Below are 72089 nucleotides of genomic sequence, written 5' to 3'. Positions count from 1 at the left end.
GATTCATTCAGTGTTTCTCAGCTCTCCAAAGTTGCAGAAATAATTGTTGAGAACTTGTACCTACTCCTTATAATCCACTTAAAATAAAAATGATGTATGAATCAGTGAATCTTTGTCCTTAAGAACAAGGGATTTTCATATTTCACAGAATCACAGAACCACCAAGGTTGGAAGAGACCTCAAAGATCATCAAGTCCAACCTGTCACCACAGACCTCATGACTAAATGTAACATGTTGAATTTCACTTGTACCCCACCTCATTAGTTACACATTTGGAAAGACTTGTATTTTGTTTCATATTAGAAGTTATCAGCCTGGGAGTCTATCAAACCAAATGTTACTGTTTTAAATAGAACTCAGATAAAAATATCCATCCTGTAAATGCACATTAAGAAGAAAAAACCCAGAATAAGGTATAAATAACAGCAAAATTAGTGAATGGAAATTAAAAGTGGAGAAATTCAAAAGAATTTCATTTTTGCATCAAAATTCTATTGTAACACTCTTCTGGATAGATATATTTAGTCTAATTACATATCAAGCACTTTAATTACAATACTTATGCCTCTGTTATGGGTAAAAATACAGAGGCCAGGGTAGATCAATATTATACTATGAAGCAGATAAGGTATTTTATCAGAGGTAGGAACTGTTTAAATTAACTAGCCTTTATTGAGTTTTGTCTTAATTAAAGTCTGCTAAATTTACTACGTAGTTCTTTTTATGGTGATGGTGCTGATTCATATTCTAGTGTCCTTCTGTAGCAGAAGATATTTTTTGCTTCTTGCAGCAGTTGTAGAAAAGCACAAATGAAAACCCTGTCACTTTGTCTGAACATATGGGTGAAATGACATGACTTTAGCTGAACATATGGGAGAAATGACATAGCTGGATTTCTCAGGACAACATTTGGTGTGCTGGAGATTACATTATATTTGATTTATTAGTTGCATTAAATTGGTAGCCATTAAAAGGTCAGATCCCCAAATGAAGTGCTTTTGTACTGAGGAACTAGGTTGACCTGCCTTACCCTGGGGCTGGTCAACAGTTCAGAAGACAGTATTCCAGGGACCTTCACTTTTTAAGGTTATGACTGGATCTCAAATTCACATTTAAAAGGCAAAATCATTTAGAAGAGGAATGAGTAGAAGTGGGGAGGGGAAAAAGAAATTTAAACAATGAGCCAGATGTGTATAAACAGTTAGCAAATTAATAATGTAGATGTGCTTTCAATGGGACTTTAAAAACATCTGGAATCAAGAATTCAGTGCTCAGAAGTATCATTTAAGCATAGACATTTCCTTATTTATATTCAGTCATCAAGATAAACTATACATAATAGAACCAGCTGCTTACATTACTGAACCTTTAATAGGGTACTGGAATGGTCAAATTGCTGTAACCACATGCCAGGGAAAAAATTAAAAGTAAAGCTGAAGCAGACATACTCACTAATAAAGTCACAGAATCATAGAATATTAGGGATTGGAAGGGACCTGGAAAGATCATCTAGTCCAACCACCCTGCCAGAGCAGGACCACCTAGAGCGGGTCACACAGGAACACATCCAGGCAGATTTTCAGTGTCTTTAGAGGAGACTCCACAATCTCTCTCTGGGAAGCCTGCTTCAGTGCTCTGTCAATCTCATAGTGAAAAAGTTTTCCTTACATTTCTGTGGAACCTCCTATGTTCCAGCTTGCACCCACTGCCCTTTGTCCTGTGACTGGACATCACTGAGAAGAGCCTGGCTCCCTCCTCCTGACACCTGCCCTTCACATCTTTATAAACCTTCATGAGGTCACCCCTCAGTCTCCTCTTCTCCAAGTAAGGAGAGACCCAGTTCCCTCGGTCTTTCTTTATAAAGAAGGTGTTTCACTGTAACAATCTTTGTGGCTCTATGCTGGACTATTTCAAGCAGCTCCCTGTCTTTCTTGAACTCAGGGGCCCAGAACTGCACACAGTGTTCCACATGTGGCCTCAGCAGGGCAGAGTAAAAGGGGAAGAGAAACTCTCTTGTCCCACTAACCACACCCTTTCTAATATACCCCAGGATGCCATTGGCCTTCTTGGCCATGAGGGCATATTGCTGGCTCATGGTCATCCTGTTGTCCACTAGGACCCCCAGGTCCTTTTTACCAGAGAGGCTCTCCAACAGGTCAGCCCCCAGCCTATAGTGGTATGAGATTAGATTTTTCCCTGCCCAACTCTCCAGCCTGTGTAGGTCTTGCTGAATGGCAGCACAGTCTTCTGGTGTGTCAGCTACTCCTCCCAATTTTGTGTCATCAGCAAGCTCACCGATGTCCCTCTGTCCCTCATCCACATCACTGATGAATATATTGAGTAGTACTGGTCCCAGTATCACACCAATGATGCAACTGGGAAAAACAATTCCCTTAGAAACTGATGAGAGATTTGTTTCCTTTTCAGAGGTCACTCAAAGTAATATTATTTGTATTTCGTTGTTGAGCTCTTTTGTTGTTTGCCTCTGTTTTTTTTTTTTTGGTTTGGTTCTTCATTTGTTATTATTCTTGACATAGCTATGGATCAGAAATCTAAGACAATTAACAGAAATCTGTCTATAAATTCAGGAGCAGAAAAGACAAATCAATTGTGTCTTAGAAATAGCTTATGACTAGCTTATGCTTCCATGATTTATTTTCTTTTAATTGGCACAAGCATTTCATCAATGGTAAGCATTTTTGTCAAGTAACTTCAAGGAGATATCTGAACTGAGTGTTTGTGCTACCAATTTTGCATTGTAATGAACTTTCTTAATGCCAACCCATCATCATTAGTGTCTGACTGGAAGTCACATGTCTTATGTTCACTGCCCAGCTCTGTCCTGTAAAATACTGCAGGGCTGGAAAGGGAATGTGAGAGAGAACAGATAGGCTCAGAGCCCAAAGAGCTGAGGATAAAAAACACAGCTGACCTCTCAGCTTTTAAATTAGAGGCTTGATAAAAGTGCTTGGCAGATGGCTCAAGGGTTTGTCTCTCCTCTTGGCATTCAGGATGCTTCAGGGACAGCTGCTTGTTGAGGCACCAAAACCAAGACCAAATCATGCCCTCTTGAGTGAAGGTGCTCACAGGCTTACCAAAGCTCCTTTTTCTAATCTTTCATAGTACTTAGTAGAAAACTAAGGAATCATGAAGGCTAAACTCTTTTCTTCAATGGCCAACATCTGAGGAGGGCTCTGTGTGTTATGCCTTCAATCCCAGTCCATGAGTTCATGCACCCAGCTCCAGAATCAAGCTCCTGAATCTGGTTCCCACCTGCTGCTGAGTCCAGTTTGTGACTTCCGCCACTGCATCTAATTGACTAATTGTTATTAGGGGGCTGGGTATAATATTGGGTTTGTATGTATTTGTATATATTTCATTAGTTTTATTTTGTTTCCTTTTATTTAGTTTTTTTTTTTTTAAATGTAATTTTATTTTTGTATTTAATCTTATTATTTTGATTCTTTTGTTTTCTTTTCCAAACCATAAGTCTCCTTTATTTGATTTATCTTACCCTTTGGGAGTGAGGAGGGGTTCATAGAGAGCATCTGTCACTTATTTCATGGTCAGCTCAACTCTAACCCTTGACACTTTCTTAAGCACTCGTCTATTGCCAGACAGACACCTAAGTGTCTAAGCACAGGTCCAGAGAGTGGAGCTGCAAGATCCATGTGACAGTAGACCATCCAAAGCTGCAGTGTGCAACAAGGAACCAAAGGTTCCCTCACTGCTATAGTAGTATTTAGCTTGTAAAACAGAAAAATTATTTTCTTACACAGTGACATGGGGAAAAAAATGTCTGGAATCAGACACATCTATCTGGATAAGATTAGAACATTCTGAATCTCTCACAGTCCTAGCATTTCACTAAAGTTAACACATTATGTATTGCATCTAAGGAGCACACAAGACTCCCATAAAACTCATCATCTGCTCATATCAGTTTGTTCTTCTGCTGAACAAAAGCCAGAATAAAAATCCAAAAAGTGCTCTTCAAGTAGTCTGTGTTCAGTTGTTTTGATTTAATTTCTGAGTCACTGAGAAATATCTCCTGTGTCTGTCAAGGCAAATTAATTTATTTATTGAATTTTCATTGCTGCATTTACCTTGCAATGATTATGTTTAGTGGACATGATCCTGCATTACTCTATGTTGACACAGCTTCGCCATTTTTCCAAAAAAAAGGATTTTTTTTTTCATGTCCATGTGATACATACTTGTGTACTAGGCAGAAATTCAGGGCTTTCTTAGAACTCTCAGCTGAAACACTAAGCAGTGGATGCTCACACAAAGCTCATCCTGCTTGCTCTTGCATTTGTGCAAAATGAGGAGGGAACAGAAGGAGCTTCCATGGGGAGTCTGGGTAAGCTATGACAACAAGAGAACTACCTTTAGGGATTGTAAAAGGGCTCATGGTCCAGGACACTTGCAATCATCACTCAGACTGCTGTTACTGGTGGCGCAGAAGCCTGTCTTACGTTTTACAGATCAATAGAGAGGCTTCTGCTGCCATCAGGAGAGGCAGCAGAATTAGAAGAAGGTTGAGGATGGGTGGTGGTTCTTCCTACAGTATGCTATTAACATCAACAAGCGAAGTGTTCTAACACCAAAACAGGGAGCACAGAAACATACAATAAACTCGTGAACTCCCCAAGCGCCTATGAGATGAGGGGGTTGGTGCCTCTGGGGAATGGGCAAGAACAGGACATCAAGCTGGTGTCTGCTGCACTGACAATTCTCTTTGGATCCCTCCTCTCCCTGAGGTTGACTTCAGCTTGTAGTGTGCAGCTGTCTCAGCAACACACTCATTTCTCCTCTGCAAACACCACATATCTTTCTGCTTGAAGCAGGGCATTATAACTGGATGTCCTTTGAGACTTCTCTGGGGTAAGAATCTCTTGTGTCATATGCACTGAACTTGATTTTTACCAATGCTCTGTACTTGCCATTCATAGAAAAAAATAATTCACATTGCTTCCCAGTGAAAAGACAGTATAAAACAAAGAGGGCTGGAAATATCTGGGACTTCTAGTTTTTATAAAACCTCGTATAGCTAATATGTGATGCTAAAAATTATTTGGGAAACACTAAATACACTACTTCAAAATGATATTATGAATTCCTATTACTTGACAAAGCTCTGAGGTGCACTACTTACTTTCTGAAGTACTGTCTTGGTGACTTGTATACTCTATGACTCAGTTTTGTTGAATATTAACTTCATACACAAGAGAAACATTTTGTTATATTTCATGCCTTTTCACTTAGACAGGGACATCTAAATGACAGAAAATAGGAGGAATGAAAAATATTACAGGTGCAATACTGATACCCAGCATACAATGACTGTCTTTAGGATGTCTCTGCTTCTGGAAGCTATACAGGTAAACAATGTAATATAGGCTTTCCCTGAGACACGTAAAATGCTGTTCTAAATATCAAAGGAAGTCATAGAATCACAGAATCATTATGGTTGGAAAGACCTCTAAAATCATCACGTCCAAGCATCAGCCCAACACCATCATGTCCACTAAACTATGTCTCAATGTGCTGTGTCTAAACATCTTTTTGAACACCTCCAGGGATGGTGACTCCACCACATCCCTAGGCAGCCTGTCCACTGTCCAGGTACTCTTTCAGTAAAGACACTTTTCTAATATTCAATCTAAACCTCCCCTATTAATTATGAGATAGGAGTCTAAGGCTCAGTATATAAGACCAGAGACCTTTTCCTGTCCCCTCCTTTTATTTAGAGTGATGTAGTGAATTTTCAGCTGCAAGGGAAAAGGTTTGAAGGAAGAAAATGTTTGTGCTGGCTTCAAGGACTTTAAGCTCCACTTGACAGATGCCATCATCTTTTGGGGCAGAGCTCAACAGCAGAGTATGTTGATTGCATGAGTTACATTTTCCTTAAGAACCTGCTCAGTTAGAGTGGCTCCCATGATGTGCAACACCATCCCTACAAATGGTTTTCAAATGTAACACAACTTGCAGTAGTATTGGCATTCATTTACATTTCAGTGCTGACATAAAAAATGATGGAACTACTTACAAAAGAACATATATATTTGGCCATTTATTACTAAGAAACCCCAGAGAGGGTTGTCAGTGATTCAGAGCTTCTGATAATTACTTTAAAAGATTAAGATGCTTTGGTTTCCACAAATTCCTGGCCTTCTGCAGGCAAACAAAACTACCTAAATCATTAGTGAAGAGGTTTACCTGGGACATCCTCTCTATAATATGTTTTTATTAATAATATTAATATTGGGCTGCCTGGGGAGGTGGTGGAGTTGCCATCACTGGAGGTTTTCAGGAGAAGACTTGATGGGGTGCTTGGTGCCATGGGTTAGTTGTTTGGGTGGTGTTGGATTGGTTGATGGGTTGGATGCGATGATCTTGAAGATCTCTTCCAACCTGGTTTATTCTATGTATAAATAGGAGGAGAAGGCAGAATAAACCCTCATGAAGTTTGCAAAGTGGGCCTGAGCCATCAGTGAGCTCTGGCACTGGTGACAGCCAACAGCATCCTGGGCTATACTAGTGCAGAGGGACTGATTTCCTTTACCCAGCACTTGTTAGGCAGCTTCTGGTGTACTTTGTTCAGGGGAGGCTGCAGGACATACCAGAGTGAGTCAGTGGAGGGTATCAATGCGCTCATGGGGTTGGAGCACTTGTGCTGAGAGGAAAGACTGAGGCAGCTAGACTTGGGCAGCCTGGAGCAGTGATGGCCTTGGGGTAAACTTTATGAAAGTTACTGAGAAAATGGAGCCCTACTGTGTTCTGAGGTGTATGGTGAGGGAGAAAAGTCATTATGAAAAACTGGAACAAGTTGCCCAGAGGTGTTTCCTAACTCCTGTCACTGCACATTTTACAGTCCTGCCTAGCCAAAGTCTTCAGAAATCTAAGCTGAATTTTGAACATGAAGTTACAGTAGAGGCATTGTGAGTTTCCTTCCAGCCTGAATGATTGAATGACTCTGTGACACAGAGCAAGATAAATTATTACAGCAGTGGGTTTTGCTTTGAAATTTAAGCAGAATTGCTTTATAGGTTAACATTCCTGCCTTAACTTATTTACAACACCAGCAATTTTTCATGTATGAATTACTTTGTTTCTTTTCCCACTTGAAGTGCCTTTCATTTAGGGTCAAAGAATCTGATTTTGCATTTTATTCCAATATTGCTACCACTTGTGACAATATAAATCTGTATTATAAGTTACTCCCTCTCCTCAGCCTCTCCCAGGCCTCCCTCTTTCTTCTTGCCTCTTATTTGTATCTTCAGTACTTTCAACTACTGTGAGACGATCAAGCCCATTCACAAAAAACATCTGGCCTGTAATTCACTGTCTATCTTTCCTTGCTTGGTGCAGTCTTTATGTAGCATATGTTAGAAATCACTGAGGGTATTTGAAAGCCTCCTCATTCTTTCTAATTTTTAGCATGGCTTTAAAGCTTTCACAGTTCCTTACAGACCCTTACACAACAGTACTCCTATCAGCTTTGTTTCTGTCTTAAGTACCCGCATCTCCTTGTTACACTCAGTATTTCCCCTTTGATTAGCAGCTGCCTCTGTGCCATGCCAAGGAGAATGGTATAAAATGATGGTGGTGATTAATTTTCTTGACTACCATTCGTTAAGCAAATTTGTCTTCAATGCAGCTACACAAAAATGTTGTCCAAACTGATGACAATTGCAGATAATAAAGTATTAATAATTATACAAAAACTTTCTCATAATTATTAAAAAAACTTCACACTGATACTGAAGATTTACTGCACAATGAAAATAACTTGCATAACTGAAACAAAAAGTTTGCAGAATCATAGACTCAGAGAATGGTTTGGAAGAAAAGGGATCTTGAAGATCATCTAGTTCCAACCCCCCTGCAGGGACAACTCCTATTGGATCAGATCCTCAAGGCCACCTACTACTTGGCTTTGAACACTTGAAGGATTGGAACCTCCAAAATCTCTCTGAGCAAACACCTTAGTACCCCTATGAAGAAGAATTTCTTCCTTTACACCTGCTTTAACAGGTTCATGATCTTTCTGTGTTGGGGGCTCCAGAGTTGGATGAAGGACTCCAGGTGGGGTCTCAGAAGAGCAGAGTAGAGGGGGAGAATCCCCTTCCTTGACCTGCTAGCCACATTTCTTTTGATTCAGACCAGGATATAGTTGGCTTTCTGAGCTTCAAGTACACATTGCAGGCTCATGTTGAGCTCCTTGTAAACAAGCACCCCAGACCTTCTCCTGATGACTGCCCTCTATTCATTCTCCACAAAGCCAGCAGTTGAGAAGTACTCATATGAGCTGCTGCCCTGACTGGAAATTTTGATAAAGCTGGCTAGCCAGAGATGTACTGTAGCTAAAGTCTCCCTATAGTCTTGATCTTTGATAGCGTTGCCTGAAAATATGCAGGGCAACCATCACTGCAGAATCTCTGCAGAAAAAAGCAAGTACACCTACAGAGCTAAACAGAGCACAATACAAAGATTCCCAAGATATTAGATTAGAAATTAACACAGCAGAGACAGGATCAATACAGACACATTATTATGAAGCTCCATACACACCAATTAGTCTGTCAGGAGTCACAAACTAATGATTTCTCACTTAAGTGACTTTGGTCAGAAAGTTTTACTTCCAACACTGGGCCCTACTGCAATACTATGGGCAAATCTCTGCTTTTTCTTGTCATTGTTAATTTGATATCATCGGCATGTTTGCTGAAGGTGTACCTTGTGTGTTCCATGTTGCTAATAATGAAAAACATCAGTATTATATTTGACTCTTGGCTTTTGGGGGTAGCAAGAAGTAGAGGTGGATTATCAGAAATAAAAAAAACAAACACAAAGATAGTTCCTATGTGATATACCCAGGAGTGCTAATAACTCTCTCTGCGTCATAGAGAAATAAAACCTCAGTTGGAGTTAAACTGGGTTTTTCTTTGTGCTTCTGCATTTAAACTGAAGACTCCATAGAACATGTAATTGATTCTTCTTACTGCTAAAGACAAGAGTTCAAGGGGTGGTGGGGTTTTTGTTTGTGAGTTTTTTTGGTCATAGTTTTGTGAGCATGTATTTATTTTTAATATTATACCAAGAGTTTAGTATTTCCTGTCCCTAAATTTTGCACTTCCAAGTGATAAATGGAGCTCATTAGAAGCTCCCCATTGTATTATAATGCCTTCCAGTAACTCTGTATTGTACCACAGTACATTGCTATTCTGCCTTACAATGCAGAAACAGAGCATTGCTCAGCCAGCCCTTTGAAAACATAGTGTGAACGTGAAGACATGGAGCTAGGGAAAACACTGAAGGTATACCTGGGGAAATCTCAGTGCTACTGCTTTTAAAGGGTTTTTGATATCCATTGGCAGTGACAACAACTCAAATACTTTGTCAATCTTTGTGACTAAGTCTTTGATGAATCTGGTGTAGGTAGCCATACAGGCCTTTCCCCCCACCCCGATTTGTGTATGCTTTCATGTTTGTAGCTATTCATGAGCCCTAAGAAAAATATTTATTTTATTAATTCTGTTTGTTTGTGGTTTTTTTCTTTTTTAATTCCTGCAGTCACAAGAGAAAGCTGTAGATTTCCACATATATATTTACATATTTTTTGAATGTTTTCCACAGATATCAAATAGAAAACCATTTAGAATCCTCCTCTTTTTTTTTCTTTTTCTTTATTTCCCCACAGAGTCATTTCAGTTGGAAAAGACCTTTAAGATCAAGTCTAACCATTATCTAACTCATCCAAGTCTAGTACTAAACCTCATGCCTGAGCACCACATCTCTGCCTCTTTGAAACACTTCCAGGGATGGGGACACAACCACCTCCCTATGGATCCTGGTCCAGTCTTTGAGAACCCTTTCAGTGGGGAAGTTTCTTTCAATATCCAACCCAAATCTCCCCTGGTGCAACTTGAGGCTATTTCCTCTCATCCTATCACTTGCTACTAAAGAGAAGATACCAGCTCCCACCTCACTTTAACTTCCTTTCAGGGTGTTGTAGGGCACAAGAAAGTCTGGCTCATCCTGCTGCTCTAAATGAGACATTAATGTGAGAGGAAAAAACCCCAAAAGGCAGCATGTTCTGAAAATCTAAAAAGAAGCTCAGAAAAGATAACCTTCATTTAGAATAGAACAGAATAGAATAGAATAGACCAGGTTGGAAGAGACCTTCGAGATCATCATGTCCAACCTATCATCCAACACTACCCAATCAACTAAACCATGCAACCAAGCATTCTGTCAAGCCTCACCCTGAACACCCCCAGCGACGGCGATAAATATCAAAGATGATAAAGTTTTATTAGAAGGCAGTAGGACCATGTTTGAAATAAACTCATCCAACAGCTCTCTTTCTGGAAAATGAAGTAAGATTTATCATAAATGTAAAATAACTTGTAGACTTTTTATAGGTAGCTGCACACAGGAAAGCTAAAAAGTCACCTTCAAACCTACACAAAGATAGCTGGCACCAAGACAGAGTGTGTTAACTCTGAGTCATGTGCACTGATCATTGACAATTTGAAATATTGCTATACACTTGTCTAAATGCAATTGTCTTGTTTTAATCTGCATTCCTTAGTATATGCATCTATCTTGCTTATATGTTCCTAATTTGGTTTTTGGACAAAATTGCCAAACCCAATAATATTTAAAGATTCTAAATGGCTAGTGTGAAAAAGAGGTAATTGAGATGAATGGAGACCAAAGAAGCTGTATTCCAAGTGAACATGCTAGTGGCTGAGAACAAAGCATTTATGTGAATTAAATACAAATAAATAAAATTGAGGGAGTGTGTCAGCTGGGGCTGGGAGGGTGGGAGGGTGGGGTCTTATTTGTTTGTGTGTATTTCTTTTTTGTTTAATTATTTGGCTTTTGGATTTTCTAGTATTTTATTTTTACTGATGATTTCTCTGGAGCTAGATAAAGAACAGAGCAATTTACCATTGTTTACAAGGAAATTAAGAGGACATCTTGGACTTGCCAGAGTAAATATTATACTGCTCTTTAATTACTTCAAAAATCTATGAAGAACTTACAGCATAAAATGTAGCATACAGCATAAAATGTAGCATAATTTAAATGATGGTAGTACAGGATAGTAAATTCTAAAAGTTTAAAGTAAGGTGACATCAACTATGGAAGCTCTTTCTTAAAAGAAGTTAAATGTCTAGATACTGAATACTAGCCAAATAATGAATATCCTTCTGATTTTTTCCATTATCTTTCAAGATGTTCTAAGACTTTTACAAGATGAGTAAATTATGGTGGTTCTAAAGACAAGGAAAAGAATAAATAAATGTTGAATCAAAAGCTTTGCCTCAATTCCATGCACATGTAGAAAATGTTCTGCTGACTTGGATCCCAAGTATCTAATTTTAGAGAGCTGAGGCTGATGAATAGCTGCACCAATAAAATTGTTTTATGACTCAGAGCTCAGAAAAGGATTTTCATACGTTGCAGCCTCATCAGACAATGGTGATGCTTGCTGCTAATTTTCTGTGTGTGTGCTATTGCAGAATGCTTTGGATGCCTTAGCCTTTTTGCTGCTGTTTGCAGGTGTGCAGCCTGCCTCCCCTCAGCATCTTAGAATCATCTCATGGCCTTGCCTTGGCAAAGCTGGTAATTGTACTCTGGTGGGTTCTCCAAGAAAGCAGCTGTGACAGACAGGAAAAACACTCCATCTTTGTCCCTCTTCCCCTTGGTTAGGACTTTCAGGGACATTAGAGAACAAATAATACACTGACTGTGGTAGTCAGCAAGGATGCAGCACCAGCCCTGGCCAGCATGTGCCAGTCAGAGCATTGTGCACAGGAACCATCACAGAACTGTCTAGCTTGGAAAATACTTTGAAGATCAGCAAGCCCAATCATTAACCTCTCATTGATAAGTTCCTGACTAAACCAGTTGCTTGTTCCCTGGGAGAAAAGACCAGCCCAAATTGGCTTTAGCCTCCTTTCAGGTAATTGTAGAGAACCTGGTGGTATCCACTCAGCCTCCTTTTTTCCAAACTAAACCACCCCATCAGTTTAGGAAGGATGTTGACTTGCTGGAACGAGTCCAGAGAAGAGCAACAAAGTTGGTGAGGGGTTTGGAACATAAGCCCTACAAGGAGAGGCTGAGGGAGCTGGGGTTGCTTAGCCTGGAGAAGAGGAGACTCAGGGGTGACCTTATTACTCTCTACAACTACCTGAAGGGAGGTTGTAGACACACGGATGTTGGTCTCTTCTCCCAGGCAAGCAGTACCAGAACAAGAGGACACAGTCTCAGGCTGCGCCAGGGGAGGTTCAGGCTGGATGTTAGAAAAAAGTTCTATACAGAAAGAGTGATTGCACATTGGAATGGGCTGCCTGGGGAGGTGGTGGAGTCGCCATCACTGGAGGTTTTTAGGAGAAGACTTGATGGGGTGCTTGGTGCCGTGGGTTAGTTGCTTGGGCGGTGTTGGATTGGTTGATGGGTTGGACGCGATGATCTTGAAGGTCTCTTCCAACCTGGTTTATTCTATTCTATTTCCTTCAGGTGCTCCTCACAAGACCATTAACTCCACAGTACTGACCTGATCTAACAACTGAATATCCATTGTTTAAAGCAAAGAAAGAAAAAAGAGGGGGAAAAAGAAAAAAGAAGAAGGAAAAGGAAAACAAAATTCAAAAGAAAAAAAGCCTAAAATATAAGAAGAAAAAACAAAGAGAGGGTTTAAATCTTGTTCATGTGTCCAGACCTACACTGTCAGAATAATTAAATATAAAAGAGATGGTGGCAGTGGTATTTATCTCCATGCAGCGTGAATTTAGGGAAGGGATTTAGCACAATATTATTAAAGAATGCTGACAGGGCATTGTTACAAACCTCCTGCAGCAGGTTAGCCATTAAACACACTGCTCATAGAAGTGGGTCAGACATGGAATTAGCTCAATACAGGTATCACAGTATAACTAAGGTTGGAAGAGACCCCAAGGATCATCAAGTCCGACCTGTCCCAACAGACCTCACGACTAGACCATGGCACCAAGGTGTAACATTGCTCCTCAGTAAGCTTGCAGATGACACTAAGCTGGGTGGCTCTGTTGATCTGATGGAGAGTAGGGAAGATTTACAAGGATCTGGGCAGATTAGAGCAATGGGCCAAGGCTAATTGTATGAAGTTCAACAAGGCCAAGTGCCAGGTCTTGCACCTGCATTACAAGAACCCCATGGTAAGTTCAGACTTGGGCATGTGTGGTTGAAAAGCTACAACTTGGAGAGGGACCTGGGGGTATGGATTGATAGTCAACTGAATATGAGTCAGCAATGTGCCCAGCTGGCCAAGAAAGCCAACAGCATCCTGGCATGTATTACAAACACAGTGGCCAGCAGGAATAAGGAGGTGATCATCCCCCTGTACTCAGCACTGGTGAGGCCACACCTGAAGTACTGAGTTCTGGTCTCCTCACTAGAGGAAGGACATTGAGGTGCTGAAGCATGTCCAGAGAAGAGCACCAATGCTCATGAAGGGCCCAGAGCTCCTCCTCAGGGTTGTACAATCTAGATAAGAGGAGGCTGAGGAGCGACCTCATCACTTGCTACAACTACTTGAAAGGAGGCTGGAGCAAGGAGGGCACCAGTCTCTTCTCCTTGGTGACAAGCTGCAGCAGTAGAGAAAATGGTTACAGGCTGTGCCAGGTGAGGTTTAGGCTGGATATCAAGAAATATTTCTTCATTGAAAGGGTTACCAAACATTGGAATGGTCTGCCCAAGGCAGTGGCAGAGTCACCATTCCCAGGGGTGTTCAAGTAGTGTGTGGACTTGGAACTTAGGGACATAGTTTAGTGTTGACCTTTCAGTGCTGGGTTGAGGGTTGGACTGGATGATCTTTGAGGTCTCTCTCAACCATATATAGTCTGTGATTTTTGTGATAGAGACACTGTACTTCATACAGAGCATCCCACCTGGTGGATGTGGGGAAGACTGTAGATGTAGTCTACCTGGACCTCAGCAAGGCCTTTGACACTGTCCCCCACAGCAAACTCCTGGCCAAACTGTCAGCCCGTGGCTTGGACAGCAGCACTCTGCACTGGGTTAGGAACTGGCTAGAGGGCTGAGCCCAGAGAGTGGTGGTGAATGGTGCCACATCCAGCTGGCGGCCAGTCACTAGTGGAGACCCCCAGGGATCAGTGCTGGGCCCCATCCAGTTCAATATCTTTGTTGATGATCTGGATGAGGAGATTGAGTCCATCATCAGTAAATTTGCAGATGACACCAAGTTCAGAGCAGATGCTGATCAGTTAGAGGATAGAAGGGCTCTGCAGAGAGAGCTTGACCAGTTGGAAAAATGGGCAGAGTCCAACATGATGCCATGCAACAAGTCCAAGTGCCAGGTGCTGCACTTTGGTCACAACAACCCCATGCAGCACTACAGGCTGGAATCAGAGTGGTTGGAGAGCTGCCAAACAGAAAGGGACCTGGGGGTACTGATTGACAGCCAACTGAACATGAGCCAGCAGTATGCCCAGGTGGCCAAGAAGGCCAATGGCATCCTGGCCTGAATCAAGAATAGTGTGGCCAGCACATGCAGGGAAGTCATTGTGCCTCTGTACTCAGCATGGATTAGGCCACACTTTGAGTACTGTGTCCAGTTCTGGGGCCCTGAATTTAAGAAGGACATTGAAACCCTTGAACTTGTCCAGAGAAGAGCAACAAGGCTGGTGAGTGGCCTTGAGCACAAGCCCTATGAGGAGAGGCTGAGGGAGCTGGGATTGTTTAGCCTGGAGAAGAGGATGCTCAAGAGAGACCTTCTTGCTCTCTACAACTACATCAAGGGTAGTTGTAGCCAGGAGAGGGTTGGTCTCTTCTCCCAGGTAACCAGAACAAGGGGACACAGTCTCAAGCTGCACCAAGGGAAGTTTAGACTTGAGTTGAGGAGAAAGTTCTTCACAGAGAGAGTCGTTCACCATTGGATTGGGCTGCCCAGGGAGGTGGTGGAATCACCGTCCCTGGAGGTGTTCAAGAGGGGATTGGACATGGCACTTGGTGCCACAGTCTAGTAGTCATGAGGTTGGGTGATAGGTTGGACTTGATGATTTTTGAGGTCTTTTCCAACCTTATTGATTCAATGATTCTATACTGGGCCATTTAAGGATCTAACTCCATAAAAAGCCCTCTTATTATCACCACTTTTATTTTTTTGGGGGTGGGGAGAGGATAATCATAAAATCATTAAGGTTGGAAAAAACCCTCTAAGATCATCAAGTCCAACCACCATCACCATGCCCACTAAAATATGTCCCAAAGTGCCACATCTACAATTTTTTGAACACCTCCAGGGATGGTGACTCCACCACTTCACTGGGCAGCTTGTTCCAATGCCTGACTACCCTTTCAGTAAATAAATTTTTCCTGATATCCAAATTAAACATCCCTTGGTGCAACTTGAGGTCATAATGCAACCAACCCACCAGGCATACTTATGGGAAAGTGATGTTTTCAAAATAGATGCCACAAACTGAGGCAGCTGGGGTTGCTTAGCCTGGAGAAGAGGAGACTCAGGGGTGACCTTATTGCTCTCTACAACTACCTGAAGGGGGGTTGTAGACAGGCAGAGGTTGGTCTCTTCTCCCAGGCAACCAGTACCAGAACAAGAGGACACAGCCTCAGGCTGTGCCAGGGGAGGTTTAGGCTGGAGGTTAGGAGGAAGTTTTACACAGAGAGAGTGATTGCCCATTGGAATGGGCTGCCTGAGGAGGTGGTGGAGTCACCATCACTGGAGGTATTCAGGAGGAGACTTGATAGGGTGCTTGGCTGCATGGTTTATTTGATTGGGTGGTGTTGGATGATAGGTTGGACATGATGATCTTGAAGGTCTCTTCCAACCTGGTTTATTCTATTCTATACAATTAATTTAATATATTAACCAGAACAGAATCAAAATCATATACGTGATCATAGCCTCCTTATACTGCTAAGACAGCTTCATTGGATATCAGTGCAGCAGTTGGATTTGATGATCTCAGAGATCTCTTCCAACTTCAACAGTTCTATGACTCTGATTCTGTGAATCTATACAATCACACAACAGTAACAGCATTGTGGGAGACGCAGTCATGTTTTCTCCAGCCTGTAAGCTGTTCTGAGGTGAGGGTCTATTTGCAAAGCAAAAGGCAGGTCTCAGGCATGCGGTCAAGAAAACTCACATCAGGGCTAAAAATCTACATTTTGCATATTGGATGCAAAAATGCATTTGCCTTCAGCCAGGAATTGAAACTTCAGGGTAGCCTGGACATGCTGCATGTTTGGCATTTCCAAACTGTCTGATTTTAGACAGTTCTGTGTGCATACGTATTCAGTGAGGGGAGCTGTTGTTATTCTGATGGAACTCATTCACAGTAGAGCAAGCCTAGCTGCTTGTTTGTTATTCTTGATCTAGCCCTTGGGCACTTATGTACTTTTATAGACTTTTTGTGAAGGTGGTAAACCAACATTTTCTATAAAAGTGATCAATAGTAAATATATCTTCACTGAGCAAAGTAGCACAGGAAATTCTGATAGGGGGGTTGTGTGAGAGGCAAATTAAGAGATCAGATTTTATTCAACAAGTGAGTTATCTAGTCAGGGCCTAGGGCTTTGAAAGAAATCAATTTTAAAACAAGGTTTTACAACATACTTCGGAGAATGAGGGCAGAGAGGTGAAGCAAAGACACTTGATTCAGGACAGGAGAGGAAACAAATATCCAGGTGGTAGCTGGAATAGCATAATCCCAGAATGACAGGGGTTGAAAGGGACCTCTGGTGATCATCTAGTCTAACCCCACTGCCACAGTAGGTTCATCTAGTGCAAGTTATACAAGAAAGCATCCAGGCAGGCTTTGAATGACTCCAGTAATGGAGACTCTACCACTTTTCTGGGCAACCTGTTCCAGTATTCTGCCACTCTCAAAGTAAAGTTCCTCTTCGTGTTTAGATGGAACTTCCTATGTTCAAGTTTATGCCCTTTACCTTTTGTTTTGTCTCTGGGCATCACTGAAAAAAAGACTGGCCTCATCACCCTGACACCAGCCCTTTAAGTATTTAAAAGCATTGAGAAGATCCCTGCCTCGGTCTTCTCCAGGCTAAAAAGCCTCAAGTCTCTCAGTCTTTCTTCATAAGACAGATGTTATAGTCCCCTAATTATCTTCATAACCCTATGTTGTACCCTCTCAAGCAGTTGCCCATCCCTGAAGGGGAGAGCCTAGAACTGGACAGAGTACTCCAGGTGAGCTCCTACCATAGCAGAGTAGAGGGCTAGCATTAAATCACTGTTACAACACTCTCCTTATTGTGCTTTATTAACACCACTCTAGTTTTAGGTATTACTAAAAAAAACAAAACAAAAAACAAAACCACAAAACAAAAAACACCAACAAACACACCACATATATTGCAGAGACCTTAGCAAGCTCTTTAAAATACATATTATATGTATAATTTGTTTTGTTCTTTTGCTCATGGATAGCAGAGTAACATCATCATGAATATTATGTGGTTTTGTTAACAGGTATGGGGATGAGTGTGAGAATGTAAGAACACAGTTCAGTCTGTGATTGCTCTGAGGAATAAAGAATAAACCTGATTTTGCTGAAGGCAGGAAAACAATTTGGGCATTAAAAGCAGAGAAAGAGAGGCAGATTACCATATGTTCAATAGTCCTATGTACATAGGTGATGGCATAATGAAATTGTATTTCCCATATTTTCATGTCCCTTTTCACAATTTTCAGTAATGCTTTTCAAAATATTAAGCCCATTGATGGTCCTAAATTTCCAGGATACTGAACATCTAATCCCTTTTCCTTTTCTAAAACCAAAACAAATATAATCTGCAACTTTGCCATTGAAGAAAGACTGCAGTCTGATTTCTACTGCTAGTTCAAACTGGGCTAACAGCTTCTAAAGTGTTTTCAGAGTCTTCAGGAAAGGAGACACATTATTCATCATTTGTTTCGTTAAATTGCAGCCTTGTCTACTATGTTTTTGTGCTGACAGGCTAACTAAATAACAAATTCTCTTAAATAAAAATTTCTAGCTATTTCAGATACACCAGAAACTAACTTCAGCTGCAAACATTGCTCACAAGAGGTGTTTCAGCTATCAAATTTTATGCAGTTTTTATTCTAACGGGGAGAAACCTTGGGTTGAAAAGATAGAGATTCCATGAAATAACCACAAATCCAACTTTTGTTTCAGACAAAATAAAATATTAATAGGACTGTATCTGCATGCATTTCAAAGCTGCTTTTACTTAGGATCTGCTTTTAAACTGGGGCTCTGTTGCTCGATCCCCTCCTGAGTCTGCTGCAAATGCTGTATCGCAATGCCCATAGCAGACTGTGCCTTCTCGATGTGGAACATAATTTGGTAGTCAGGTAATTCTTTGACTTAATGACCTTACAGATCTTCTCCAACCAAAAATATTCTATGATTCTATTAACCCCATCTGTTAGTCTATTTCCCAGACCAGCCTTGTCACATCTTCAGTGGCCCTTGATGTGTGAGCTTGCGCTGCTTCCAGTGCCCCCCGATTGTGCTGCTCCTGCCTGGATTCGTGGGATGATCCCTAGCCCCCTGCTGTTGCAGGGAGCCTCTGCTGCCTTCTGCAAATAGCATCAAGGTGCATCCAGCCCAGTTAACATTTGAGAGGCCCAAGGTGATGTTTATCAGCCTTTAGCACTGCCTTTTGCCAGACACGTGTCCACTGTTTGTGTTTCTGTCAGGGCAGTTGTCACAGAATCATAGAATGGTTTGGGTTGGGAGAGATCTTAAAGGTCATAGAATTTTTTCAGTTGGAAAAGACCTTTAACATCATTGAGATCAATCATTACCCAGGCCTGGTGCTAAACTGTCTCTCTCAGCACCACATCTCTGCCTCTTTGAAACACCTTCCAGGATGGGGATTCAAAAACCTCCCTGGGGATTCTGTTCCAGTCTTTGAGAAGTGAAGAATGATCTTCTAATATCCCATCTAAATCTCCCCTGAAAAATAGGTCAGGTTGTGCTAAACCCCATCCAATCTTGCCTGGAACAATTCCAGGGATGAGGTATACACAGTCTTTCTATGCAAACTGTTCCAGTGCCTCACCACCCTCACAGTAAAGAATCTTTTCATAATATCTAACATAAATCTACCCTCTTCTAGTTCACAACATTACACCTCCTTCTGCCACTGGAAGTACTTTTAAGTACTGGAAGGTTATAATATTCCTCATATATTTCAAGATTACATCTAATTTTGGGTTTATGCAGTGTGACTTTAACTGCAAGAAATCAAGGGCTGTATCTGCTGCAGGAAGATTTCTAAAATTTCTGTGGAGAGAGATAAGTTCTAGGAGTGCTGTAAATTTGTTCTTATTGATGCCAACATTTTTTCACCAAAGGTGTATGTAATTATTTGGGTTTATGTTTAACATTAAGAGGCCTGATGCAAGAGTTTGCAATAATCCAAGAACAAGTGAAAAAATACCACAAAAGAACAAAACACAAGAAGATCACTCAGTCTATTGTGCTTACTTGGATATTCTCATGGTACTGAACTCAACTAAACAGGCAGGTTCCCTTTATATTAAAGGCGTAATACATCTGAGATAGAAGCTCAGAAACAGGTCCGAGAGAACTGCTTTACACAGTAACAGCCCAAAGGCAGTACTTTTGCCTCATGGAAAAGAATTGCAGTGTGAGTGAGGACTTATTCTAGCTCCATGAGAACTAACTTAATTTAATGAATTTATTTGAATAATATGTCACAGAGGTATAATGGAAAAATTCATTCAGAAACATTAAAAAATTAAGTCAGAGCCGACTGTGAATAGCATCACTCTAAAAACATAATTATTTAAACACTGTCTGGTAAAATCTTATGTAACTGTCATTGCCACGGTCATATTTCCTATATTTTAATTTAAATGAAGATTCACGTTTGAATTTATAGGATAGAATTATAAATCAGAATTATTAAAGGTATTGACAGCAGTCTTAGTAATCCGTAACACCTTGGCTAACTTACTGCCACAGAATCATTAAGGTTGGAAAAGACCTGCAAGATCATTGATTCCAACCATAGATCCAGCACCACCGTCTCCACTAAAACATATCTTGAAGTGCCACATCCACATGTTTTATGAACACCTCCAGGGATGTTGACTTCACCATTTCCCTGATCAAATACCTGACCACTCCCTCAGGAAAGACATTTTCCCTAATATCCAATCTAAACCTACCCTGGTGCAACTTGAAAATATTTCCTCTTGTCCTCTCACTACCTGGGAGAAAAAGTTGTTTCACACCCCCTTCCCCCACTTCACTGCAGCCTCCTTTCAGGTAGTTGTAGGGAGCAATAAGGTTTCCTGTCAGCCTCCTATTCCTGAGATCAGATCTACCTCAAAATCTCTGAAATTTTTGTGGTGGTCAACTTGGTATTCAGTGACTATTTGTTGGATCAGAATCCCCAACATAAGTTTTAATATCTCAGAGGTAAAAAACTTCAGGATATCACTAGAGTTATTCTCTGACATAAAGAAACTGAGAGCTTTGTCTTTTTCTTAAGAGGAATGGCACAGATGGAAAGCAGAAAAATCCTGCAAGTCTGCTCACAGAATACAAAATGAGTAAAGAAGAAAGTTACAAAAGTTGATATTTTGGGTTTGGTTCTTTTTTTTGGTTCAAGAATTCACTGTTCTTTAAATATTTTCTAGCTGACATCTTGGTTACTTGCCATCTTAGTGAAAAATGTCAGAAACCCCCTGAAGCATGGTGGAATACATACACTTTGAACCACAGTTCTAAGTTTCTCCATTTCTCACAAAGGATCATGGAATTTTAATGACCTAAAATAGGTCAGTACCTTTGATTTATGTCTCACCTATTGGGGCACTAGCCTTAGCCCATGCTTGTTTGCCTTTAATGTTACTTGGCTATACAAAGTGTGGTTCTATCCATTATTCTTTATTTTAGGACCTCAAAGAGAAAAGGAAACAAAACTCTTATTTCAGTCATGTCAATGACTATTTAAAATGTGAAACTCAGTACTTGTGATGTATAGTGCTCAACCAAGCTGAACAACAGATAAATGCTGGGAAGAAATAACTGGGAAAATAGCAATCAGTTTTGAGCATTGGTTTAAGTCTCTCTTGCCACCTTCATGGGACCAATATTAACATTTCACATATACTTCAAAAGATAATGTTTATCCTTTTTCCCTTGTGGCCAAATCTCATTCACCAACCAAAGAAGCAAAGTGATAATTAATTATAATTAATATGGTAACCCCAAGAAACCATGACTGGAAATAAAGGTTAAGCACTCTATGAATTTATGACAAAAAGGCAAAGAAAAAGCACACAGGCCAAGGACATAAGAAAGCAGGCACATAAATCACTAAAAGGAGAATGGGAAGAGCATAGTAATCCTGCTGGGCTGAACACTAGCTGCCTATGTCCTTTCTAGGACTGGACAGGCAGTTTGATAAAATCACTCTGCAAAGACACAAATCATAGTCCTTACTCTGCATCATGTAATAAAGTTCAAACATCACCCTGAGGAAATGACCACCACACACATCTTTGGCTTCTCACTGGTCTTTTAGCAGGAGTTTAGCTCTGCTCTGAGCTTTTTTTCCTTTGAACTGCTTGCCTCCTGGATTAATAAGGCCTGCTTGGAAGTTGGTTGTGTATGCTGACTTGAGATTCACATCTACATAGGCTCCCACATAGCACTTGGGCTGACAGCTATTCCCTAAGCTCATCACAACAAATCTCTTTTGTTGCCCCAAGTGACAGAGTATCCTTTGCCTTTTTTGCTCTTTTGTGTTTTCTTTCTCATGCAAATACAAGCATGATCCAGTATAAACACGCACACGGTGATAAAACTCTAAAGACTCCCTGGGGGGTGGAATTTGTGCCCCTGCAGTGATGGGTATGTAATGCAGCTCCAGATGCCATCTGTAACCTAGCAAAACTGGTTTGCTATCTTGGGAGTGGGGGGACATCCATCAGCTTGGTAGTTGTACATGCTTCCAGTGCCATGTAGCACAGATGTAAAATGGGAATCTTGGAAATCTGATCTTTGGGTCATCTTGAATGTTAATTCTCAAAGGGTGTGACCAACAGACTTTTGAAGAGGGGTACACCAAGCTCACCTGCAGCTTGTGAGCCAGAATGGGAAGAACAATAGTGAAAATGTTAATTCCTCATTAGCTTCCCCCCAAAAGTCCTACATAAGAATTGACAAACTGATGATACTGGTAACTTAGCTGTGTCATTGGCAGTGCTGCTAACTTACTATAAATGTACAAACCTTTTCTTATGCATGCTGAAATGCCAAAAGCAATTGTCATGAATACTTATGGAATTTATAACACAATTTTAATATTTTTCCTCGGAACACTCTAACAGAAGGGGACATGTCAGAAAATAGCATAGCTGCTAAACATTGTAAAAAAAATAGCTCATAGTCTCCTTTAATCACTTAAATGTGCTTTTACACATCTCAGTCATTAGTGCAATAAAACTGTCATTAAGTTCTAGTGCACTGTTAATTTGAAGTGCTTCATTCTTTTGCTTCAGTCTGCTCTCTTTACCTTCCCCTGAATACATCTCAATATTTATCTTAGTTAAATATTTAAATATTTGCAAGGACATGAATCAATCCAATGGAAAATAAAACATTCAGAATGTAAACCAAAATAGTATTTTTTTTGGTAATACCTGAATAGCACAGACTCCAGGGCTCCTGTAGCCATTTTTTTATTATTATATTTTTTTTTTTTTGCAAAAGAGGGCACTTTTTTTTTACAGTTTTGATGGAACTGTCACAAGTCATGGGTTTTTTTGGTGAACATAAACCTGTTGGTTTCCTCATCTCTGCAGGGTCCAAGTGACTTTACAGACTAAAGTACCTGCTGTGATGAATTACTACTAAAAGCATTCTGCAGTACAACAAAATTGGTCCAATATTCTAATTACAGCAAAGTTGGAAGAAGTATCATTTTCAGGATTTACCTTCCTTTGACACAGCACATTAAAAGGTAAGAATTTGTCAGATTGTTACTGCCATGGTTACTCCTCCTGATCTGTGACTGGTACCTGCTGCTCCTGACCCCTGGTAATATGGTTAGCATGAGAAATGTCATTTTATAAGGCAAACAGCCTTTCTCTGTGACAGAGCTGGTCATCTAATCAGTACCCTTTTCCCTCCTTATCTGATGCTGCAGAAGACACCATGCATAGCTGGAAGGAAAGTTACAAGTGGAAGAGCTCAAACAACAGAGGGAACCTAGGATAGCAAGAAACATGCTGGAGGAGGCAACACCAATCCTGCAGCTCTCCTGAGGCAGAGCCAGAATAAGAGCTGGGTACAAACACTTTGCCAGAAGAATCCCATCCTACAGCAGAGGCAACACTTGGGGCAGGCTACAGGGAAGCATTATTGGAAAGGGTAGAACTTGCTAAAGCAAAAGCCAAGGAGAGACGCTTTGGAACAAAACCCATCCTCCTACCTGAGAGACAGCTTTCATACGTGTCTTCCTCCTTTGCAGAAGGCTTGCCTTTAAGCACATTCAAGTCTTCAATTTGTCCCCTAGGGTTTTTACCAGAAGACAACCATCTCCAGCCACCCCTAAGCAGCAAAAAACCACTTCTAACCATCTCTCCTTCCCACTCAGGGCAGCTGCTCTAAATCCAACCAGCAGCAGGTGCTGTCAGAAAGACTGATTGCCCAAACCAGCCTCACTTTACTGCCCCTTAAAAGGCTTCAGGTGTTTATAAGCAATGAATTGCAATCCCCACCAGCTTTTGCTATTTGGGCTTAGGCTGGTGCTACTCAGTCCAGAGTGAAAACATCATGGTGATGTAGCAACAGCAGGGATGTTTTTCACTGGCCAGAAAAAAAAATTCATTTTGCTACAGCTTGTTTTTTTGGCAGTGATTTTTACCTGCTTTCATATAGTTCATATGCTTCTGTGCCAAGCCAGTACTGTGGTCCTTCAATGTGGTCAGGCCTGGGGCATAGCAGTGATACTCCCACACTCTCCCACACAGGCTAATCAAAGGAAAAAGTCAATTTCCTAAGTGTGCTTCCTCTGCAGTTCATATTAGAGAAGTGACTGTCACCTTACTTTGCCCTGGAGAGACCTCACCAGGAGTGCTGTGTCCAGGTCTGGAACCCTCAATACAGGAAGGACATGGATGCTGAACCAGGTCCAGAGGGGTGCCACAAAAATGATCAGGGAATCGGAGCAGCTCTGCTATGAGGAAGGGATAAGAGAGCCCTAATAATGGCCTTCCAGTATCTGAAGGGGCCCCCAAAAAAGGATGGAGAGAGACTGTTTACAAAGGACTGCAGTGATAGGATGAGAGGCAGTGGTTTCAGACTAGGGAAGAGGAGATTTAGATTAGATGTGAGGAACAAGTTCTTTACACGAGGGTAGTGGAATGGGTTGCCAGGGGACGTAGATGAGGCTCCATCCCTGAGATATTCAAGGCTCTGGGCAACCTGATCTAGTTGAGAATGCCCTTGCTAACTGCAGAGGGGGTTGGACTAGATGACCTTTGGAGGTCCCTTCCAACGGAGACCATTCCATGGAACCCTAAAGGTTCTGTGCACCACTACATTTCTTTTCCTTAAGGTTTCTGAGTGTCAGGCCAACCTTATTCCTCCATGCCAGTCTTGAAAGTCCCAGGCACCCGACCAACCAGGTTGTGATGCCCCCATTACAGAACAGGAAAGCATAACAGTGCACAGAGCACTAGCTATGAAATTTAGCAGGTACAAATCCTACACGATACCTGGAACTGCTGCTGGACAGCAAAAGTTGTGATCCTCAATGGTCATGAATTTATTTCCTTTGAGGACTGAGTGACTTGTACTTATTTACATGCTTTATGTTTGTTATATTAATATTGCAAGCTAAGTCATAAGATTTGACCTGGTCTGTAGAGGGTCTGGATGATTCAAAACCATAAACTAACCTGTGCTATAAAATTCAGTGTTACACTACTTATAAAACTGTGTCACACCGATTCTGCTTATAAAAATCCAGCATTTCTCAGGTAGAACTGTAAAACCAGTGACAAGTAGATAGGCTCTAATTTAAAAATAAATATAAACTGCTTCCCTTCCTTAAGAGGAAACCAAATAGATACAATAGAATCTCAAAGCTAAAAGTTGTCATGAAGGCACAAGAGGAAAGGCATTGAAGTAACAACAGCAAATACACAACCACCAGCGGACCAGTTATTACGAACAGCTGAATTAAAGTGAGTGGGAGGAAATGAATTTTTTTCCAGAACAAGGTTTCCAGAATATTGAGATGGATGGGCTTCATTAAAAATGGAGAGTTTACAATTGAAGTCATTTAACCTCCATGGGAGTTGGACTTCACTTAAAAAGTGAGAGAGGGGCTGGATATGTATGAATATTTATGCTGAAACAGAAAAATAATTGTTAGCATTGTGGGAAGCACCATGGAAAAATAGATGAGTTTCTTCCCAGTTTGAAATTCCATTTGAAGCAGGGTTGGAGGTAGTATTAACTGCTCAGCAAGAAGATGAAGATGAGACTTCTCCATACTTATATCGATCTTTAATTTTAAAACTATTCAATCGTTCCTATTAAATCCTTTGGACAATGTTGTGACACCTTTAATGATACAATGAAATCTGTCCTCCATTTACCTGGTAAGAGCCCAATATCGTTAATTTTTAGTTTTTTTCTTCTAACAATTGCACAAACCATGAGTAAAACTCAATAAATTCACTTCCTGAATAAAGTTACTCTATACAAGTTTCCATCTGAGTCAAAAACATTATCCAGCTTTAGGAAAGAAAGCCTTGAGCCTACTGATGAATTCCATCAATAAAAGCTGGATTGAAGGTTATATAGATCTGCAGTATTGAGCAGTTAGCATTACTCAAGCTCTTCAAAATTTTAAGAGCACTTTACTTTTTGAAGATTGAAATGGTCATAATAATGTGAAGTGCTCTCATAATTTTAAATCACTCTATACTGCAGATTCCCAAATTTTTATTACTGATGAATTTCAGCTGCTCACTTATTATAATCAACATGTTGATCTAGAAAAGTGTTGCACAGCCTTTTTTACCAAGGCTCAAAAATCTCATTCTAAATATGTGGTAAAATTATCTGGGCATTATGAATGATGTCCTCAAAAATGCCAAAGCAATGAACCAACAAACAAAGCCACTCAACAACCTTGGTAAAACCTCACTGTATCAGCTGAAGGTTTTTTTTTTCTCTATTTTGGGGTTTTGTTAATGTAAAATTTACATAAATTTTCTTAAATATGCAAATTAAACAAACTAGAATGCAGCTAAGTGTCAGTAATGTTCTCCTTTCACTTATTAATACAAATATTTTTGGGTGCAATTTACTGTCAAGTAGCTAATTAACTACTTTTTCTCTATGGAAACAGTAAGAGAAATGAACTGAGATATGCACACCAGCATGTTAACAACAACAGTTACTGCACAACACTGCTAGAAACCTGTTCCTTTTCTCCATATCAAATGACCAAATCAAAAAATCATTGAAGCTGGAAGGTATCTTTTGGGACTAACAAGAGATACCTCCCTGTTTAAATAGGATTGGATACATCAAGTTGCTCAGGACCATATCCTACCAGGTTTTTAGCATCTCCAAGAATGAAGACTCCAAAATCTCCCTGGGAAATATTCCAATGTTCGATGACTCTCACAGTAAAAAAGTATTTTTTTGTTTTGATGGTTTTTAGTATGTGTCCATTGGCTCTTTTCCTGTCAGTGGGCATTACTGAGAAGAGTCTGTCTGTCTGCCTCGTATCAGTTCCCTTTCAGTAGGCATTTATACACACTACCAAGACCGCCCTGAGGCTTCTTTTCTCCATATGGTCACCTCATATGAAAGAAACTCTAATCCATTTATTGTTTTCATCATCCTTTACTAGAGTTAAATTATTAATTCTATATCTCTATATTGGAGAACCTAGAACCCAGAACCCAACACAGCATTCCAGATGATGCCTCATCATGCTGAGTAGAGCAGAAGGATTACTTCTGTCAAGCTGCTGGCCATGGCATTCCTTACGCAACCTGGGATGCTTTTGATGTTATTAGCTGCAAGGATACATTGCTGACTCATGTTCACTAGGACCCCTATCTGTGTGTCTGCCAAACTTCTTCCCAACTAGTCATCCTCCAGCAGGTACCAGCACCTGGGGTTGTTTCTTTCTTTAATTTCATAAAGTTCTTGTCAGCCCAATTCTGTCCTTATCCAACTGAATCACAGTTATCTTGTGTATCAACCACTCCTCACAGTTTTGTATCATCTATGAACTACTGAGGACTTACTTTGCCCCATCCAACAGGTAAATAACAAAGAATTTAAATATAATTTGTTTCAGTATCAATACTTGGGTACACCGCTAGTGACTTGCTTCCCACTGGACTTTGTTCCACAGTGCCAGCACTCTGGTATAAGATGTTCAAAAAGATGATTGTACATGGTCCTGGGCAGCTGGATTTAGGTGGCCCTGCCTGAAGAGATGGGCATTCCCATCCAAAGTCAACCATTCTGTTTCCATGATTCCATTTGTAAGTGCCAGGTCCTGCAGAGCTCCTTTCTTTGTTGACCACCTGTTGACACCTTAAGCTGGCAATGTTTTCCAGAAATCTAAATTGCTTGTGCCTTGCTGTGTTGTCCTTCCAGGTTAGAGTGTGGTTGAAATTCCCCATGAGGAACAGAATCTGTGAACTTGAGGCTTCTTCAAGTTGTTTGAAGAAAGCCTTATCTACATCTTCCTGATCAGAAGTAATTTCTGTTCCCTCCCTTGAAATATAAATTGGCTTTATATTTGGAGCTGCCTTACTACTGCCAGTGCGATGTCCTCATGTAATCTGTCTTTGTTGTATTCAACACCAGTAAACTAATCTCTTTAAGCTAATCAGAAGGCAAGTTTATGTCTCTGGATTTAGAGTGATAAATAAATGTTACCTTGGTTGTAAAGAAATAAACTGTAAATAAAGATAAGAAGCACCTACAAGGAAGATTTTGTGTTTTGTTTTTTTTATTATTTTTTTGTTTTTTAAGTCTTTTTTTTCTGTTATGATAAAAGATGATGCTCTAAATGACTAAACCCATTTCTTTTTCCATTCCTTTTTAATTTTACGTCAGAAAGAGCTGACCCTGAGGATTTGTATTTGCATTTGCGACAGCAAGAAAGGTCCTTCTGGAAACATTCACTGTTGTGAAAGTACTTTTACTGATGTGCCTACCCAGATGGATGCCAAAAGCTGTTTGTCTGCTCCCAGGCCTTTGGTGATCTCACATGGCCTCATTTAAGGTTTCAGTTGAGTGACAGGGCCTCATTTGAGGGATATCCATGTGTGATCCTGAGCCACAGTTGGAAGACTGACTGGATGTACATCATATCATTGAAGATAACTATTTATCTGCAAGAATTTATATTTTTCTGCTGGGGAATTATCATAGAATCATAGAATAGTAGGGCTTAGAAGGAACTTCTGGAAATCATCTCGACCAACCCCCTATTCTGTGTGTAATTTGTGCCATTAATAATAAGGGACAGTGAAACAGGAAACAAGAAATGTGTCATCAGTGAGATTCAGTCTACTTATGACTGTGTGATATACAACCCTCAATATGCAAGATTTGATCTCCCTAAAATTTCTATGCTTCCTTTGGGCAATATGTTAAAGTACAAAATAGATAGATTGGAGAAGAGGAGGCTGAGTTAGTCTCTACAACTACCTGAAAGAAAGTTGGAGTGAGGTGGGTGTTGGTCTCCTCTGAAGTGACTAGCAACAGGGTGAGATGAAATGGCTCAAATTGCACCAGGGGAGGTTTAGGTTGGACACTAAGAAAATCTTTCTTTTGTCGCACATTCAAACAGGCTGCACAGGGAAGGTGTGGGGTTGCTGTTGCTGAAGGTGTTCAAAAAACATGTAGACATGGCAGGCACTTCAGGTTGATGGTTGGACTTCATGATCTTAGAGGTCTTTTCCAGCCTTAAGGATTCTGTAATTTTCTATCAATCTACTTGAATTTGTATTTGAGGCTTTCATGCAGCTTTTAACAGATCTAGGGACTCTTTCCCCATTTAAAACTTAAAACACTACACAAATTTCATGCATGATGAAAAATTGAAAAAAAACCAGAAAATGTGTAATTTATGTTAGCTCTAAAAGAGTTAACAGTTTGGGGATATAATAGGTGGAACTTAGTTAGGATTCAGATGCTGAGTTTAGATTCTTGCTAGGAGAATCATAGATTAATTAGAATCATTTAATCTGGAAAAGATTTCCAAAATCATCCAGGCCACCCATCAACCCAACATCACCATGCCCCACAGTGAAACTGAATACAAACAAATGAGACACTGAAACAGATTTGGCCCCCTCTTCATATGTACTACAGGAAATACTCATGGGTTTATATATGGTAGGAAAGGAAAGTATAAAGCTTATTTCTGTGTGTGTATAACTTATTGAATACCTTATTTTCTACGTGGAATCTGTCTGTATCTTTATATCCATGACTGTGTAGAAGTTCTCAAAGAAACTTGAAAGCTCTTAAATAAATCTCAATTTTATGGTTTTGACAGCATTGTAAACCAGAACAGAGATAGTTTTAATGGACACTAGGTTCACAAACATTACTGATACAAGTTCTTCCATCTTCTTCCATCTTGTAAGGATCAGTATGGAGACATTTGTAGCTGCCTTTAGTGTTAATACATTTAGCAGAAGGAGAGCATGGTGGATTAACTTCATTTTCACACTCATTGATGTCTGAAAAATAAATATGCACCAATTAATAATCATTATAAATTACAGAGAGGGATTACTACCTTCTCATAGACAAATGAATACTCATAAATGAAAGGTATTGTACACTCAGTGACACACAGATAATGCCAAAGATCTTCATTGTTCCTGTTTAATGCACAAAGCTGGGTATGGTTTGGTTTTGTTTTGTTTGATTCTGGGTTTGTTTGTTTGTTTTTAAGATGGAAATGATGAAAAAAGAAAATGTTTTGTTAACAAGACAAAAGTAAAAAATACCAATTGGGTGGATTTGCAAAAATGCAAACTGTAAACTTGAGAAATCTTCTTGGATGTGTTTATATCCTAAGGCTTCAAGTTCCTCTATAAACTTTTTCCATGCTGTGCTCTATAGAGATAGTGAAAATAATAACATTGACACAGTTCTGTACACTTCTAGGCATAATTTTGAGGAGTTAAGGATTCAGGTTAGCTTCGGTTATAAAATTTATAACAGTGATCTGTGATACCACTGCAAAGATGGTAATTTCTAAATGCTGTATAAATTCTGTGAAATGACAATATCCTGACAGAATGATGAGCAGATGAACAATTATTCATTGGAAAATGTACATAAATGAATTGTTCCTGAGGCCCTTGAAGACTTTTTACTCTCACATTCTGATTATGTGATGAAATGTGAGATAGTGTGAAGTACAGGAAAGAAAGTACTCACTGAGGGAAAGAATGGAGTCTTTTCCATATTTCTGCATCTTTCTTTGCAATATTTACTTGCAGGACTGGATTCAGTTGCCTAAAGATAAGCATCCAGAACCATTTTACATAGTTTCACTTTGGTCCTGTATAATATTTGCCAGTTTGTTCAATGTCTTTGACTTAGTCCTGGGAAGCACTTGCAAGGCTTTGTGTGGGCAAACAGGGAACGTCCAGTGGGTTTTCTTTTTTGTTATATTCCTTTCCTTTCCTACCTCAATGTTTGATCTGCTACTTCAGGCTAAATAGCTCTTTTTAATCAGTGTTAGAAACTGACCCTGGAGGAATGATTTACTTGCTTAGTTTAGCATTGTCACTCCAAACACTTAGGGAATTCTGTCATTGGAAATGGGATTAAGCCTGATCCTCTCTTAAATTTTAATGCAAAAAAGGAACTGTGTCCAAAGCTAGCCATCAATTGAAACTGTCAAAAGACTAATCATGCAAGGAATAATCTTAAATTTCAGAACCCTTAATAAACATTAACTATTATAACATCTCTCTGAGGCAGGAAAAGAATCTGTTCTTCAGGATGAAGATTGCTGAGTAAGTATTACTCCCTTCAAGACTACATTTTGGGTTAAATCTCATAGATTTCATCATCATCTGGGAAGGAAAATCTGCACAGCTTTTGCCTGCACTGTAATTTAGACATGCTACTTCTGTTTCTGTAGCTCTATAGTCATGCTATCTGTTAAAGTGGCTAACTCTTTTTTCCGTCAATAAATAGTGTATGTCTGGTGTTCCCAGCCTAACTTACTACTCAAAGAGAGGAGGAGTTTAATAAAGCAAATGAAATTATCTATTAAGAGGAAGATAACACTTTATATAAATGAAGGTAGCATAGTTTAGCACTAAATTCCTGACTCAATAGAAATTATTTCTGTCAAAGCCCAAGTTAGTAAGCAGGAATTAACAGCTCTCAGATTCCCATGCTTTTGCCAGCAGCCACTCTGTCTTTTCCAGAGCAGCATATAATTTTGAAACCATCTGCAGAAATGCTAAGCTCTATTCTCCTCATTATATTGCTTGACTTATTCCTAATTTGCAGAACACTTAAAAGAATGGGAACACATTGCACAGACATGCATGGAACAAAGTGCTTTCTACTGTAAACCTCCAGAAGCATCTGCGTAAGTGGGATATGATGGCTTTCTTTTAATAAAGGCATTGCTTATTTAATGTATGCAGCAGCTTGTTTTCCTATAGCTGATATACAGCCTTTTGTTTACATTACTGAGCATATTAAAAGAAAGTAGGACAAGGAATGATTCATTTGTGTAACTTATTTATTCACTTTGCTGCCAGAACATTAATTTATTGAAAAGATTTTATTATATTTCATTTAACAGCTTTATTTCTTTATGTGGCATTTATGTGGGTGGAATTCAGTGGATAAATAGGTTTTGAATACAGGGAAGAGCTGTAAATTTCATCTGACTCTTTCCATACCAGGTATACAATTAGGGTGAAGAGCTTTCTATTCTGCTGTCACATAAATACTGATAAGCAGACTTTACTGCAGATCAGCTGCAGCAGTTGCATTCAGATTAATTTACCACCATCCATAATATATTCCTAAATATGGCCTTTTCAGGTTTCATTTTCTATAGTGTTTTATAAAGCTGAGCAGTTCAAGTATGTATATGCAGATATAATATATATACACACCCCACCCCACCCTCATTATGAACACACACACACACACATCTGAAATGTGAATAGAGATAATCCATCCTTCCTAGGTGCAAAGAGTAAAGGTCTTGTAATGAAGTATTTGGCCATTCTCTTCCTATTCAATTCAACAGTAGAAGAAAGGCAAATGGAAAAAAGATAAAAGAACAATTAAAATAAAAGCATTCTCCTGAAAACATCCATGAAATGTTGAAAGTTAGTATCTTTTTACTGATTTTCACCTGCTGTACTTTTGGACCTGCAGAAAAACTCTCTTCTGGCAAATCTTTTCACAGCTATTTGAGAAAAGGTTGGAACTGAAGTGATAATGAATTTGTTTATTTTCAATTACTCAACAGTACTCTTTTCTTTGTCACTTTTGCTTAACTTAATAGGACAATACATGAATAACTGATACTGAGATATTTTTGTATCTAGAGCATGGGCTGAAACAATGCTAGGAAAATGACAACTCTGTCTTGCTGTTATGTTGAAGGTGGGAGAAAGCAATGTATAATTCTGATTTGATATTTCTTTTCCTATGCTTGTTAACAGACTCGATTTTTGCTTAATGAGGTAATTTTTAGTGACATTTTCCTATCATCAACTTGACTGCTGAATCAGGATGGGTAAGAGATTGAGATAGCAATTCTGGAGGAAGGAACACTTCACATAATTATGTTATTGTATCTATAAACCCAGAAGACTGACTACATGAGCATAAGAGGGAGTTCTCTTCTGTTGAGTTGTGCTGGACTCTAGCTTTGAGAAAATTCATAATAATAAGAAAGATACCTATACAAACAGGAGCCTCAAAGTTCCACCCTTCACTTGTGCAGGTTAATTGTTCTTCTCCTTGTAACTGAAATCCATATTGACATGAGTAACTCACTGTAGTCTTTCCAGATTGTGAACAATATACAAAATCACCATTTTCCACACTCTTTGGTGTTCCACATATTTCTTCTACAAATAAAAATATTGTATTACAAGCTTTTATAAAATGACCTTATACTTGTAAATAGGCATTATTATACATTACTGCTATAAATGAACTTCAGTTGTTGAACTTCATATGCTTTAAAGTGATAGAAATGTGGCAGGTTTAGGCTATGCCTTTAAAAATTAGCTGCAGATTCCAAGCAGAAAAGTAGAGAAATATAAACAATTCACTATTGGGTGTAAAAAGGAAAACAAAAGATTATTCTTAACAAATGTATCGGACAAAATGTGTGGGATGGACACAGATGTACCCTAACAATCTGTCGCATTTCACTTCCATTTCCATTCCTTTTTCTCTAGCTTAATTGTTTTTCTGGGAAGATGATAATCACTTCTGGCTGGCCTTGAGAAAAGATAAGAATGCTAACACTGCTTCTTTTTCTAACATTCCTTCCTTTTACTAAAAAGAAAGGGGAGGAGGTTAAGAGGAGGGTGGGGGGCGGCAGTGGAGCAGCTTCCCTGCTTCTCTGAGAACCCAGGGGGAGTACAGGGAGGTTTCTGTGCTATTTTCTAATTGTAAATAACTGTATAATATTGTAAATACTGTATATTTTGTACATATTCATTGCATTCAATTGTAGAGTGTAGTTTTTGCTTGTAAATACAGCTTATATTTGCTTCTGAGTTAGTCATGCTTAGTTAATGGGAAACTTCAACCCACCACAAGAAATAATAACAACAATAATAATAATGATGACAATAATAACATCAGTAACAGTAATAATAATAACAACATCAGTAACAGTAATAATAATAACAACAGCAACAACTATAATAATATTTATTTATATTACAGTAAGACTTATGGATTTCATACCAGACTTTGTTAAATAGCGATTGGTCTTGACAATCTTTAAGGTCTGTTTCAGAGGAAACAACAACAACAAACATGGTTCTATGAAATACTAAGGATCTACATCAGATCAGTAACTCAAAAGTCAGTGCTCTAACTGCTTACTCTTCCCTCTTGTCAGAAAAGATTGGTAATTACCAACTTACCTTCCTGATATAATTCTTGCCAAGCTTCTAAATTCATCCCAGATATATTGTCACAAGGCTTAAAATCTTGTGGAAACTTTCCAAGCTGAAAGGCATCTACTGGCACTTCAGAAATTCCTGTATTGTCACAAATCACACGGGACAAAGAGTGTTTCTTGAGTTCACGCTTCTGAGCTTCTGTGAAAACATCATCATTTTCCCACCAAAATCTGGAAAGATTGATAGAAATGATTCTAAAATATCAAAACCAAACATATGATTATTCTGAATCTCATAGTCCCCAGTGTAAAAGACCAAGAAAAAGTATTATGGCAACAAGTAGGCAGATAGATACAACAATAATAACAGCAAACACCTTGATCTGAAGACTTACATACTCAGCTTGACAGACGCGAAAAGGCTAGTGTGAGCCTGACATAATGATCAACTCGGTGTGTTACAATCAGCTGGTTAAAAGTATTCATTATTCATATTTGTGGAATTGTTTTTCAATAAGGATACAGGGCGGAAAGGAAAAGAAAAGAAAAGAAAAGAAAAGAAAAGAAAAGAAAAGAAAAGAAAAGAAAAGAAAAGAAAAGAAAAGAAAAGAAAAGAAAAAAGAAAAGAAAAGAAAAGAAAAGAAAAGAAAAGAAAAGAAAAGAAAAGAAAAGAAAAGAAAATAAAAGAAAAGAAAAGAAAAGAAAAGAAAAAGGAAAAGGAAAAGAAAAAGTTACAATTCTGAGAGAAAAGCTTGAAAATAATTTGTTTGAACTAGATGTTTAATCTTATGCACACCATCATTTCCTACGTACTAAAATTTGTTTTAAGCATAAATTCCAGGAGCAGCCATAATATGGCGCAATTTCCCCATAGCATAGCTTCCAATGAAGGAAGAGAGAGAGAGGAATAGTGAGTGAGGATCTTGGAAGGGATTTGGAATTCAGAAGGAAAGAAGGGAAGAAGGGAGGAAAGAGGGAAGGAAATAAGCACTTGCTAGCTCCTCTATGCAAAGGAAAGACAAATTAATCTTCAGAATTTGTGCCCAGCTATTGCAAGTCCTGAGTAGAGAGCAGAAAGAGACAAAAAAAGCATCAATTTATTCAAGGGGATTTGGCTGAGGTTAAGACAGTGCCTGAGTCTAGTACATTGGAAAAAGAAATCCCTTCATGTTTTATCAGACTACTGACAAAATATTTAAGGCTATCAGAATTGAGTTGTCAGTCAAAAATTCTACTTAGTCCTGATTTCTGAACTTAAGCGAGTATATTAGAAGAGATGTTTGGAAACTGCTACTTACTGACATGTCAATTAGGGTATCTAGCAAGCACATGCTGGTGCAGATACAGATAACACTTTCTACTCTAGCTGACAAAGCACTTTAGTGAATGTTAGATTTTTTTTGTTCTTAACACTTACTGTGTGACAACTCTAACATGTTACACACTCCTAACTTCTCTTAGTTCCTTTAGTATTAATAAGAGCATATACTTTCACATTTAAGTTAGCTGACAAACTGTGGCAGAAACTCGGGGAATTCTTTCATTACTAGAACTCAATTTTATTTTCTCATTTTGGAGTTAACATACTAAATTATGATTAAGTTTAATTAATGCAAGTAGTAACTTGAGACACGGAATAGTGAGTAGTATCCTAAGGCACTGAGAAATGGAAACAAGACTGGAAGAACCTAGATAGACTGTTCTTCCCCAGAAAGGGTCAAGTATGATTTAGAGGACTTTCAACCATGTTTTAAATAAATCTGAGTGTAATGTTTGTTGTCTATACAGTTTATGCTAATAGGATATCACCTTTATGATTAACATAGCTTTTTCCTGTGAGTTAATTAATTAACAGTTTTTAAAGTTCAGATTTAAATTCTGCCTCAGATGCTTATTTACATAATGGTTTCTTTCCACAACAGTGACTTATGAGAGGAGCTTAAAGGTGAGAGTAAGGACCAGATATACTTAAAACACCATGGCTGCATGGTGTGAGCCATTTACAATTAGTCTTCTCATGAGATTCAAAATTATTGCTGCAAGTACATGATGTAAATGAAAAAAAAGTTTGGGTTTATAATTGCTTCAGGAGTGGAAGCAAGATATAAACTGCATCTTGCATGCCTTTGTGACCTACAGCTTCATTTCTCCTGCCTTCCTGGTGAGAAGGGTTGTATTGCCACATACTTCGTTCAGTTTTGGCCCCCTCAGTGCAAGAAAGACATTGAGTTGATGAAGCGTGTCTAGGAAATGGCAACAAAGATGGTGAAGGGTAAAGAGAACAAGTCTTTTGAGAAGCATCTGAGGGAAATGGGGTTGTTTAGTCTGGGGAAAATAGGTTGAGGGGAGACATACTGCTCTCTACAATTCCCCTTTCAGAGGAAAGGAGTTGTAGTGAGGTGGGGGGCAAGCTCTTCTCCCTAGTATAAGGTGACAGAAGAAGGGGAAATGGTCTGAAATTGTTCCAGGAGAGGTTTACATTGGATGTTAGGAAAGATTTCTTTACTGAAAGAGTGGTCAAGTATGGGAATAGGTTGCCTAAGGGGGTGGTAGAGTCATTCTCCCTGAAGGTGTTGAAGCAATGTATAAACATGGCACTTTGAAACATGATTTAATGGCTGTGGTGGTCTTAAGTTGACAGTTGGGCCTTTTCCAGCTGAAACAATTCTAAGATTCTATGACAAGGGCCTGGTGGCAATTTTACAGGGTTAGGTGAAGGAACATTCTATGCACTGTCCTAGCAGGCAATTCTGAGAGCACTCTGCAGTTCCAGTTCACATAAGCCCAGGTATAGGGTGGTTATTTTATCCCCTCCAGGAAGCCTGAATTACAGCTCTCTGCCTATCCCTTCTGACTTTACTGTGCTTGCCACAGGAAATGAAGAGGTTCTTCCAATTCCTGAGCTTAATGCAACCCTCAGTGTCCAAACAGCTAAAGCCTGCACTGTACAACATCTATCTGCATAGATGTGAGCTGCCATTGCACAATTAACTGCTGGTGGCACTGCATTTCCATCAAGAAAGACCAAGGAAAAACCCACATAACAGCATCTTCAAGTGCCATGTTGTCTAATGGTCTGGGAGGTATGTTTACAAGTATATTAAATCTCCATTGCTTCTGTTTTTTCACACATTATTTCAACAGCATGAATAAACTCACCTGTCACCATCTCTTAGTGCTTTCATTTGCTTTCCAATTAAACAAGCAAACAGAGGACCAGTTCTAGCACCTGGAAGAAAGTCTTCTACAAGACCACCAAGCCAAACATCAATATTGCTAGGATTATGGTACAATTCCATGATTTTTTCAGTGATGTTGGGATTGGTTATCACAGAATTCAGGTCACTCTGAGTTTCCAGCTTTGGTAAGTCACAGAATTCTCGCCAATCATTATAACCTGTAAATAATATGTTAAAAGGAAAATTAGACTTGACTATAAGCATGATAAATTAGATTTCAAAATGTATAGGCACTCGATTCTGACAACCTTAATCATAGTCACAGACAGTTGTGTCTAAGGATGGCAGCATCTGCAACTACAGAATATGTAATTGCTGAATCATTTTGCCAAAGGAAAACAAAGGTCTAAAACAATTCTCAAAAATGTAAGCAATGAAAAAAAGATAATTCATAATAGGAGTATGTACTGTGTCTTTTCATTTCCAGACTAGAAATATAGGAGTCAGCTGAAGTAACCTGAATTAAGTTAGTAACTAAAGCACTTTGCCAAGCATGCTTGTTAGAGGTCTTTAGACAGAACTAGGAACATACTGTATTTTTAAGAGCTCATGCAATCAAATCGAACTAAGCTACAGCAGCCATCCTCTAAACCAGTACACTCATGGCCTGACGGCCTAATGTTCCTTGATTGTTAGTTCAGTCTTAACCTGGGCTGACTGGAGTAAGAAATCTAGTGCAAAATCCAGAGAAAATGTATAATATTTATCAAAATGAGGTGCATGTCTAACCAAGCCAACTACACTGCAGATATCTCAAGACCTTCTGTGGTCAGTAGAGCCAATGTGGCTGTAGCTCAGCTGACCTGTCCAACTGGCTTGGAACAGCCTGCCAATGGCATGTAGCTGCTACAGGCAGAAGCACCACTCCACTGGAACTGATCCCAGCAAAAACATATCTCAGGTATTTTCTACACTGAGCAGACCCACTCTAGTACTGTCCTTCCAGATTTACCAGATTATTTTAATTTCAAGTGCTGTGGAATAGTTTGTTTCCATCGAAGTTAAAAACGCTAGCAACTTATATTTTAAAACAGACATAAGTTACTTTCCTGATGACAAAAGGTATTATTTAAGAGCTTAGAATTACATCCCAAATATAAGCAGCTATAGCTGAGTTACCAGAAATTTCAAGAAAAATCAATAGACCTGGGAGTCCATGATCACGGCCACGCTGTAAATTTAATGATGCTAAATCAAGTGAACCATTGTTGGACAACACAAACAGTTTTTCTGTTAACTCCTCATTCAACAGTTGATCTTGCACCTGCAGTTTTGCTGAATGTGCTAGAAGACCCCTCAATAAAGGATCCAAGCCTCCTTTAAACACAAAAATAGTGTAATGTTACAGTTTGTATATACACCATTTTAAGTTTATTAACAAATGTGAATGTTATAGAGTCATAGAATCATCCAGGCCGGAAAAGGCCTCTGAGATCATAAAGTCCAGCCATTTTGCCCACTCCACCAAGTCTGTCACTACACCATGTCCCCAAGCAACAGATCCACATGGCTTTTAAACATGTCCAGGGATGGTGATTCAACCACCTCTCTGGGCAACCCATTCCAGTGCCTAACAATCCTTTCAGTGAATCTTTTTTCCCTGATGTCCAATCTAGAACTCCCTTGGCACAGCTTGAGGCCATTTCCTCTCATTCTATCATTAATAACTTGTGAGAAGAGACCAGTGCCTTCCTCTCTACAACCTCCTTTCAGGTAGTTGTAAAGGGCAATAAGGTCTGTTTCTATGCCTTTAAAACATTGGTCACATAGTCTTTTACATTGAAACACTTGTAAATCTCCTTCAGGTTGAAATAGAAGTAATAATGATAATTCTTCATGTGTAAGAAAATTTGTAACCTGATAACACATTCATTCATAAAAAAATGACATGACATATCTCCATCATCAACCAACACTCATCAGCCCATTATCAATCTACCAAACGTCTTTAATCTGTAGAGCAATTTTTGTCTTATTCAAGTTATTCCAGTTCATGTTAGTGCTCTGGAACCTATGCAATGGCTTAAATCAGTAATGTAATTAAATGAAAATTTCTATACCTAATTAACAAAAAAAAAATTCTGAAAAAGTTACAATATAATAAAAAAAACCAAAAACAAAAAACAAACAACCACTAACCAAACAGTTTAAACAATACCATACCTCCTTTAATGAGCCTCCAAGGACTAAAGAAAACTTCATGCAAATGAAGATCTGGCAGTTCTGGATCATCTGAATACTGTGCATTCAATCGCCTTACTATTGGCTGGATTGTTGCATGACCAAAACGAAAAGCAGCTGTTGAAAATACATTAGAAACTGTTGGATTTATTGTGGGATCATAACCTTTGTAAAGGCCAATATACAGATTAAAAGCATCTTGACCAAGGATTTTGGGAATGTAATCTCTTAAAGTAATAATCTGAAAGAAAAGAAAAAGAAACATTTATCATTCACTGCTTTTATAGACAAATAGTCATGGTTCCTAAAAACTAAATGCCTTTTCTCCTTCACTCACCTGTGCCCAAGCACTTGGCATGACTAAGAGCAGTATTAGCTGGTAAACAATGTTGGTCTTATTTTTTGAAGTAGGGAGACAAATGATTGAAGAGGTTCAGTGGCACAACTCAGTGCAACAGACAGGCTCCTGTTAGCTCCTACCATAAATGCTAGACCAAAGCCTCTTGAGCAGAGATTATTAGTGTTGCATATTTACAACCTACAGGAGTAGTCCATCTCATAGAATGTGTGCTGAGATTAAAAAACTTCATAGTGATGGTGTAAATTATAATTCCCTTAAAAATGGCAATGAAAGCAGGAATTACTGTAAAATCTTTCATGAGGGGCTGACATATATAAGTGACACAAGTTCTCTTTACTAAATATTTGAAATCATCAGGCTTTAAAATACTTGTGCCCAGAACTCCCTGGCAAGCATTTCATGCCAAACTCAAGCCAATTTATAGACTCCTAAAAATCAGACTTCAAAAAAGAAAATGCAGATAAACACCTTCTGTCAAATGCCTTTATAGTGCAATAGTATAAAAGTTGCATGAAAATGCATGAGCAATCATGACCAAAAAAAGGAAGGGAATAAGTCTGACATGCCAAATAAATTGAATGTGCATTATAGGTTAAACATTACATGGAACTCAATAAAGCATAATGGGGTGAATATGAAGTATAAAATACCTTATAGATTCAATATAGTGTACAATAAAATATACAGGCAAAAGCACGTAGAGCTTGATATAGTGCTTACTGAAAAACCAGTTGGCATAAAATGACCTCATGAAAAATTTGCATCTATATTTTAGGCACGGCACAGAGACAAGCAAATCTTTCCAGAATTTGCTAACTTTTCTCAGAAGGCAGAGGTAATGACTTCCTTATGTTTTCAGGCTAGGTCATGCAACCAACAAAATATTTTAAAGACAATGGATTAGAATTTCTTTTACTACTCCTTTAATACAACATAGAAGAAAATAATATAATTGCTAAAAATGAATACTGACTATGTCATTTGAGAGGCTAACCTTTTGCTGCCTTCACAAAGGCCTTGCAAGACAGCAGGTTTTTCTAATTTTAGATTTAGAGCTAGTTTTTATAAGCAAAAACTTTAAATAGGACAAGGTTAGCCATGGACACAAACATGTTGATATGTCTGTAATTTTTTTGGCTTATTGTAAATGAAATCCTAAGATAAACTGCTCATAAAGGCCAGATTCCCCAAAGGAAAAGACAGTTCAGATTTTTCATTTGCTCCAGATGCAAGATCTTAATTTCTTGTTTCCTTGTGGGGTTGCCATTTCAAGACATGAAAATTTAAAGGCTAAGGGTAAAAAGGGGTCTTATGTTTGCCTTGAGCTAGGACAGACTTCTCTTTGATGGAAATTTCCAATGGCTAAATAAAGCTCTGTCAAGTAGAAGTCACTAGACCACAGGAGGTTTTGCTTAAGGAAAGAATTCCAGAGAGCACTGGAATAGGCTACCCATAGAGTTTGTGGAGTCTCCTCTGGCGGCTTTCAAAACCTGCCCAGATGCATTCCTGTGCAACTTGCTCTAGGTGAACCTGTTCTGGCAGGGAGGTTGGACTAGATGATCTCCAGAAGTCTCTTTCAACCCCTACCATTCTGTGATTATGGGATGTTACTGATACATCTGAAGATGACACTTCTAGGAAGAATCTGAAGTCTGTCTGAGAACATGTGAAGCATCCAGTATTTGTGCAGTCTCTGAATGTGCCATGCTTGCATTTCTCTGTGTGAAGTCAAGGAGAGGCTAGCTTCAAGCTCTCCTAACTGACACACACCTAAGTTTTGAAGAAAGTGTGAATAGCTGACACACATCAGAGTTATTTTTGCAACTTTTTTTTTCTTCCTTTTTTTTTGCATGCACTTCCTGATCTGAGACAATGATTTGAAAGGTTTATTCCCTTTCATATTTGGCATAAAGGAGCATAATACTTTCAATACAGTGCTCCTTTCAATACAGTGTTCCTTCAACAACAGATTCTCCTGTGGAAATAAAGGAACATGCTTGTCTAAAAATACATCAACAAAATCAGAGCCAGAAAGGGACTATATGGTAAACAAATATCAAAGAAATACAATAAGGTGCTCTAACATTCATTAAAGTTGGATAAGATTATCAAGTCCAATTGTTAACCCAACACAACCATGACCACATAGAATGACAGAATCATTAAGGCTGGAAAATGGTTGGAATTATTACTTACTTTGATCCTATGATTAGCAAGTTATCTTTCAGACATTCTCAGCAGCGTAAAAGGTTCATGTGGATATAATGAGTCTAAACTTGCAAGGTATGGGGTTACCTCAATATTTATGAGATTAGTGATAAATCAAGCTCCTCTTAGGATACATTCAGCACCTTAGAGCATCAACTCCAAGCTCTATAGAAGCTTCATGAAGCAGTTAATTTTAATCAATAATGTCGGTATTTCTACTGTATCACCTCAGTCATTGTTTCAGTGGTATAATTCAGTGAAAAATGATGACAAAATGGTACTGTCTTTTACACAGAAGACCATGTGCTCCATGTTTAAGTGGCTTCAGTAGTCTATATGATCAGATAGTAACAGAACAATTAAGAATATTTAAATGTTATCTATTTAGTCAAAACAGAGAATATCAAATTCTGATTTCCTAGCAATTAAATGATTCATTTGGCAAGTACCCAGGCAGAAAGAGAATCTGAATGATTACTAAACTGTCAGAAGACTCTTTGTAGAGATTTTACATCATATAATGAATCACAAGTGCACTGTTTATAGAAAAGTAACTTAATCATGAACTACAAACACAATCGAACTCCAAGTTAAACAGGCTATTAGCATGAAAGGCAACATCCCACTCATTCAGAAGGTAGAATTACAACAGAAGTTCTGAAGTGTCCTTATGGACTCAGTGAGCATCCTGGTTGAATTTTACTCCAGACTCTGTCACTTTCAGCAGAACTCAGCCACAGATTACATATTTGGAAATAGGTTACCTAATTTCAGATTAGTTTTGAGAATTTTTTGTTGTTGTTCATGTTAAGTTATTTCAAATTAAGTGCAAAAGACAGAAATTCGTATGACTTCTCATAAGGTTCAGAAGACTTTTCTTGCCAAAACTGCTCTGGTATTTTCCAAAGTAGGTGTGAATGAGAGCAATGAATGGGAAAGGAAAATGGAAAATAAAAAAATAAAGACTGTAATGTGAACTATCATAAGAAAAAGTAATGTCAAAATTATCATTGGCTAGAGGTAAATGCAAAGGAACAGCATCTCACTGAAATAGTGAAGAATCAATTAAATGAAGCTCCTGCAAGTGAGAAATATTGCGGAAATATGAGAAAAATTAAACATAAAAATTATGTTTAATTCATTAAAGTGTTATGCACAGCTGAAGTTCTCAGAGTAAATATGAAATTTAGACTATGTTGAAGTCATAAATTTTTATGCAAATGGTGATTGTATGAGAGTTCAGCTTTCTAATAGTTCTGTTAATGGTCTGAAATACACACTCAGAAACACGAGTAGTGAAGTGTGTAGCACATAATGTTTTATAGTATCTATTATTTACCTATCCTTTGTCATTTTGTAAAGTTTAAACTTTGAGAGACATTATCTAATAATTTAATTTCTCAAACAAGTTTCATAGAATCATAGAACCAATAAAGTTGAAAAAGACCTCAGAGATCAAGTCCAACCTGTGACCCAACACCTCATGACTAACTAAGCCATGGCTTCCAGTCCACATCCAAACCCCTCTTGAACACCTGCAAGGATGGTGACTCCATCACCACCCTGGGCAGCCCATTCCAATGGCTAAAAACTTTCTGTGAAGAACTTTCTCCTCACCTCAAGCCTAAACTTCCCCTGGTGCAGCTTGAGATGGTGTCGTCTTGTTCTGGTGCTGGTTGCCTGGGAGAAGAAACCAACCCCCACCTGCTTACAACCTCCCTTCAGGTAGTTGTAGAGAGCAATAACATCTCCCCTGAGCCTCCTCTTCTCTACACTAAACAATCCCAGCTCCCTCAGCTTCTCCTCATAGGGCTTGTGCTTGAGACCTCTCACCAGCCTCATTGCCCTTCTCTGGACATGTTCAAGTGTCTCAATATCTGTCTTAAATTGAGAGGCCCAGAACTGGACACAGTCCTCAAGGTGTGGCTTAATCAGTACTGAGTACAGGGACACAATAACTTCCATGCTGGCCACAATATTTCTGATGTGTTAAACTGAATAATTGTAATTAAGTTAAAGGATGTCAGCCTCAGAAGAACCCACTTTCAACTCACATCTTGGATCATGGCAGAAACTTGCTACTGAAGATGCTCAGAGAACACAAATAGTGGGAAGTGAAACAACCACCCTCATACTCACTGAAAATTAAAGGTGGTTGTCAGCTACAATTGGGATCAACTAGCAGGAACACCATTAATTCAGAGATTGTTCTCTGACACTGTAATAAATCAAAGAGAATTTGATTCAGATTGATCTGCAAAACTCCTGCTTCAGTCTGACTAGTGCCACATGATCTGCCTTTCATAGTCCAAGTGACACATCGAGAGAAACATTACCTAGAAGGAAGCGAATGTGCAGTTTCATCCTGCAAACTATGTATTGTAGCAGTTGCATAAGTGAGCATTTTTTTTCCTGTTTTGTCTACACATTTGTTAAAAGGAAGAGAAATTTAAATTATTTCCTTCCAAATATTATGAAAGGAGGAATCTTAAATCTCCTTATCCTGTTTTCTCAGGTCAAGACAGGAATAAGCAAAACAAGCAGACAGCTGCAATTCAGTTAGTAAATGGCAATTAAAATATGTCTTTTTGCACAAAATGCAAGGCAAATCAGGGCATGGATTTTTACCACTGTATATTGCAGTGTTAACACTTTAGAGTGTCATTCACTTAAAATACAAGGAGTGCATTTCCCAGTGTTGTGGCTTGTATCAGCTACTACTTATAAATGAAACATGTCTATGATGCAATAAAAAAAATCTGTTTCTTCCAGGATATCAAAAGGCAATTGCTGTATTTTTCAATTTTGTCAAGTTTCTATTGTTAACGTCTCAAGCTGTGCCAGGGGAGGTTTAGGCTGGATGTTAGGAAGAAGTTCTTCACAGAAAGAGTGGTTGGCCATTGGAATGGGCTGCCCAGGGAGGTGGTGGAGTCACCATCACTGGAAGTGTTTAAAAAGAGATTGGATGAGGCACTTAGTGCCATGGTTTAGTTGCTCAGATGGTGTTGGGTCTTTTCCAACCTGGTTAATTCTGTATTCTGTATTCTGCCTTGTCACTAAAGATATTTATGGTTCCAAAAAGGTATCCATAAGAACAGCATTGTCAAGACAGAGACATTTTTCATTCTCCTTATTCTAGGAAATAAGGGAAGGGGTATTGTTCAATCCTCTATAATTACACACCCACAGGCAAAAATTATACTTGAAAGTATTCATTCCAAAAAGAGAGAATTTTAGAAATGTGTAGCAATTGGAACAAAATTTTAGAGTGGAAATCTCAAGGTAACTTCAACTGGAGCTGTCATTAGTGTGCTGGTTAGCGTATCACATTAATAGAGATACTCCAATTATCTCCCTTGAATGAATATCTCTATACCAGCTAGATATAACTCAAAGACATCTCTAATTAGCCACAGGCAAATCTCATTAGTCTGTGATACTGGCAGAGATAATGAGTAGCCCAGATTCATACAGCATATCGCTTTGCACAAAGTGTTTTCTTTCAGGTCATAACATTAGTGGATGTAAATCAGAAGTGTATGAAGGCACAGAGGCCTACTTCTGTGTGAACACTTTTCTTCTAACAAGTATTAACAACCTTTCTGACTTGCCAATGTCATTATTATAGTGCAAACAGCACATATAGAGCAAAGGAGTTGACTGGGTTAATGTAAACAAAATAATACATTTTTTTTTAAAGTGTCAAAATTAAGTCAGTCACTTTTCTGAAGTGATCTGGTTTCAAGTACATATCAAAGAACACAGTTTCTTAAAGGAAACATTCTGTGGCTGAGGAAACTGGGCTTGTTTAGCCTGGAGGAAGCTGATGGGAGACCTTCTCCCTCTCTACAACTACCTGAAAGGAGACTGTAAGTGAGGTGGGGACCATTATCTTCTCTCTAGGAACAAGTGGTAGGACAAGAGGAAATGGACTCAGGTTGCACCAGGGGAGGTTTAGGTTGGATATTAGAAAAACTTTTTCACTGAAAGGGTTCTTAAAGACTGGAATGGGCTTGCCAGGGAAGTAGGGGAGTCACCATACCTGGAGGTGTTCATAAAACATGGAGACATGACACTTTGGGACGTGGTTTAATGGCCATAGTGTTATTAGGTCAATGGTTGGACTCAATGATCTTGAAGGTCTTTTCCAACTACAACAATTTTATGATTCTATATTCTGCTGACTAAAAATGGTGGCAGAAGGAAGGAAAAGTGCCACGGTCTAGTCATGAGGTCTGTGGTGACAGGTTGGACTCGATGATCTTTGAGGTCTCTTCCAACCTTGGTGATACTGTGATACTGTTTTAACAGAACGGTGAAATTTTCTCCCCTCCTTCCCCAATTTATCTACAAATATGCCTCCTTTTGGTACTAAAAAATCAGAAACCATAGGAAAGTCCCTCAGGCTTCAGTTTATTCTGGTCCTGATACTGTTAATCCAGTATTATGGATTGGAATGGTCAGACTGAATTGTGGTGGCTTAGGTTGTCTGATTAAAACTGAATTTCTGAAAACACAAAGGCCTTGGAGACTTGGAGGATCAACATTAGGAAAAGCAATGTGAATAATAAAACCATCAAGAAAGAACTTATGGGATCATCCATTCCCAATGCCACCAGAGACAGCGGCCAGGTCATGAGCCTGGGTGTGAAACCTGTCAAGATGAGCCAATGAAAGAAACTGTCCCCTGAACATAAGGCAACCTAAAGGGGCAGTTGTCTGGAGTGGTAAGAGCCCTTGTGGGTTGCAGGGAGGAGATGACTGTGGAGGATCATGCAAGAACTTAATTTGCTATGCTTTAAGGGGATAAAATGAATGTATGAAACACTATGGAGTACTCAGGGACTAAAGGACAGAAGGTGAAGAAAAGGATGAAAGAAGGAAAGGGAGGAAGGGAGGGTGGGAGGAAGGGAGGAAGGAAGGAAGGACGGAAGGAAGGAAGGAAGGAAGGAAGGAAGGAAGGAAGGAAGGAAGGAAGGAAGGAAGGAAGGAAGGAAGGAAGGAAGGAAGGAAGGAAGGAAGGAAGGAAGGAAGGAAGGAAGGAAGGAAGAAAAAGAAAGAAAGGAAGAAAAAGAAAGAAAGGAAGAAAGGAAGAAAGGAAGAAAGGAAGAAAGAAAGAGAAAGAAACAAAGGAAGAAAGGAAGAAAGGAAGAAAGAAAGGAAGAAAGGAAGAAAGGAAGAAAGAAAGGAAGAAAGGAAGAAAGAAAGGAAGAAAGGAAGAAAGAAAAAGAAAGGAAGAAAGAAAGAAAGAAAGAAAGAAGGAAGAAAGAAAGAAAGAAAGGGAAAGAAAGAAAGAAAGGGAAAGAAAGGAAGAAAGGAAGAAAGGAAGAAAGGAAGAAAGGAAGAAAGGAAGAAAGAAAGAAAAGAAAGAAAGAAGAGAAAGAAAGATGTCGAGTAGAAATAAATCTTATTCTCAGGTCTTATAAAAAAACATCTTTTCACAGAATCACAGAATGAGGGCTGAAGGCAGGGGAGGGGTTGGAAGGAACCTCCAGAAATCATCTAGACCAAACCCTCTGCTACAGCAGGGTCACCTAGAGCAGGTTGCACAGGAACATGGCCAGGTGAATTCTGAAACTCTCCAGAAGAGACTCCACAACCACTCTGAGCAGCTTGTTCCAGTGCTCTATCACTCCCAAAGTAAAGAAAGTAAAGAAATTTCTCTTCAAGCTTTTTGTTCCAGCCTTTGCCCCTTGTCCTATCACTAGGAACCACTGAATAGAACCCAGCCCCATGCTCTTGACCTCCAGCCTTTAGATAAGCATTGATAAGATACACTCTTAATTATCTCTTCTCCAGGCAAAGCAGTCCTAGGTCTCAGCATCTCCTTGTGAGAGAAATGCTCCATTCTCCTCATCAGCCTCTGCATTTTCTCATATTCTTGCATCCTGCTGTCTCCTAGCAAGAGTAGCCTTGAAGTTTATTTAAGCTTCATTGTCAACTTCACTGTGTTTTCACACAGGGAAGTTATTAATTTACACAATACCTGTGAGAAAGTAAGCATTTTGAACACTCAAAAGCCACTCACAGAAACCTGTTTTAAGTTTTAGACTAGAATGGAATAGAATAGAATAAACCAGGTTGGAAGAGACCTTCGAGATCATTGCATCCAACCTGTGATCCATTCTGTTCTAAGATACAGGTTACAGCTAGACTTGATGAGCTTAGAGATCTTTCCAACCTTAATGACTATAATGAATCTAAGTCACTACATTGTTTAATAAGCAACCAACCTGATGCAGAGCTCCAACAATTTTTCGTGCTTCTTGGTAGACAGTCTCAGCACTCCAGTGGTGGTTGATGTTTTTGAGGGCTCTGGCCAGACGGTTGTGTTCTCTCAGCCACAGCGTATGCATAGCTGCCAGAGATGTGACCTCGCTGGCTCGGTTGTCCCCAGCCATGAAACATTCAATCCTCTCACCTTCATTCTCATTCATGTCCTGTGCACAAGGTGATGGGATATGGTCTGTAAAAGGCAGATATTCCCGATGGTTATCATAATATTTCACATTTACTCTAAGAAGGCCTTCATTGCTTGTTAAATTCCTCAGTTTGTTTTCAGCAGCAGGAGTACTGCCATAGACAGTAGAAGCATCAAGGAAAGAAGTTAAGCCATTGATCTGTTGTCTTGGAGTTAGCACTGATAGATTTTTGAAGAGAATACTGTGATCACCAGTGCCACATGCAGGAGATGAGCGGTAGAAGGGCAGGCAATCCGTCTCCATAGTTAGTGTATCATTGGTGGTCACCTGTATAAAATAAACACGTGTTTTTTGAGGTGAAGGTAACAGCAGTGGAAGTTGAATTAAGACTTGTGTTAGTGTTTCTGTCTAGTGTCCCAGTTTTCAGTTGTTCAGATCTCATCTACTGCAGAGATTATTTTCCTCTAGATTTAAGCAAAAAGATGATTTAACCCTTTTTAAGCAGAAGAAACAAACCCCATAAACCTTTACTCTGTCCTAAAAGTGAACTACTGATGTAACTCCTTTTGCATAGATCTACACCTAGATTAATCTGGCTTCACAATCAGAATTAGTAGAATCATAGAATCATTAAGGTAGGAAAAGACCGCTAAAATCATCAGGTCCAGTCTTCAACTGAACTCAAGCACTAAAGGATATCCCAAAGTGCCATGCCCACTTCCCTGTGCAGCCTTTTCCAAAGACTGACCACTCTTCCAATGAATTTTTTTCTTACCTATTATCCAACCTAAACTTATCCTGGCACAACTTGAGACCATTTCCTCTAGCCTGATTATTTCATCATGAAGTGTATCACAGCGAGGATGTGAAAACCAGGCCAAATTATGTTCTACTGAATACCAAGTAAAACAGTAGGTTTACATGAAAAAAAACACACAATGAAGAGTTTAATGTCTGCAGCAACACTGTGTTAGTTTTGATACCTAATTTTAATCCATTTTCATGAACAGCAAAGGTACGTGTAATTATTCACTCTTTCTGCCAGTCTCCCACAATCCTTCCCCCAAATTATTTTGTGTGTGCTAAATTCTGTCTTTCTAAAAAGCAAAGGGTGAACATAGCCTTTGACAAATGAAATCTTTTTTAGTCATGTATCATTTTGACCCACAAGGAGCAAAGACTGAGGTTAAGTGGTGATCCAGCATTTTTGTAGATGCAGGATAGTCAGCATTCATACAGCCTGAATCAACCTGGTGCACAATCAGTTACTCCACCTATAAGTAAAGGGCATGGGAGAAGTGTGGGAGTTCTCAAATTGGATCTTGGGTCATAGGTAGGTGTCTTAGGGGAAAAAACAGCCCAAATCAGATAGCTTAGAAGTCTGGCCACAGGAAAGCACTGAAAACTGTACATGGATAACAACACATGTGGGGAAGGCAGGATAGATATTGGAGGAAGAGGAAAAAAGTTTATTTGCATTGTAGGATACATAAAAGCAAAGCTCAGAGTATCAATTCTATTTCAGATAATAGAGTTTATCACTAAATCAAAACTTGCCAGATTTCAAGATAACTAAACTCTATCTTTGTTGACTAATGAATTGTACTTTTCTGGAAAGAAATTCTAACAGCACTGCCTTATTCACCAACAGATAGCCATGACAGTATGTCAGTTTCAAGACTTTAAAAAATACTAACCTCAATTAAAAATGCTATAAAAATCATGGAGCCTGTTTCTTATCAATTGATCAACATGAAATAACAACAGGTAACACTTACTAAATGCGACTAAGAGAAAATAAATGTTGTCTGCAGACACCTGAGCTAACTTTTTTTATTTGTTTTCTATCTCTCTGCCTTTCATTTTTGAAAACTCTCTGGCAGAAGAGAGCGAATATTGAAGATGTTATAAAAGAAGTTGCCATTTTTTTCTTTATACTTCCGATAATGCAGAGACCAGTTTGTGAAGGTAAAATGGTCTTTTAAAACTGTGGTAAAGCAACAAAATCACCTTTAAAAGGGATCCAGGAGCTTTGTACAATGACATTGTTACCTCATTTGTTATATCCAGTAAAATTCTCTTACTACTGAAAAATCATGGAATAAGGAATCGATAACAATAAAGCATTTAAGTAAGAAAGAGATTAATTTGGTTTTCATGTTTTATTTGTAAAAGAAATTCTACCAGTATTTATTAATGAGTAGGTTTTAGCAAATCAGAATAGGTTATTTTGGAAGGAAATATGTAATTTCCCTTTGTTTTTCTTTTACTGATTGCTGAAATCAGGTTTTTTTTTCTATTTCTGTTTACTATTTGTGTCTATTACTAAGTCTTTTGCTATGTTAGGATGGCTTTCTTTTTCCCTTTGGCTGGTAATGTAAACCAGGATCTAATCTTATACTACAAATACGTGGACTTGGCAGCCACAGCATTGAGTGCTTCCTGCTTCTAGTCATCAGGAAAGTCTAGATGAATTCAGGTATCAGGGAGTAAAAAATGTAAGAGTTGCCTTTAAGCTGCTGGACAGTGAGGCTCACAACAAAACATACTAACAATGAATGAATGAATGTTGTATTGAATAATCTTTAGTTAACTGCCTCTGCAATTTCATTTCAAATTGTTCTGTGCTTCAGTGGAGAAAAACAGTAATGAACATCACCGGGCTGGCATAACTGCATAATGCACTCCTTTCCCTTCTCACTGGGTAAGTAGTTTGCAGCCAGCAGCTGAGCATCCAAATGAGAGTTTCCTTATGTTATCATTCAAATAACATCCAAAGGGGAAAAAGGACTCTTTTCTGCTGAAATAGGTACAGATTCCTATTTTTCTCCAAAACTAATAAGGAATATCCATATAAATTCTTTATCTCTACCTTGTATAATTCTAGAGGGAAAAAAAATCAAAACAAAACACTCTCTGGTTAAAATAGTTTTCCTATCATAGCTGCACATTGATTTAAACTATTATATCTGTATGGTGAAACCTGTTTGTGGTGAAATTCTTCTGCTTTCTTATACAACATCTAAACTGTTACTTCCCTTAAAGAAGTCCTTTCTTACTATGAATTTGCTCTGCAGGGAACAACCTTGTTAAAAGATTTTGCTGTAGACTCAAAAGAAAGCCTAGCTTACGGTCTATCAAAGTTTCTCAATAAAGAAAACATGAATGCGGACACAAAAAACTTGAGGAAGTGTCAACAACTCCATCTGACATTGAACTGCTACCTCTGAAACACAGAAGGAAAAGGCAGGATCTCACTTTGCTTGTTACTAAGCGCACACAGACTCATCCATTCGTAGCTGAGATGGTAACCCGCCACGTTATGTGTCATCTTCCGCAAATCACCTCACTTTTCTGAGCCTCTGTTTCTTTTCCACCTTTTTGTATCTGAAATAACTGTCTGAAAGCTTTTCAGACTTGGATCTTACTATGTGTGTGCACTGTGTCTAACTTATTGTCAGCAATGTAATTAATACTGAATCAAGTCAGCAGCTCCCCTCTGAAAGTCTTTCTAATACCTCACTATGTCTCAGCCTTAACTTGAAATAATCATCTGAGGAATGACAGGTTACCTGCACAACCCTGTTCCATGTGTCAAAAAGTATAAACTAAATCTAATGATTTTTTTCTTTCTTTCTTTTTTTCCTTACACTATGTGATTCTGAAAAGATAAAGGAAAAGAATGCTCTGGCTCTACCAAAAGCTACAGGCTCAACATGAGAATCACTGGGTGAAATTTTTATAGCCTTTATTATGAAAATGTCCAGAATAGAAAATCATAATGGTTCCTGCTAACCTATGAATCATTTACCTACACTTGTTATTAATAATAATGCACACTACCAGCTTTTGATCCTTCACTGAATTGCAGTGAGTCAGAACATTTTCCAGGCAGCTTCCCTAACCTGTATGCTCAGGAGCTTTTCTCTCTGTGGTGAAAACCCCAGAGAAGGAGTGCAGCTGCAAGCATGGTCGTTCTTTTCCATGCCTGAATTCTCCCTTGGGTGCTGCTGTTCTAGGAGCACAGCAAGAGTGTGAACTGCAGCCTCACTGTTTACACTGTTGGATAATATGCTATTGATTTCACTGTCTTTGGAAACCAGTTATGCATAGTTTACATAAAAACTCAAAGAATAAAACTAACTGAGGATTAATTTTAATTATGATTTCAGGAAGAAGATCAGTTCTAGAGTGCAATATCATTTTGTTTCAGTGTTCAAAATATAATTCCTCTGGTCACACTGAATTTTTTTTTTTTCTTTTTAATGCAGTCACTGTTCTTTGCCTTTGACAGAAACAGTAACAAAATGCTAGACCTGTAACTAAAGTAAGAGAACAACCAATCCCTCCAAGATCGGAATAACAGAATAAAACCAAAATGGAGCTGAAAAATTCATGGGATTGTGAACATGTGATCATCTACCAGTTAGGAAACTTGTCTGATTTACAGTGTTGTGCCTAAATTACTTTGTATGTCCTCTGGTCATGGTCATTCTGATTACCAGGCACTAACTTCCAAAGGTAGCCATGGCTAGGGCTTGACCCCATTTCCCTGCTAGACTACACTGCAGCTCCTAGGCTACGTTCAGAGCTAGCTTTAGTACATAAACACACAACTTATCCTCAACAGCATCCTTGAAAACATGCTCTGTGATGAATCTCTTCACAGCACCAAATAGAAATCTGAACTATGCCCCTTGCTTAGAGCATTGAAGGATGCACTTACAGGGTCTGTGCCATGGTAATCTGTGCAGATTGTTTCTCTTTGCACCATAATGCTGCTATGGCATGAATAATATTAGTCTTGGAGTCCTTTTTTGAAGATCCTTTAAATTGCCTCTTTTTTAAACAGATGGGATTTCTAAGATTGAATTAGTCAGGGTTCAGTGATTAGACTTCTATGGTCCATGTGATCGACATTTGATTCAAGTTAAGAGCCTTTTCTCAATTTAAAAATCTATTTAAAGATAAAAAGTGGGGGGTTTGCACTTAAAAATCAATACTAATCATGCTGCTTCAAAGAATAGGTCATAAACAAAGCATCAGCTTTTGAAGACTTTTGTGGTTTTATATCTACAGCGAATGAACTTCTTAGAAATGAGAGTCAATACTTAGTCACATTTTGTCACATGGAGAGGACACAATCCACTTTCCTCATTGTATCATGTGAAGCACTGCTGGTCAGGGATTTGACTCCTGTGCTAACTTTGATAAGACTTTGGAAATGGGAACATTTATAAGGCTATTATTTAACAGCATAAACACAAGAAATTTGAAGAAATATTTATTTCAGATATGTGAGACTTCCCTTGGAGTACTGTGTCCAGCTCTGGAGCCCTCAAAGGAAGAACATAGACCTGTTAGAGCAGGTCCAGAGAAGGGCCACAAAAATCATCAGAGGGCTGGAGCACCTCTCCTACAAAGACTAAAAGAGTTGGGGTTGTTCAGCCTGGAGAAGAGAAGGATCAGGGGAGACCTTAGAGCAGCCTTCCAGTACCTGAAGAGGGCCCGCAAAAAGGCTGGGGAGGGACTGTTTACAAGGGCATGTAGCAACAGGACAAGGGCCAATGGTTTTAAACTAGAAGGGTAGATTCTAGATTGGATATCAGGAAAAAGTTCTTTACTATGAGGGTAGTGGAAAACTGGAACAGCTTGCCCAGTGTCCCAAGAATGCAATTCTTTAAGAGACCTGTGCTCTTTCTGCATGCTCCCAAGATATGCTTGCAAACTTTCAAAAGTACATGTCCCATGGGTGAGACTAGATTCACCTGCCTGTGGTAAAATGGCAGACAGTCACCAATTTCACTTAACCTTCTCTGTACTTTAGATTCTTTCACCAGATGAAAGATCACCCATCTTTCAACACACAACCTGATTTTGTTCTCATTAGTTAGCCAAATCTTTTCCTTTAATGAAAGTGGAATGAGGCACTTAAAGGTAAAAGGAGACTGTGACATAGTTATGAATTATGGTTTGTTGAGGGAAAAATAATTTTATATTCTGATAGAATCTATACTACACATTGGCTTTAGCGCATAGAGAAGATACCCAGTAATCAAGTTCCAGCCTTAAGGAAAGTAATTTATGTTGCTGTAGATATAGGAGCATCAATCCAAGGGCTTCAATGGGCATGGGGCTCTCCTGTGCAGCATGAGGTGGACAAACAAAAAAAGTGATTTTGCTTTATACCTCATTTTTTGAGTGAAAGAATGACTACAACTTTAAATTAAATGGGCAAGAATACAGGATCCTATATTTATACCAATTTATGTTTCTTCTAACCCTCTAACAAGCTTTGAATTCATGTTTTCCATCTACTCAAAGCAAAGAGATGATGTATGTAAGCTTCAGCATCTCCCTGAAGATCATTTTATACATACATTGAAAAGACATCTCTCTTCAAAAGTTTGCATTAGCTGCTGGATATATCTTTGCTTTTGCTGAGTAAAGTTAAGATCCTTTAACTTTAGCTGACTGGCAGGTTAAAAACAGAATTATTTATGACTACTTCCCTGTTTTCCCCAATGGAACTCAAAACCTTGAAGCATGAGAACAATAACACTGTGGGGAAACTAGTAAGATTTCTCTGAAACATAAACTTGAGAAGTAGAAACATTTGATATTTGTACCAAGTACCTTAGCTATAGTATCACAGTATCACAGTATCACAGTACTGTTTATCTATACAAAACAATTTAAATATCTACCTCTGTCATTTAAGAATTGCATTGGTTCCAATTTTTCTGTCACTGTCTGCTCTAATATTTCTGGTTGATCTATCAATTTCCTTTGCAAATATTTCAGTATTATGTGCATCATTAATATTACTATGTGTTTTACATTACTCACCTGCTTAAAGCCTGGAATTTCTCTTGAATAAATTAACTCAGAATCTTACCTTTATTGGAAAACATGGATTTTGCTTTTCACATGTCATCTGGCACTCCACGCCATTTAGGAAGGCGGTTCTACTTGTGCTCTGGGGTGTGAATGCAATGTCATGGTCTATGTACTGTCCCCATACCATAATAATATCAGAATACAAATTGTCTTCAGTAACAGCCTCATTAGATGCATGAATAATTTTTCTTGTCACTTCACGAACCTGGGAAGAGAACTAATATACCATGAGGGCCAAGTAGTATTTACTTCTCACAAAGTGACAAAACTCTAAAAGGCAAGGAAAACAGTGATCAAAGATACCTAAAAATGAAATTAAATTTTAAAAAAGAAAGAAAAAAGAGGAATAAGTAGAATAATAGATACTGGAACCACAAATATTCAAACTCAACTGAGCTACAAGGGTGACTGCAGGACTCTAACATCTCTCCTATTAGAAAGACTGAGAGAACTGGGGCTGTTTAGTCTTTAGAAGGGAAGCCTGAGAGGGGGTCTCTTTTCAGTGGTGCCCAGTGATAGGACAAGGAGCAATGGTTACAAGCTAGAACACAGGAGGTTCCATCTCAGCTCGAGGAGGCACTGCTTTATGGTGAGGCTGCTCTCACTAGAACAGGCTTCCCAGAAGGTTGTGGAGTCTCCTTCTCTGGAAGCTTTCAAAACCTGCCTGGATGCATTCCTGTGTGGCTTGTCCTAGGTGATCCTGCTTTGCCAGGGGGGGTTGAACTCAATGATTTTTGGAGGTCCCTTCCAACTTCCAGCATTCTGTAATATACTAATAACCAAGCAAAATCATCAGACCAAAATCATCAGTTTGTGATTATTAGGGTCTTTGTATTCACAGATTCTGCCCTCACGCTGCAAAATATTTCCTCACGTACAACTGCCTTCGAAGCTAAGCAACTGAAAGGGGCAGCACATAAAACACAGTCACAGTGTTTGTAATAAATAGACAGCCTATGTAATGAATGTATAAGGCAGGTGCACTTAGAAAGATTTGGTAAGGACAAGAGGCAACATGGGACGTGTTAGGAACATCAGGCTGTATACTGAAATAGTCAAGATACATAGAGCTTGCCAGGTAAAAATCTCCATACCACATTTTAATAGCTGAGGTGGCCACAAAGCACAGACCTTTCTTCTTGCAGTCACTAAGACTTTCTTATCACTGATAACTCATACAGCTACGCTGTACTCTAATATTGCTTTATAGTAATCCTCACACTTATCTCTCACCTTCACATTGTTTGCTTATCGCTGGAGAGTTAAATGTACAACAAAATACAATTATGTAACTGAGAACAAACATCTATGGCACATGTTTTATCTTAACTTGCTTCAAAATAAAGCAGAGAGCTTTGCTGATGGCCAGATATGATCAGATTTGGTTCCGCCATGCAGTTCTAGTTTAGCATGTTTTATTTCACAAGCATGTTACCCTAATGAATCTAGAAAAAGGCAGCTTGTACCCTCTACTGGAAAGCTACCTGTGTAAATGTCAGGTTTTCATCTCTAAGTGCTACAATTGTGCTGCTTAGAGACAATGTTATTTAATTAGTAACATGAGTTCCAGGTGACATTAACACTAAATTCTCTTGTTCATCCTTATTAAACATATGGTGGTTAAAATAACAAGACTTTGAGTCCATTAAAAGTCAAGTTTCAAAGCAATGATGACAAACCAGAAATAGCAAATCCAAACAAAATCTCTTAAAGCTGCACTGGGGAATTTTTCACTCAGTTCCCTATGCAAATAATTTTTGTTTAAACTCCCCTCCATAATAGGTCTGCTATTTTTTAATTATATGAGCTGCTAAAACCCATACATATTGCAATGCTTTTTTAGCTCAGTAGCTTAGGCTAGCTAAAAAATGAAATTATGGTTGTGATGCTTGTTCAGTTAAGGTAGGGGAAATGGCATACCTGCATACACAGATACCTGTGTGGGCACATCTAGGTTGTTTGTATTTATTTAGTTAACATCTAACACTGTTTTCCCTCATTAAAGGCATTATTATGGAAACAAAGAATCACAAAATCACTGGAAAGTCTAAGTAGCAAGAAAACTCTGTAGACCACATGGTGTGTCTTTCTGTGAAAGCCAGGATTAGGTTATTCAGAGCCCCATCAAATCAAGTGTTGGGTATTTCCTGAGGGATATTCCAGAAGTTGTCTAGGCAGCCTATTTCACCATTTAATTCTCTCAACAAATTTCTTTTCTTGCATCAAGACAAAATTTCCCCTGTCTTTGAGAACCCTTTCAGTCAAGAAGTTTCTTTTAATATCCATCCTAAACCTCCCATAGTGCAACTTGAGGTCATTTTCTCTCACCCTATAACTCATTTCTTGGGAGAAGAGACCAACAGCTACATAGCTCCAACCTCCTTTCAGGGAGGTGTAGAGAATGACAAGGTCTCTCTTTAGCCTCCTTTCCTCCAGAATAAACAGCACCAGTTCACTGAGCTGCGATGGTCTAGTATAAGTGTTTCAAGTGCATTTTCTAACCAAGGGTAGTTGGACTCCATTGTATTGGATGCTGGGATCCCATCCTCGAGGTTGGCTGAGTCCATCTTCATAGGCCGGTGGAAGCCACCTAGCTAACGCCGTGTTGGATGCTCCCCATCTAGGATATTCCCTGGGAAAAGAGAAACAAAACCCAAAAAGAGGAAGTAGCAAACCCACCCCAAATCCTGCACCTCTGAATGCATTCCAAATATAAAATATTTTTATATTAATAATGGTTATATTGTCAATATAAAATGATTTGAACATAACCAGCATTTCTCTGAATGACGCTTGTCTGGGCAAACCTTGAAAACAGCACATTGTATCATAGAATCATAGAACTGTAGGGGTTGGAAGGGACCTTTGGAAATCATCTAGTCCACCTTTCCTCTTAAAGCAGGGTCATCTAGCTCAGGTTGCACCTGAATTTGTCCACACCAATTTTATAAGTCTCTGGAAAACAAACTTCTCTGTGTAGCCTGTTTCAGTGCTCTGTCACCGTCAAATAAAGAAGCTTTTCTTTAGCTTCCAAGTGTTCTAGTTTGTACCCGTTGTCCCTTGCCCTATCACTAGGCACCATGGAAAAGAGCCCAGCCCCACCCTATTGACACTCAACTTTTATATATTTACATGCATTGGTAAGAACCCCTCCCAGTCTTCTCTTATTGGCAAAACAGCCCCAGGTTTTTCATCCTTTCCTCATAAGAGAGATTCTCTACTTCCCTGATCATCCTCACAACCCTCCATTGGACTCTCTCCGGTATCACAGTATCACCAAGGTTGGAAGAGACCTCAAAGATCGTTGAGTCCGACCTGTAACCACAGACCTCATGACTAGTAGTTCCCTATCTCCCCAGAATTGGGGAGCCCAGAGGTGGACACAATGAAAATTTGTCATTCTGCAGCCAGCTTGCTTGGAAGGGGGAAATCTAAGAGTAATAGGGTGGTAAACATCAGCTCATACCTGATTTGAAGGCCAGGAAGGGATTTTTAGTAATTATCATAGTCAGCGAGTCTGGGGATTAATCTAGTTAATTTTCCTTGTATCATGAACATTTCTTATGCATTTTTCCTAAGAGTCTCTTTTAGTTTCGGATGATTGATTTTGCTTTGTTTTGGTTTTAGTTTTTATTTTTTAATGTGGTCTGTTCAATATATTTCTTACCTACTAAATATACAGAGATGTTAAAAAGAAGAAATCATTTTTTTTGCAGTGTGCCCAGCTGATTGAAATTGTGAAGCCACAATCAACCAGAAATAATTCCCAGACATTTGGTAGAACTAAGCAGTGTTAAAACATACAGTCATATGTCTATCGGGATGCTAAAGAGAAAACAGTTATTTTATTAATACTTCATTGATCTCCAGCACACTGAAGAGGCTCAATTTGCCAGGCTATATGACACAGTAATGCACTTAATTATCCACAATAATTCACACAATTGAAGGTTGAAGTATGCTTTAATAAAGCATTCAAATTAGTTACAGTTGATTTGCCTTTATTGAAACTGCATAAAAATCCTGCACGTAGTGTAGTGGTATTTCACTCAATTAAAAGTAATTAAATGTTAATTTAACTGCTTAACCAGTGATTTTTCTCCTGATTGCTTTTATAGTTTAGCCGATCACTGGAATGCTGCTTTAATAAAACCCTTCTAACATGGCTTTTTCTTATTACATTAAACATGTTAATGTCTTGGAATCTTGCTTGAGTTAAAAGGTTTTTATTTCAGGGCAGCTGAAATAATGAGATTTTTGCACCATCCAGCCTTATAGAGTACTCAATTTTTATTACAACACCTTCCATTTATGGGAAGTTGGACTTTTCATTCACTTGTGAAATACCAGAGTTGCATAGTTTGAGTTTTGTTTTGTCTCACTTGAAAGGAAGCTGGAGTTTTAAGATGCAGTTTGCTATCCAGATTTATATCTTTTGAATGTTGTGTTAATGTACCGTTGAGTTTTAATTAGAAAGAACAAATGTCATATGGCAATTTAATAATTGGATTTTGTCATGTTTTACAGTGCTTTGAGCTACCATGGACATAACTTCTGTCAAACTTGGAAAACATCTGAAAAATCAGTCTGCCACTAAACTGAACTCTTAGCTTGTACTGAAGCACCTCAATTCCTTCATATCATTAATTCTTTCTTTCTTTCTGCTGATGAGCCATATTCATACCCCTAACTCTGCAGTTAGACTGCAGACTAAGCATCAGGTCTTTACCTGATGAAATGGTTAATGACACAGCAATGGAATATAAATGCTGCAGACAAATTTCTTCCTGCTGTCCAAATATTAGGCAAACAAAGTATAATCTAGTCATCTAAGCACCTGTCCATCAAGCTAGAGAGATAGACAACTCATGGGTGACATCCTGTCATCCCACACTATCTCTCACTGTTCACTTTGAAGTAGACATATAACTGCCTCAGAATGTTAAGATTAGGTGAGGTTAATTGCACTGTGAGATTCTACTCCTTTAGCATCTATAATTCCTTCCACTTTGAATCCCTCTCATTACAGTAGACACTAAAAATGACACAGATCAGTGCTAGTTAGTTGAGATTAAAAAATGGGGAAAACAAAAGCTATTTAAATATGCCTTGCTTCCCTTAGTCTTCATTTAAAATTAATGTTGCAATTTTATTTTGCTTATTTTCCACACATAAGCATTCAGGCAGAAAGAAAAGTAAATCTGTGAGTATGTTACTAGTCACTGTGGATAATGACACTGCTGGGAATGTTTGAAGTCATGTTGATATTCCTCATAAAAACCCCATATTTATCCTATTCTGTTACAACTCTGTTGTAGGAAGTTCACACTAAAACAGAGCCATCCCAGTGCTGTGGAATAAATGCTTTGTAATCTATCTGATTTGTCCCAAATATGGGAATTGATTAAGGAAAACACCAGTAAAGAAATTGCATGCTCTCTTTTAAATAGATGCACATAGATTTCTCCTACAGCTATATTTCACTGTATATCTCACAGGTTAACTCTGGTTTACATTTCACAGATGAAGGGCAACCTTTACTGGTTTACACCACAGCCGCACACTCTTACTGGGTACTTAAAATTACCTGGTCCTGGTATATTTTCTACCTGAAATTGTCAGTTGTTAATCGAGGAAAAGTATAGACTGGTAATCCATTTAATGTTTCAAGTCTTTGAAGCTGGTTTACATTGCAGAATACATTGTTAACACCATGGTATAACGGCCTTTTTAAGATGATGTATTTTAGTAGAGCTTGAAATATTTCAAGGGGCTCACAAAGTTTCAGGGTAAATGAAGATCTGAATTGCTGGTTTAAAAGAATTCAGTTTGGGGAGTTTTGCTGCCTTGCACCCTTTAGAGATGTTTAGAGCAAAAAAGTCTAAAATATCACCAAAGCAGAATATAGTGTCTACAGGCTAATCAGACTCCATGGAACATATCTACCCTGCCCAGCTTTAGAAATCTGACTGAAATGCCTCTACCCATTCTCGTATTACCACAACCACTGGAAAGAAAAAGATGTTTAACTTTATCCACAGCAGAGTAGGGCATTCTCACAGCAGCCATGCTTGCAAGAGCTTCAGCCATGTGTTCAGCTACAAAAATGTGGCTGAAGTGTTCAAGCCCTGATGGAGTTGTCAATGCAAATGTTGGACTAGCTGTTAGTTCAGATTCCAAGCAACCCTGCAAGTGCCTGGGGCAAATTATGAATATCCAGAGAGTTAGGTTTATAACACTGATGCATATCAGGCTATGTCCTTTTAACAAAAATACCTGTTAGCTATGTTCCTTGCAAATGGCTTGTGATGTAGCAAAATGGATTCATCCCAGAAACATACAGATTGATTGAATAATAAAACTGCAGAACTTTACTGCTGTTCCTTCACCATGTTGCAGAGTGCCTGAACCTGGGCAACACTGATGGCCTTCCTTTTACAGCTCTGTAACCCTTCACTTGTGACACTAATTTTGCCTTTCAGTTTGTGACCTTAAACCTACATATATAAAAGCTACTGAGTATCAAGATCCTTAATTCTTGTGCTCAAAAGGGTTCTCAAAATCAGTTTTACACCTTCATTGCATTGGAGGATTCTGAAAATACAGTTTTGCAGGAAACTATTGCCACATATAGAATACATAGAATAAACCAGGTTGGAAGAGACCTTCAAGATCATCACGTCCAACCCATCAACCAATCCAACACCACCCAAACAACTAACCCATGGCACCAAGCACCCCATCAAGTCTTCTCCTGAAAACCTCCAATGATGGCGACTCCACCACCTCCCCGGGCAGCCCATTCCAAAGGGCAATCACTCTCTCTGTATAGAACTTCTTCCTAACATCCAACCTAAACCTCCCCTGGCGCAGCCTGAGACTGTGTCCTCTTGTTCTGGTACTGGTTGCCTGGGAGAAGAGACCAACATCTGTCTGTCTACAACCTCCCTTCAGGAAGTTGTAGAGAGTAATAAGGTCACCCCTGAGTCTCCTCTTCTCCAGGCTAAGCAACCCCAGCTCCCTCAGCCTCTCCTCATAGGGCTTGTGTTCCAAACCCCTCACCAACTTCATTGCCCTTCTCTGGACTCGTTCCAGCAAGTCAACATCCTAAACTGAGGGGCCCAGAACTGGACACAGTACTCGAGGTGTGGTCTAACCAGTGCAGTGTACAGGGGTAACAAGTAGATAAAAGTAGTATATCATATTCATTTGGATAGCAAATACACATATCTATCTATCTATCTATCTATCTATCTATCTCACCCAGAATATTTAGATGTATGCTTTGCTAAATGTTAAGGCTGTGGGAAAATGAAGTAATTGCATTCTCCTGCTCAGCAATATGTTAGCCAATTTAGTCCTCCCTTTAAAGTTCCTTATGAAGATTTTACATAATCTTAGAAGCCTTCATAGGAAGAGGCATTCTGCAAAAAAATAGTGTATTGAAATCTAAAGAGGTTCTTCCCTGGGGGCCTTTAGAAGCACCTCATTTACAGATACAATAATGCCAAAGTTAGCTGACTGAGGTCATACTACCCTCTCTCTCTCCCCCGTTTTTCTAGGGAACAATAAACATAGCTTCTTGAGTTTAGAGAATAAGAAATAGGGATTTTTCAGAGCAAATGTTTTATCATACATACCTGTTATTGCAGGCACCAGTGATGAGTCGATATTTATTAGCTAAGCAATTGTTTGGACATTTTGGTGGCAACATATAAGGCAGACATCCAGAAATATTAGCAATCTTAGTGAGAAGATCAGCTGATAAAAGATCTGAAAGGAAGAACCCAAACAAGCAATTCACTGTAGTGCTATATAGCTGCTACAGGAGGAAAGGCATTATTGTCACTACAACTACAGCATCTCCTCTTTTCTCCTAGGAAGAAGCACTTAGTAGAAAGTGCTGCAGGAAGCAGTCTCAGCATCTTAGAGGAGATAGAGTGTGAAAGGGAAGAGCTGATTTTATTATCTGATGGAGCAGAGAATGAGAGCAATAGTACAGCCATATTTGAGAGCTGAGATTGATGTACTCCTCCTTTAACCTGCTCCCTGCTTCCCTCCCTGCACTGCAGTCACATTGCTTGGCTGGGCCCTGTGCTTACAACAAATGTATAAAAAGTTATATTCAAGAATAAAAGTATATACCAAGGAGAAAAAATGTGTGACTGGAAAGAAGCAGCTGACTATATAATTAACTGTGTAGTAGAAGAAGCTCAGAATTATGTTAGAATTTGGAAGTTAGATGACATCAGGGAGCTGTATCCCAGTAGACAGCATGTTATGAGTATCTTTGTAATACCGTCCCAGACAGGCTTCCCAGTGAGTATTCTGTTGAGAGGGGACGAAGTGATGCTGTCACGGAAGCTCTGGTGACCTGACACCCTTTCTCAGCCATGCATGTATGTAAATACATGAATGGCTGGTTAGAGGTAGAAGTACATGTGAAAGAGGAGCAATATCCTTCTTGAACTCATTCTTGCCATTCAAAATGGCTGTAACCATCACACACTGAAAGAAAATGGTAGAGGCAACATCTAACTCTTGCCATTTTCTTTCCACTGCATACTGTGGGTCACTGAGTCCCGCTACCTATCTGTTGTGCCCATCCAACTGAACTAAGCTGCTTTAGTCCATTAATCATGACAAAAAGGTCAGAGAAACAAGCACAAAAAGATTCAGGAAGCAATCAGATCTAAAAATGTTCAGCTAAGCAGCTAGAACCTGTGCAAAGTACAGGTAAGAACAGAGAGAGAATGAACTGTTAGACTGGCTATGTAACCTTATCATTATATACTAGCTACTCAGGCCAAATTTGGGGGCACAGCTGTAATTTCATGTTTGTTCAGGTTCACAGTTCTACTTACAGCCCAGTTCCTCAGTTATCTGTACTGTCTAAGTATTGATTCATATGGGTTTTTTTAAAATCAGTTTAGTTCTTTAATTCAGGTAAACCAATTCTTTGTAACAGCAGATGGACTTTATGGCATCTACTCATTTCCTATTAAAGTTGTTAAAGTTTTGAATATTAAAAAGAGCTTTGTGCACTTGTTCTACCATTTAGAAATTTGATTTCATTTGAAACCACACCAGAAGAAAATTAATTGTATCTATGTGCGTGGTTGTGTATCTATAAATATGTGTACACGCACATAGATATATTTTTTGTTCTGCAAATGCTCCATTAGTCTATCAAACCAGATGTTTCTGCAAGGAAAAAGAATAATATAACAACTGTGTATCTTTAAGCTAATATACAGCAGTCTAATGCTTCCACATATTGAAAAACAATGACATGTTACAATACTAAGAGAGAGAACAAATTGTAATTCTCTAGTTCATGCTGCTTTAGGTAGCAGAATTAAATTATGGGGGAAAAAGTCAATGTTTCTGAATTTTTGAGCCTTCCAGGCACCAGACATCTGGAAATTAATCTCTAGTGGCAACAAGAATTTTACTTTACTTAGACAATTATTTGTAATTGAACTCCCTAGACTTCAATTTCTTTCATAAAGAAACAGTTAAGATAGAAACAAAGTGGAAACAAATGCGTAACAGCAATGGATTATAAAATCAGTTTAGGAAATAAGAAAATATTTTCTTAAAAGAAGGATATTGATAAGGCCATTGATATCCAGAGGAAGTGTATCTGAAAATGGCAGTGCCACGGAGTGATAGAAATTGTACTATTTTATCTGCAGACTCTAAGTCCCAGAAGCATGAAACTGGAGCAGACAGCTATTTCACTGTAAACAAGAAGTTTACAATACTATGGACATGAAGTGGATTTTTAGGCAGTACAAATATACGGTTGTGGATTCAGAGGCTGCCAACAGCATAGTGTTGTTCTCCTCAACTAAAAGAACAGTCCACTCTCAAATAAAAATGTAAACCAGTGACTATGTGAGGTGCTTTTCAAGAGCAAAAGAGAGGGCATCCTGGCCCGAGAATACCAACAAGACATGTATTCCTGCCAAAGATAAAGTACAAGCGAAGCTAACCCAGCTTTAATCTAAAAGACACAGTCAAGAAATCAATAGTGGGTTTTAGCAATGTCAAGGTACTATATTTACCTGTTGGATGCAATGAACGTTTGTGCTTCTGGCAAACTTTTTGCTTCATCACTTGAATTGACATTTCCATTTTTTCAGCTGCTTGGGAAATATCTTGACTCTCCTGTTCAGGAGATTTTGAGAAAGCCAGGAGCAAGGTAGGAGTTGTTATTCCCCTTTCTTGGATAGTTCTATAATTGAGATAAAATACAGAAGGTTTTAAAACCTATAACCTTTTAGAACTCATTCATAACTGTACTTGTGTTGGATATGTTCCAAGTTTAAGGTATAATTTGATTGAAGATCATTTTGGGACAGCAGAGAGGAAGACAATTTTGTGACCCTGTTCTGCAAGGAAAACACTGGAGAGAAAGGGAAAATACCCTTCCATGGAACACACATAAGTTTAAGCTTGTGCTATGCTTTTAGGATGAGACAAACTGTTGGGAAGGACAGAGCTGGCAGTATAAAGTGATTGGGAAGACCTAGTACAGGATAGTCACCATATACGACTCCCACTACAGACACATGTGAGTAGCTTTTCCTTTTATATAACATTTCACATCAAAACCCATTTCAATCACTGCAGGTGGATTTGGGAATTCTACATCTTTGGAGATATTCAAAGCCAAACAGACAGTGTGCTAACAACCTGATCTATTCAACCCTGCTCTGAGCACAGCACTAGCCAGGTGGTATCCAGATCTTGCTCAGCTGCTCTAGGATTTCCTCCAAGATTTATTTTTCACTCAGCATGGTCCATTTTAACCATGGTACTTTTACTGACAGAGAAGCCTTGAGAAAAATGCATCAGGAAGAACTCCCTTTTTAGCTGGAAGTCCCAAGTCCTAAACTGACTCCTACAGCTGGACACAAACCACCCCAGTCTATTCCGTTACCAGACATTGTCATAGGTTGCAGACATTCCTGAGGGCTTTTCTGCAGTTCATATTTATTTGGACATGCAGTTCTCATGATAACATTGTACTGTCATATTCACTTAAGTTTGTTTAAAACATGAGATGAGTTCAAAATAGAAACAGCAGTTTTGATTTCAGCAAAGCAAACAGTTAAATTTCTAATTGCAGAATCAGAAATATGCTTTCATAAAAAAAGCATTAAGTAAAATGATACAACTCCAAGGGTTTTCCTAGACTCTAGATTTATCTTTAGTTGATCCAAAAGAGCCTTAGCCTGCTCATTTATTCTTTATATAGAAACAATTCATTTCTTTTCAAGAGCAGAACTTGAGAACTCTTGCAACTATGAAAAAGAGTTATCATGCTCAGAGACTCAGCATGTAAAAAGGATTATATAGTCAGACTTGGAAGCCCTTTCAGTGTTGTTGGTTAAAACTAGTATGAGTTTCATCATTTGTACTGGTTATTGTAACAAGATTTACTGGATCTCGAGTTTCCTCTTACAATGAGCCACCATTTTCAAAATCTACATTATAATGCACCTGGTGGTAAATTGGCAACATACTCTCACCCCGGTGTAAGTGTCATAACCTCAGAGGCGACACATGACTCTGAGAGCTCTATCCAAAGTTTATGTTGGGGGAAACTTCAACCTACCACAATTGGTATTGCCATTGTACATTTTAATGACAACACCATTGTGTTCTACTATAAATGTTTGTATTTTAATGATAAGTATGGACACCTATTCTTAAAGGCTAACCAGCCAGTAAGCTAATTGGAATAGCAGGTAGGTAAGAGAAAACAGTCTTTAGAAGAATCTATTAAGGGGAAAAAATAATGAACAACACAGCAAACTATGAGTACCATACCAGAACCTGTATGACATTAAAACCTGGGAAATAATTTCTCAGAACAGAGTTTCCAGTTTCAAAGACAGCATTGAGCTCATCTATACCACACTGCAGTTTCCTTCAATTATTTGTAAGCCAAAATAAAATGAGTTTTCACAATATGGTGACCTCCTTAACTTCCAGAAGCTCAAATACATAGTCACATGCATTAGTTTCTTGGTTTTGGCCTCTGTGCTGAACAAAGCTTTACTTCAAGTTACAATATTCTTAGTTACAAACCAGAAAAGCCTTAGAAGCTTTAAACTGACATGAAAATGCGAAAGTGTTTAATTAAGGATTCAGACACATTCACCCCTCAGTGTAATGATCAGATTAGCTAATAGTTCAGTCCCCTGTACTTTGCAATTGGCCAGGAAATAATGTCTAAGAGGCAGGTGTAGAGTGCATTTAGAAGCCTATATTAAAACAGGAAGAAGTCACTTAATGGTATTTATAATTCTCACTGCCCCATTTATCTGGGCCACAATGAATTGAATTCTATAAAAGCACACAATAAAAATATAAATTTCACTTCTGATACTGATCATTTGTAAATTGGAAGATCAGTCTTTATAGATCAGTCTTTATAGCAGTCTGCTGATTTATGTGGAATGAACAGTTTTGTTCCTTATACAACTCAACCATCTTTAAGGATTTACCTTTTAGGGTGCTTCATCACTTATCATCTTTAAGACACTGGGCAAGTATCCTTGCAAGTATCCTACCAGGGAGTGAAACTTCAGTATCTTCATATGGTACATGAGACAGCTGAGCCACTGAAAGGTTGAGATCTACACTTTTAAATTTGTATGCTTCAGAATTGTGACCAAAGTACTAACAATACAAAATGACCTTAGGTGTTTGTGTCCTGAGTAACCAGAGTTTTTTACAGATTCTGTCCATATAAACAACCATCTTTCCTGCAGCTCTGAGAATTGTGACTCATTTTCAAAACACAGAGATAAATCCTTTAGGAAAGTTGAAGCAAAAAGTTAGTGACTGCATCCTGTAAAACTTGGCTGATGTGTTTCAAACAGTGGAGAGAAAATTTGTACTGCAAGGAGATGCAGTTAGAACCACATAGAAAAGGGTTAAATTGTTTTAGATACATGGGTAATCATGCTGAAGCACTCTCAGCATTCCTGGAAAGGGATCACTCAGGCACAAAGGAGCATTCCCTAACTTGTTCACTACTGACAGTTCAAGATAAATGTTTTATTCCCTTTCACTTATCCTTTTATTACATCTGTTTTAGATGAAAGGGAAATGTGAAATTCACTACAATAGTCTCATTAAAGGCAAAAGGATTTTGACACATGCCACAGGAGTTCCCATTTCACTTTACACTGGAAAAGACTGAATTAAAGTTAAAAAATATGTAATGTCTATACACTTACAAGTTTCTTGAGCCACATGTTGATGAAATACGCTGTGTTACATAAATTAGAAAAACATTTGTATTTATTTTCATATTTCTTATTTTTCTCACATTTTAAGACAGCACCTCCTGCAGTGATAACACACAAGATTATACTGATTCAGATGATCATGACAAAATTTATCATCATTTACTTTCTCAAAGAGACAGACTTGGCTCAATCTTCTCTCTTATGAATGCTTTTTTGATGAATAGATCCTTCACTATTCTTTAATTGTTTTATTTTTCTTACCTTTTCACTGTATAATGTGCAGCATAATCCACCAGATTGGAGCCCTTCTTGATAGCCTGAGTAATGCAGCTATCTTCAGTTTCTTCTCAACAAGGGTAAAAAATAAAGATTAACATGTTTTTCACTAATGTGTTTATTCAAATATTTAAATTCATAAATTATACACCTCTGTAATATTAAGGTATAGGTAATTTTTCCCCATGAACATGATCTCCATATTTTAGTGTTCCTGAAACTAACATTGTGGCTTCTGACCTTACTGAAAGATAAGGCAAGGGTAGTAAATGAATTATTTCCTAATTTATAAGGCTTGAAGAAGCAGATTTTCCTTCTGTTTCTTGCAGTGTAAATCCAGCTTTGCACATATTATATGGTACCAAATTTAACAGGTCCAGTTAAATGTGCTGCGATCTGTGCATGTGATTATGCTTCTTAGGTTTGTGTGAGCTGGCCTGAGTCACATGCAGGATTCAAGTCTATATTCAGGCGTAAGTAACAAACTTTAAGCTCTTCTGGGATCTGCCCAATGCATGAAAGCCCTATTCTCATTTCTCCAGCTACATTTGATGGAAAGACACACGTACTTCAGCTCTGCTATTCTGATTATTCCTCTAGCTTTGTATTAAATGAATTGGTTATCTTTGAAATTCAGTGTTTGAATTCCCATCCATGTTTTGTAAGATCACCCATTTTTTCCCTTAGAACAAATCATGAATAACAATAGTTTGTTAACGTGAAATTGCTCATTACTTATGTACACTGCAATTTTAGGCAACATTTTAACTGTAGCCCATGTTGTGCTATTTCTTTCACCTATTTTTTGAATAAGGTGATCAGCTAAAGGGAAAATAATGTGTGATGAGGAGTAATCTTTCCTAGGCGAAATTCTGCTTCAGTTGACTAAAGACCTTCTCAGCCTCTATGTTTAGCAGCAATTATTTATCTTCTTCCTATTTATTTAGAGTCCCTATCCATATAGAATTCATTTTACATTAACTTAACATCCTGGAGGTATTTAAAAGATGAAAATGTGGTGCTGAGGGATATGGTTTGACACCAGGTTCGGTAGACTTAGACAATGGTTGGACTCAATGTTCTTAAAGATATTTTTCAGCTCAAATGATTTCATGATTCTATATGGCATAATCTCATTTTGGACCATGTCTTTCCAAACTATTAACATGGAAGCTCCAAGTAAAGGATGCACTAAAATCTGATTTCCTGTTTCACAGTGATGATCCCAAAAAATATTTTCCATCTGAAGTAATGGCTTCAGGGTTGGTTTGGGTTCTTCATTTTATTTTGTATATAATTTTATTTTTGTTGTGATTCTACACTAACTTCAAGTCAAAACTTTCCTAAGGACTTTCTTTCCTGAATCAGATCTACAGCTATGTAATTAGGAAAATGCAATGATTGAAATCCTATTTATCCATCATCTCTGCCCTACTTCAATGCAAAATCAGTCTCTGCAGAACTTCTACAATTCAATCCAGTATCTGTGGGGTTTCTCACATACTAGCTATAACTGATTTAGATTTAATAGATGCAAACAAAATAGTTCTGATGTTTGAAATGGCAAGCTTACATCTACACCACTGCAATCTAAAATCTCCCTGTTATGCTCAGAGAATGGACCACAGGTGCTTTGTACCCTCTTGGGCCAGCAGCAGGGTGCCAGGTGGGACATCCTATGAAAACTGACTCTAGCCTAGGATGACTAAATGTAGTGATTGGCCAAGAAACCCTGCAATCATGTTTGTGAACATGTCATCTGACATATGAATGTCACTAAGAAAGTAAGATCACTCTTAGTCAAAGAATATATAATTGAGATGCATATAATTGAGATACATTAAGCACACAAAGTTTTCCCTTGTGAACATATGAAGCTGTGATTTAAAAGAAAACACCCAAGGACTAATTCTCGCAGAAGTCAGATAATGCATTTTGCACATAAAAAGAGATTAAGCTAAACCACCATTACTAAACTGCCTGCACTGTCAGTGTATTTTCAGTTTAAAAGCAATCGCTGACAAAAGCAAATAACATGCTTTCCCCCCCCTGTTACTTACCAAATAGGATATCTTTGCCCATCTGAAGGAAAGGGGAAAAAACAGCCGTGAAGGCTATAAATGCTGAAATTCCCAAAATAACCAACACTTTCATCTACAAGAAAGAAGAGATAATTGTTGACAAAGTACAAACATTCCTCTTCTAACTAAAAGCCATACTAAAAATAATTTCCTGTATATTGTAATTTTTAAGTTACATTTGTAGCTACATTTGACTGGTTTTGAAGCTCACAATATTAATTTTTAGAAAGAACTGTAGTTAATTGTCTTTTTCCCGTCCTTATGACTTTTGGGTTTTTTTCCACTTTGGGAAAATTCCAGAACGAAAAGGTGGATCATTTTCACAGTATCACAGTATAACTAAGGTTGGAAGAGACCCCAAGGATCATCAAGTCCAACCTGTCCCAACCGGCCTCATATATTTTCTGTTATAATATATGTTCTGACAATACCAGTGACACTTAGCCTACATATTAGAAATTCAACAATATTTTATCAGTCATTTTGAACAAGATTTGATTGCAAATTAGTCATTGCACACAAGATAGTGAAACAGGCCAAACTAATGATAATGTAGATCATACCCCTCTATACTTTGATCCATGTATAACTGCACAATTAAGGCAGCACAATTAATATGCTCACACAGGAAAAGTGAGCTACAGTCTCCATTTCAGTGCACTGGTTATTGGGTAGCCATAGTAGCAGTTCTAATCTATCAACTATCCAAAAGGTAACATTTTTCACATGTGCTATGTTGATTGGAGGCTGAAAGATTAAAAATGGGTTTAGTTCTATATTCCACCAGTGTATGAAAATGAATAATTAATGAATCAACTCTAAAAATTTAGGGAAGAAATACTGCCTCTAGAAACTCAGTGTGAAAACACCCTTCCTTTTACATTTCATGACTTAATATGATTAATTTCTGGAAAATGGCAAGCAA

The 72089-nt window shown here is 38.6% G+C and overlaps 1 protein-coding gene across 1 annotated transcript; it reads right to left on the bottom strand.

Annotated features, from left to right (window-relative positions):
* Positions 1 to 29664: 29664 nt before the first annotated feature.
* On the bottom strand, positions 29665 to 71237 carry TPO (thyroid peroxidase). Its single transcript, XM_054178662.1, has 14 exons — positions 71144 to 71237; positions 70906 to 70960; positions 69069 to 69146; positions 65607 to 65776; positions 63177 to 63309; positions 58039 to 58168; positions 55535 to 55741; positions 48448 to 48963; positions 39628 to 39886; positions 38611 to 38781; positions 37385 to 37622; positions 34248 to 34456; positions 33042 to 33212; positions 29665 to 29825 (listed from the first exon to the last, which is right to left on the bottom strand). The coding sequence occupies exons 1-14, from the start codon at positions 71235 to 71237 to the stop codon at positions 29665 to 29667; spliced, it is 2592 nt and encodes an 863-aa protein (XP_054034637.1).
* Positions 71238 to 72089: the final 852 nt, after the last annotated feature.

The sequence above is a fragment of the Dryobates pubescens genome, chromosome 3 (genome assembly GCF_014839835.1).
Source record: "Dryobates pubescens isolate bDryPub1 chromosome 3, bDryPub1.pri, whole genome shotgun sequence".
Taxonomy (NCBI): Eukaryota; Metazoa; Chordata; class Aves; order Piciformes; family Picidae; genus Dryobates; species Dryobates pubescens.
Note: the sequence above shows the minus strand (reverse complement) of the source record. Positions and strands in the feature narration are given on the sequence as shown.

Excerpts from the sequence above, each read along its gene's own strand:
- TPO (XM_054178662.1), bottom strand. The coding sequence starts at position 71,237 with ATGAAAGTGTTGGTTATTTTGGGAATTTCAGCATTTATAGCCTTCACG. Across the intron at positions 65,777-69,068 it reads GCACATTATACAGTGAAAAG|AACTATCCAAGAAAGGGGAA; the intron begins GTAAGAAAAATA and ends TCTCAATTATAG. Across the intron at positions 37,623-38,610 it reads CCGTGATCATGGACTCCCAG|GTTATAATGATTGGCGAGAA; the intron begins GTCTATTGATTT and ends TATTATTTACAG.